General features: G+C 49.0%; 2 protein-coding genes across 2 annotated transcripts; both read left to right on the top strand.

Annotated features, from left to right (window-relative positions):
* Positions 1-6,490: 6,490 nt before the first annotated feature.
* Positions 6,491-43,099, top strand: LOC144113471 (condensin-2 complex subunit H2-like). Its single transcript, XM_077646560.1, has 4 exons — positions 6,491-6,563; positions 31,213-31,325; positions 39,493-39,624; positions 40,721-43,099. The coding sequence occupies exons 2-4, from the start codon at positions 31,323-31,325 to the stop codon at positions 42,608-42,610; spliced, it is 2,025 nt and encodes a 674-aa protein (XP_077502686.1). The 5' UTR covers positions 6,491-6,563; positions 31,213-31,322; the 3' UTR covers positions 42,611-43,099.
* A 19,362-nt stretch (positions 43,100-62,461) lies between these two features.
* Positions 62,462-64,305, top strand: LOC144113472 (alpha-1,3-mannosyl-glycoprotein 2-beta-N-acetylglucosaminyltransferase-like). Its single transcript, XM_077646561.1, has one exon. It carries the CDS (start codon positions 62,729-62,731, stop codon positions 64,028-64,030), a length of 1,302 nt encoding a protein of 433 aa, XP_077502687.1. The 5' UTR covers positions 62,462-62,728; the 3' UTR covers positions 64,031-64,305.
* Positions 64,306-71,854: the final 7,549 nt, after the last annotated feature.

A 71,854-nucleotide genomic window follows, 5' to 3' on the forward strand; every position in this document is an offset into this window, starting at 1 on the left:
ATGGTATGGAAGAAACTTAAACAGCCATTATTTACTTAGCTCATGAAGCTTTTCATTGAAATCCTGCTGCGTTGCTCAGGTTGCTGAAATCTTGGAATCCGGTCTATTACCTTCAACAACCATAGGTTTCCAGCCTCTCCATTGCATTCCCTGCCATTTCCTATTGATTTCTACTAGGATGTCATTAACTCGTTTGTTCACTTACCCACTCTGCTCTCTTCATATCATAATGTTACACTTTTCACTTTCACAGCTTGTAACATTGTACTCAATCTAAGTTCAACCTTTTTAGCTAATTTTGTTTCTGCACCATAAGTGAGTACTGGTAAGATACAGCTGTTGTACAATTTCTTCTTGAGGGATACTAATAAATTACCATTCATGAATTCAGCATACTTGTTAAATGCACTGCAGCTTAGTGTTGTCGCCTGCCTCAGTCCCGTCCTGTTTTGTGGTTTTGCTCTTCACACTGCAGCTTATTCTTATTATCCTATTTCTTTCACTCTCATGATCTGGATCTATGGTCATTACCTACACTAATTAAACCTCTTCCCTCCCCACCTTTAATGCTTCGCTGCCTATCATAAACCACTGCTCGCTTCAGAGACTGTTGGACGTTGCTTAAGTTCTGTGCATAAATTTTTTAGACCCACTGTTCTGCTTTGCCTGTTGAGGTCATCGATCATGCTTTGCAGTTTGTTCCGAGTTTTTCGAAAGCGCTAAAACAAAACGGACAAAGAAAGAACGCACATGGACAAGCGCGTCGTCCTCGTGTTTCCCTTCTTTGTCCATGTTGTTTTAGCGCTTTTCGAAAAATGACAAACATGCACCAACTAGCCCGGTCCGCCACTCTTCTGGAGTTCCGAGTTCTTTAGCAAGGCAACGTAATCACCAAATTTCATTAACTCTTATCGCCAGTTCTTCTCATTTGAGGTCTGTGAATACCTCCTGTAAACACGCAGTGAATAGTACTCTAGAGATAATGTTTCCCTACCTGAAACCCTCTCTTATTGAAATTTTATTACTTTATATATCATAGCTAGATGTGCCTGATTATGCTTCGCTAGGGCCTTTCACATATTTTCATTACAAAATGTAATATACCTTCTCTGAGCCACTGCTTGGGTTCGATGTCACCGTGCAAGCACGTGGGGAACGATGCCTGGTCGTGTGTGTGGATGTCCCTTATGTGGTTAAGAAGTGACAGCCATTTGGGCACAATGAGTTCTGCTTTGCCTTCGCTGGATGCTGCCGCCCAATACAGATGGTTGCACACAGACTTCATCCAGGGCGCAAGTTCCTTGCAGTTATTTTGTTTTGCAGCTGTGTGCAGTTTCTTGGTGGTACCTAAATTGCATATTAAAAAAAAATAGAACTAATGTAATATATTCCATAAATATGCTGAAAATAACATTTTGTCAGCTACCGTAAAGCCGCAGCTGCTAGATACCTGTTGCCATGCGCCACACGTCGAACTCATGGGTGATTGCAGCTTTGTTGCTACGGAGAAAGCATTTGATCTGTGTATGACGGTTGGTCACCAACACTGCTACCTTGATGTTCTCTCTCCAGAAAAGCAAGGCCTTGTTTCACACTTTCTAACTCCATGCGACAGCTGCCGCCAGCATCATTGGACTGTGGAATGATAATGGCAAAGGATATTGAGTTTGATGTGCTGTGTGTCTACCAATTAAAAGAAAAGACTGCATGTATTGAGGTCTCTCCTTCCCAGCTGTAACTATTTTTACGAAAATAAATCTTTGTATTTCTAGCAATGGTAGTGCTTCATCTACCAGCACGGGGATTCAAGGCTAAGCCAATGATAATGCATCTGCTGTAGAAAGAAGTCATGATATTTAAGTGTTGCGTTACAGTTCATTTGGCAGCATTAGTGAGCTATAGAAATTTACAGAACGTTGTTGTAGCAAAGTGGAAACGCACCTGCACGACTTCAAAATGCAAGACTTTGTGGTGTTCAATGTCCATCAGAGTATACGTGCCATATTTAGCACTAAATCATGGTGAATCAGCCCGTCCATCTCCAGAACATTCCGTTGAATATTGCTAAAAGAAAACTGTGCGCAAGGATCGCGGAAGTTTATGATTTTTTTCTCCTCTGTTGGCCTTGCAGCTCTTGCAGCAGACTTTTCTGCTCTTCTTTCCAAACCTGAAAAAAAACCAGTGCGCATTGAACCTTGACCATGCAAAGAAAGCTGGAAACTTCTTCACAATGACTCCTTATCCTGTCAATTGCAGGCCACAGATATGAACGCTGGATTGCAAAAAATGTCTTGTTGCTCACAACTAGTACACCAACTGAAGCCAGCATTCTCAGTGTAGCTGTTGGGTTGCTTCCAGAGAAGAGAACTGCTGCGCAAAGCTGCAGGTTGTGCATCATCTGCTGTATTTCGACGTCCTGATTACACCAGTAAACGAAATGGCCAGATGCGCACTCCCCATAAACTTCTAGAAGTGTGCCTTCACACTCGAATCTGACTGTACGAGGTGCGAGACACTCTGTGCACAGCTGGAAAAGCTTCCAAAGGTACTTCTCCTGCACGAAAAAAATTTTGTTGCCGGGTTCATCTGTGGAGTTTCCGACACATCCCTGCCTGGAAGAGAATGGTCAAATTTTCAATCGCACTGGACGGCCTAAACACGCTACCTTGCATGAAAAACATTAGGACTGAATGTTTATGGCACCAGAGTAAAAGTAGGGCAAACAGGTTTTTATCATACTGTTAATAAATCGCATACTTCTCTTCAAATTCTTCGCATGGACTGTAGTCCTCATCATCGTAATTCTCATCTCCACCTTCGTCTTCTGTGCTGTCATCATTTTCAATGGCCTCTCTTTGGTTTGGTTTGGTTTATGGGGGTTTAACGTCCCAAAGCGACTCAGGCTATGAGAGACGCTGTAGTGAAGGGCTCCGGAGATTTAGACCACCTGGGGTTCTTTAACGTGCACTGACATCGTACAGCACACGGGCCTCTAGAATTTCGCCTCCATCGAAATTCACCGCGGCCGGGATCGAACCCGCGTCATTTGGGCCAGCAGGCCTCTCTTTGGATTGGCGTGGTCATTTGAGTGGCTACATCTATCATGGGGCTGCCAACCTGAATGCCTAAATGTCATGTGATATGTGCAGCTGCATTTAGTAGTTGTTACCACTGCATGCAACATGGAATATGCGGAAATTTTAGTACAATTGAAAACCTCTATAGCGCTTTGCCCCTTCCCCGTCATTATTGTACAAATGCATGCATCAAAAATGTACGCTGAACGTGGAGGCACATACCGATAGATACAGTGTGCGGTTTTGTCTGAGAGTGGCATGGTGCCATGCTTTTTTTCACACATGCCTGTACAGCTGTGCTTTGTGTCGCTGGCCGCACCGTTGCTTGGACAGACTTGTGTCTTCCCTCACAAGACTCTGTCAGTTTGACCTCCAGCGTTACATCATGTCCTGCATTTGCAATAATGAGCAGGTTATCATATAATGTGTAAGACGTCAATGCCTTGCATTACTCTGCTTGCTGAAGATTGGTCATTACCAGTGAGAGCGAGAATACTTAGTGAATTTTCCACACTGAAGTTTTCATGTGGCATTGCACAGAGATCTGCTCCAGCTTCTGTTGTGACATCTGCAACACGGACTGAGGCATGATTTGATGCACAGTATAGCCATGCATAACTAAATGCTCAGACTGTATGTAGCGTCATTACCAGTTGAGTTACCAGAAGGACTGCCCAATTTTGGATCAAGTTTTTCCACGCTTGATCCTTCTCCAAGCAATTTTGCAAGGACTTGAAAGAATAAAAAGCGTACAGGATTCCTGGATTGCTCTTTACTGAAAATTTTTCTATCAAAGCAAGAACACCGCGTATGTGATGTCGTTCTCGGCTGTTAGGTGATCGTCGAAATGTATGTTTACCTCGTAAGAATAGTATGACGCCTGCCGACTTATCGCATTTGCATAACCACATCGGAATTGGACAGATTTAAAAAGTGGGAAGCTATCGGCTAGGGACATAGAGGAATAGCGAGGCGCCAGTGCGCATGCGCAGGGCCATTGCCATTATAATTGCCCGTCCCGTCTGCACGCGAGGAATCATCCGCAGTGTTTCGTTGATGAGTTAAGTGACGTTTAGCGCAGGGGTCTCTATAGCATATCCCCTTGCGCGAGAAAAGGAAACCCGAGTACAGCCGCGCGGCGCGGCTGTGCCCGTACCATCGCGGGATCGCTCTCCGCGTGGGCTACTCGCGGTCAACGCTTCATGCAAAGCTCCACACGCAAATGAGACCAGAATTGCCGCAGAGTAATGAATTTAAAATCGGAAGTAGAACCACTCACCTCATGTTTCCTTCTTTTAGCAAATGCACTTCTTGACAGTGGTGACATGCTTCTTTTGTGCAAAAATAGTGAAGGAACCGCGTCATGGTTCAGCCGTGCCCCTTTGACAGAAACCCCTAGCGATCGCATTAGGGACAAGCTCTGCACGTAGTCGCTGTCACGGAAGTGCTTCGAGCAGAGTACGCTTGCTTTGGTCGGCTTGAAATTCTCCCTCTTCACAGCAACGAACCACTGCGCTGCGAGCTTTTGATCTTTCGGGAAAGTGTGGAAGACGACATCGTCGCGGCCGTAGGTGCTCGTACACCCGAACGCACAGCAGTACCTCATGCTAGATCGGCTGCACGTGGTCGGATGCTCAAAACTTGGCTGAAACACTTTGGGATTACGACCACAACGCAGGCAACACGAGGAACAACGCGCGCTGAAAGCACGTTCGGGTGACTCGGAGGGTCTCCGGCAGTGCTGCCAACCTCGAAAGCCACTTCTCCCCCAAATTTTCACTCAAACTTCCCTAGATTTCCTTAGATGCGAAAAAAATATTCAGGCATGGAAAAAAGGTGCGTAGTTGAATTGTGAACTCTTTTATTTCGCAGAGACCCTCTTACCACACTTTGGTAGCAACTTTGATATAAATAACACATTGATTTCCCATGCAAACTCGCGTACCACGTGATCACGGCTTAAGAAAACATTAGTTAATATCAAAGCCTAATAAATCCTGGCCTAAGCCCTGAAAAGAACGAAAATCTCGCAGTGAACACTTACGCTCACCGGCTGCAGTCAAAGAGCGAGGGAAAATCCACTTTGTGCCCAAATGTTGGCGTGAACAAACAAACGCTAAAACATAGGACACGTCATTCGGGTGGCATCCCGACTGAGTTTCACTACTGCATACACATTTCTTTTTTCATGAGGCCAATTAAGCGTTCTTTCACTGCAAAGTCATAAATGTTGGCCCCTCTTAGAACCCGCTTGGCGTGAAGCGTAGCTGCCAGGGTTTGCGTCATCAAGCTGTTTCTGGTCTTTGTTTTCATCAGGTTGATCTGAGAGAAAACTCTCTCCACTGTTGCACTGGAGTGCGGCAAACAGAGAAGCTTGTAGACGAAGTCGCTCAAGAGAGGGAACATTGGGCTCCCATCTCCTTGCCAGGCGTCTCTCACTCGTTTCCAAAAGCGTTGAACGCTCGCATCTGCCGGCAGGTCCATTTCTCTATTGCGGAGCAGTCTCCATTCTGCTTCAATTTTGTTCATTTCTTTTTCTGGCACCACAGAAGGGAATGATGTGGCAAGTGGGGCTATTGAATAAATCCGTTTTTCCCGATGAACCCCTTTCACAAATGTTAAGCCAGCTTCACCTCAATGCTGCATTCCCGGAGATAACACATTATACAGGGTGTTTCAGCTAACTTGTGCAAACACACGACGCGCTCTATGAAGATCCGACTAGTCGGCTACTTCTTGCCGCGTACTGCGCGCCGCCAGTGCGCATGCGCTCATTGGTCCCGACACGGTAAAAGTGCGTGCATGGATGAATGCATGTTAGGAGCGTCCCTTTGAAACAAGGTGGTGGTAGGTTCTACCATGCTTAATATTTCTTCTGTATATTTATCTAAACAATCTGCCAAATTTAATTATTTACTGATCCGGAGTTCCCGGGTTCGAACCCGACCGCGGCGGCTGCGTTTTTATGGAGGAAAAACGCTAAGGCGCCCGTGTGCTGTGCGATGTCAGTGCACGTTAAAGATCCCCAGGTGGTCGAAATTATTCCGGAGCCCTCCACTACGGCACCTCTTTCTTCTTTCACTCCCTCCTTTATCCCTTCCCTTACGGCGCGGTTCAGGTGTCCAACGATATATGAGACAGATACTGCGCCATTTCCTTTCCCCCCAAAAAAACAATTATTATTATTAGAAATTTCCAATCAGCCGAATTTAATTATCTACAAATTTCCCATTTTTTATTTATATGTAAATTCTATCGACTTGTACGTTTGAACAGTTTTTAATCCTGAACTTGGATCCTTACGTCACCACCGTGCTTTTGAGGCAAAAATCTTCCAATCGTTTTTTGCTAATGTCTGCCGCAGATTTGTTCACATTACCTTTGCTTTCTTTAAACCCTAGGGCCTGCGAGAAAAAGATTGCCCCTGGCGTCATCTGCTGCCCTCAAGGTGATCTGCCCATGCGCGTTGACAGCGCGCGCTACGCGGTAAGCAGTAGCGGTAGCGGTACCAGCCTTGCTAAAAGTCTTGCTAACCCTTAAAACGACAGCAGCGCAGCCGCGTCGGTGCTACAGCTTGGCTGCAACACAATCTTAGCAATACGTGGTGCCGGTGCTCATCGGGAAACCACGGTGGGCCCAAAATCTTCAGATCGAGAGGGCAAAATATGAGAGTACGAATACACACACACACACGCTGTACATTCGACACACTCAAGCACGCAGTCGCAACACTTCACACAGTCGCTCTCCGTCATTTATCCCGAGAAGTCATGAGGGCTTATATGCGGTTTCTCCGGAGTGCGGTGTCTAGCATATGTAGTCATTTAAACATGTCCACATGTGCGCGACCCGCGGAGACAGATGAAAGAAGAAGGGTAGGAAAAGGAAATCCATCACTGAAGCTATTTGAGAGCACACGTCAGCGAGAGTCTACCACCAAAACAAAAAAGACAAAAAAGGAAAAACGCCGCGACTTTCAATCTGTCGCCTGAGCCATCCTTTTCCCACAACGACAGCAGACCAGCAATAGACAACGTTGCTTACGACAAGGTGTTGGTGAACGCAGAAACAGAGCCTTTAAGCCACGCAACAAGAGGTCCCCCCCCCCCCCCCCTCTCTCTCCACTGAAGCGAGACCAGCGTCCGAAGAGAAAGGATTCGTGCACCGAGTCTCGCTAATGCCAGCGGACATCACCAGCCGGCTGTTTGCGCAAGCCGCCCAGCATCGGCATTCCCGTCGACTCCCGAACGAGGCTAAACTTTGTTAGTTCGTGGCGGGCTCCCGCGTGGCGCCGCCGAGGGGAGAAAGGCTGCAAGTGCACGGCCCATAGCTCAGTCGGCGACCGCGTGGGCGGAAGCACTGCAGCCAAGCGGGGCGCGCGAGGGGCCCATCCTTCCTGGCCTGCTGTCACCAATTTGTCACGCCACGGCTCGTTATTTTGGGGCCGTGCAGCACGGAGCACTGCGGATGAGTGACGCGCTCAATTGCAACGGCCGCTGCCGGCGACACCGCCGCATATGCGCCGCGCATGGCGCGCACACGCGCGCACGGCCCCCTGTCGTGCTCTCTCTCTCTCCCGACTAGCCCTCGTCACGAGACAACTGCGGTCGCCGACGAGTAGAAAGGGCTGCCGACACCCCTTACCACCCTCTGAGTTCGGTACGGATGGCTGTAAGACGAGTCCCAGGCTAATAATCCCTTTGTCACATTGAGGCAGGTATGTTGGATTAACAGGGCCGGCAGCGAGCGCTGACGGCGTAACAGTGTGATTTAGTTGTGAAAACGAACAGTCCAGTTTTTGTGGTAACAGCTGCGGTGCGAGGTAGCCACAGAAGCTGTTATCTTATGGCGTATTCCAGTTGGTGATCCAGTTCTCCGAATCCTCGAAGGAGAAAGATGTCTAAGGAGTCTATAGAGACCATACCGTCGCGGTTCAATCAGAACTCAGACCTTAATCCAAACTGCCCACTGAAACAGCCTTCTTCGTTTTCGTGGAGCAAGAAAACTTGCTCCGGATCACCGATTGAAATATGGCATAAAATTCTGGCCTGGCTTTTCTCTCCTCTGGTTTAGCCTTCGACCTGCAAATGTCGTCCGCATCGGACGCAATGCTTTTCCAGTGCGCAGTTCAAGGGGTATACGGTCACCCCTGGGTAAGCTCACACTATTACGGTCAAGCACGTTTCCAGCGGCGTAAGGTGTGGCGGCGTTAACAGCTGGTACGTGACGGCAAAGGCAAAAACAACTATCATTAGACACGGCAACAAGAAAGCATAGTCGCTTGTAACGCGTGAAACTTAATAGCAATTTCATTTTATTATTGGGGGCCCATGAATGGCTCAGTTGATAACAACAACCTCACTTCGGAAAAAAAAAAAAACAACGAGGGAAACAAAAATCTTTGCGCACAGTTTGAAAACCATAGAAAGCAAACGGCCCTGTGTACTCTTAGTTCCTTCACCTTGAATGCCAGGAATGAAAGCAAGAAGAACATGACACCTAATCTCCCTTCGTGTTTATGAAACTGGTCCTTCATGACTCCAGTCATTCCTTTTGTTGCTGAACGTTTGCTCTGTTTACGTCTGAGTACACAATTCAGCATTCACAGGCGAGAATGCGCTCATTGTTCTGTGGCTGTTTTCCTGAACCATCACTGCCCCTTTCATAAAAAGAAAACACCTACCGCCATGGAATGGGAGCCGTGTGCCTAATTTAAGCGAGCCTTTTTTTCTGGGAGGCCAAGTGCAAATGTGCATAAAGACAAGATCGGTTTACTACGTGCAGACTCTCAACGCGATGAAGGACACGAACCTTGTTTCAACGGTGGGCTTTCCTGTAGCGCAAAGCCCACAAACACAAAGTCATTGCGGGGAAGCCACCGCAACAGTTTCGGGTTTGAAGAAAGGTCTTCGTTCAGTACATACCATTCTTGGATCATTCTTCGTGGCCTGTTTATGATGATGCCATTCATCTGTTTCACATGAACTCGAATTAGGACAGCGCTGAATGCATTTAAACTCGTGATTTACTTATACCTCAGGGTTTCTCCTGCGTCCATCCTTGTCAAAATATGAACAAGCGGATGAAGAAAAGTCAGAGTAGTTGGCACATAAAATGACAAATCGATTAAACATCGCAAACATGTTTTCTTGTCGTGCTTTGGTCCAACCAGAAACATGGAATTTGCCCAAACACACAGAAAAACAACAGTGCTGTCTCTCTGACAAAAACTATCGCCAACGTGGATGAAAATTCGCTTCCAAGCTCGGGCGCATTTGCTTCCTTCGCCCTCATGGACGTAATACCACGCAACGACACGCTCCGCAAGAGCACGCGCCACCGCGTCTAGAAACAGCAAACACGGGCGTAGAAGAAAAAAAAAGAGCCAGCACCTGGTCGCCAATCTGGGGTTAGCACCCGGCACTGAGCCCCGGTTCGGCCAGGGAGCGCTGTCAATAAGCGGCCCGCTACACGTCGCTGGAGTCCCGCGCGATCCGCCACGGGCGCCTGCCGCGGCACGCCAGCCGCTACTAACGGTAGCTGGCCGTATACAATTAGGCGCGGGGGTCGCCCATTGTCGACCGGTCGTGCGCCGTCACAGCGAGCCCCGCGCGCGAGCGCAGGCATTATGAACGCGCCCATCGGAGCGCCGGACCCGAGCCGTATGGCAGCACCACCTGCGGAGCGCCGAAACACTGGGATCCCGGAGGATCCGGCCGCGGTTCTTCACCCATGTGTCGCAACCCCGAGCCCGCCTCCCGGCGCAGACCACGAGCCGCGCGCTTAACTAGCAGTGCACACAAAGACGGAAGTAGGCGAGAGTGGCGAACGGTGGAGGGTTCCAATAAAGAGAAGCGGGAACAACTCTCTCCTGTCCCGTTAGGCGGCAGCCAGAATTCACCGTTGGAGCAAACCTCGCTCAGCCGGTGAGCTAATGGGGAAAGCGTCGGTACAGGGCTTCACTGCACCCCCCACCCCCCCTCGCCCGTTTCTGTTGTGGACCGAGCCGAAACAAAGCTGGGACCGCTAGGAGGGAGAGGGGAGAAAAGGGGAGGGGGTAACTTGGAACGAACCCTGAGCAGGTGACGTCCGCAGGAAGGGGAAGGAAAAGGAGGAGTTGAGGGGAGGGGGTCCTTCGGCCGAGCGGCGACCAGAGGGGGCACTCCCCCCCCCTCCCCCCCTGGACAGGTGATGCACACCGACGCTATCGGGCGGCGGCGGCGCGAAAACGCCCGCCATCTGGCACGAGCCGGGCGGGTTGCTCTTCAAACAATGGCGGGCCCATATGTCACGTGGCGCGTGCCTGCACTCTACAAAGGACGCGTGCCGGGGTCCTTTGTGCACGCGCCGGCGGCCTCGCGCCTGCAGGGACTGCCTCAATTCCGCGACATCAGCAGCTGCTCCCGGATAATGGCGGCGGCCGACTCGAGAGCCCCGCGCAGAAAAGCGGCCGGATTCACCTTGTCCCTCAAGCCGTGCACCCCGGCCGGAGATCAAATGCCCGGCCTGCTTTATTTTCCCCCATTGTGCGCATCCTGCGCGCTCCGCAGTCCATACTGCGGCTGCTGACTCCTCGCCAGGAAGCAGATGATCTCTGGGAGAAAGAAAAATGGAAAGCGCGAGATAAAAGCTCGCCGAGGAGGAAAAGAAGCGGGGTTGCACCCTGCGACGCACGTGCGGCGCCATCGTTTACTACACGTCGCGCCAGTGTGGCTTTCATCTGGGCGGTTTGCTCGCCATGCAGTGCGGCCGGCCGGCTGCAGGCGCAGCTAAGCGGTATACGACGGCCGCGCCAGTGCGGCCAACATCGCCCCGCGTCAGACCGGCTGGTGTGGCCCACGAGGCGATCTTCTCGTCTGTTCAGCGGCAGGCACTTTGCTCTGAGCATTGTGGAGCGCCTTGAAACCAACGTGATGATAGACAGGTCTTCAGCCCTGCTTCGGTTGTTTTTGCCGCCCGCGCGGCGTCATTATTCCGCCGCATCCACTGATGGTGCAACCTTCCCGCTATCCATCTGTGCGCAACTATAGCGTCTCTAACGGCGTTTGCCTCGCGAATGAATTGAGCCAAGCGGGGGTGGGGGGGAGTCTTAGGCTGCGAGACTACTGTTTTTACCCATATATATCAATCATTTTTTTCTTTCTTTTTAATTTTATCGCATCCGTCGCGGTGGATCAGTGTCTCGGCGTTCAGCTGCTGATCCAGAAGTTGCGCTGTCGATCCCGGCCGCGACGACTTTATTTTGATGGAGGCAAACTGCAAAAGCGTCCGTGTGCTGTGCGATATAAGCGCACGTTAAAAAGAAGGGGCCTTTTTCGCGCGGGCGTACTCCATGGTTATGTGTCTCTTCTGGACGTTAAAACCCCTAATAAGATTTTAAACACATAACGTTAATTGAGGCGCAATGACTGCGATGCTTTTTTCCCAGAGAGTATGCATCCATGGAAGGGGCGAATCAATTTATGCGCGTGAACTTAAGTCGTGAACGACAAACTCAAGAACAGAGTAGTCTTAGCTAGCTTGTTTTTTTTTCTTTGAACAGTGCTTCTAATTACACTAAGTGTGCCCTTGCGCCTATATAAACAACGATTTTGAGTGTACCCGCATGCAAAACGACCGAGGCGGCATCACTCCAGACTCGTACGATAGATATTCTCCCAAACCCGTGCACTTGATCCAGTGAAAGGATTGCGCTCCTGTGCATGCATATGCTTTTTTTAAGCACAAGATTGCTGTAGACCTGCAGCAGTACATCCCACCACCCGTGCTTTCCTGGAAAGAAGGTGCATGAGCAGCCAGTGACGTATAATTTGCCTCTTTACGCCAGACGACGAACGTGGAACAAAGCGCGCTGACAGAGCGTTTTAAACAGTGGCACCGCTTGTTGTCAGTAACTCCGCCCATCAAAAATTCAAATTGTTTACGCGAGTTCCGTTTGAAATTCGTTTTATTCACACATGTAAACAGTTAGGTGTCGACATGCTCCTTACGCAGTCCAGACGCCGGCGCTGTATATATGCTTTACATTTACGCCCCTCCTTTCGGTTGAACTTGGTGCCTTAGTAGTGGCTGCACGAGACTCTATATGGTGGTCGATTTATTTCGGCTTCGCGTAAGCCCGGAACGCTGCAGAAAAATTATGAGCGAGATTATTCAACATCGTCGGCAACGCAGGTGCAAGTCATATATATAAGCTCTACAACTGACAAGCGTGCGCGAAGACGGTTGAAGTGCAAATGCGTGCGATCGCCAGACTGGGAGCTTGTGGCCGTGGTCAGTAAATTTTTCCGCTGCTGCTACGGTTTATCATTTCTTGCTAAAAGCGCAGATCTGGTGCGCACTCGCGCTACGCTCGTGTTTGCGTTGAATCCTATTATAGAGCGTCCTCTCGCCTCAGAAGGAGGAATAAAGCCAAACGGTAAAATATGCGCTGTCTCTGAAGAACGAGCGGGTAAACGGCGTTGTTAGCAAGCGCGCAGAGCGGCCTCTGCGAAGCGTCCCGGTCGTAACTCTCACCCGAGCTCCTCGGACAAATTCCTCGAGCTGTCAGACAAACTGTTATGGCCGCCGCTGACTTGCCGCTAAACCTTTTAAAGTGGGCGCCGCCAAGTGCGCGCAGCTCGGGTCCCAACTTTTTGTTTGTTTGTTTGTTCGTTTTTTATTGAAGCTTGAAAGATTGCGTCGAATACTTTACAATTATTTTTGAGCGCCCCGCTTCCTGTTTGCGCGTTCGCGCCGATACTTTTTTTTCTCTACCCCCCCCCCCCCCCCCCCCCCCCATCCCTATCCCAGGAGTGCGTTCGGCTCTTGAAGGGCCCGGGCGCAAAAACTGGCAGCGTTATTAGCGGTAGGCTTGCCTTCCGCCCTCTGAAGATGCCGCCGTCGGCTCCGTGCGCGTGCCGACCTGACCTGAACGATGTTTACGGTTTCTATTCTTATCATTCTCTCGCGCTATAACTGACCTGTTGTAAACTATTACAGCGCGAAACGCTCAAAGTAGTTGCTTTCGAGCCTGCGTGTATATGTTTGCGTACGAGCCTTGTCCCTGTACACAAACAGGTTGTATACAGGACATCGCGACGCCGTAGGTCCCGGGGCCGTTGAACATGGCTGTGCATTGGGGCAGCTAGCATCAAAACGATGCTGTGACGTTATGATGAGCGCTTTCCGCATTTCCCTATCAGGCCACTTTCAACAACTATAATAAATCACTGTTGTAACGAACGTTCAGAACTATTGTTGGCCGAATACCTTGTTAGGAAGCCACCTCAGAAACGCTATAGATCCCCCCATAAAGTAGAGACCTGCACATTCGGCCTCACAATTTGCTGCTACCGGCGTCAGAAAATCGGGAACCATATTCTTAAAACTGCTTGCGCGCCTAAATGGCGTGCGATCAGCTGGAACGTTTGCTATCGCACGCCCGAATACTTCGGTTGACCACCGCGGACAATCACTGAATATAGAAGCGACGTGGGGCACACTACATTTGCCGGATTGTAGGAAGGATGCAGGAGAGGAGGTAAACGTCTAAGGATGAGACGAACCGCAGCCGTGGCCTAGTGGTTCGAGCATCCGCCTCGCATGCGGGAGGTGCGGGGTCCGATCCCCAGCGCCGCCGGGTACCCACCGGCGACACAATGGGCACAAGCTTTCCCCTGGCTTGCTGCTCGGCTTATCTGGGGTGAAGTGCTTGGGAAATGGGTCTTTGACCCCACTCTCAGTAGAAGTAAAAATCTTGTGCCATGGCGCTATAAAAATGCAGAATCATCAAGGATGAGACGACATATAGTCTCTCGGAGCGAAAGGATATACCGTCTTCGACTGCGTGGGGACGTGCATCCTTGCCAAAGGATAGCCGCGGGAAACTAAGCATCTCAAATACTGTCGTCGTTGTCGCGATTATATGGTATATAGCTAAAAAATGGGTATGCTCATCATGTTGAAGCAAACTCACGTTCCGAGATGTGGAACAAGTGTCTGAGTGCTGATCCCGCGCTGAAGTGCATGCGTGCACATGAGCCCGAAAAAGGCTGTCATCAAGGTTTGTTTCCAGTTCACTTCCGTAATTGAAGTTGACGCACTTGTTCCACTCCATGAGGCTGACTTAGGCAAATAGCGTGCACCACTATATCGTGAGCCTTCGAGCATGTTTGATATTTGCCGTATGAGCGAAAATTGAAGCAAATGTAGCCCTCTTCAATTAAAATCTACCTAAAGGATAAAAGAGGGAAAAAATCATGAGGGCCTCGGCCACGATTGCTGCTGCTTCTTTGTTTTTCGTTGCTTTGTTTCTCTTGACAAGTATTTATACCAAGCTTGGCAATAAAACGCCTTTGTTGCTAGAAACCGCCTGTCCTGCGTGCCTTCCTTGCGTGTCCCGTTTTTGAGTTGTTTTTTTTTTGCCTCGCGCTACTGTACCCGCCACGATTCTACTCCACGAGCCACCGTGCCCTCGGTAAAGCTGCGAGTTCCGAAGACGAATGCGGCTCATTGAGACGAGACCCAGGGTCACACATGCATGCAGTCTGGTGCATGCATCGTGGGCTGTTGTCCGAACAGCCAGCCGGTGACACGGCGGCAAGCATAACTAGTGCGCCTAGGCTCGCGCTGCGGCCTGACAAATCGCGTCCGTTGTGCATTCCTCGGCCAGCGTGGCACATGAGCGCTTCGCGGTCCCTGCTGCCAGCGGCAAAAAATAGCCCCGTTCCGGTGAGCGACAGCCGCAGGACGAGCACAAAGTGTCGACAGTCGCCGGCGCCGGCTGCAGCTCGTTTGCACCGACTAGCGGAGAAGCGCGCGCCGCATCGACCTGCACGGCCGGGCAACGGCGCGATGACTGACGCTGGGGCAGCGGCGCTTAGGCGCCTCGAGGGGGAAGCGCGAGCCCGACGTTGGCGGCCTTCCAGCGGCTGGAACAAATTGGCAGCTCCGATTCTCTGACGGCGCAGAAGAGAAATCGCGGCGGCCTCTTCCTTGATGCTCGCCGCGTGTCTACGCGCGCCGCGCAATCGGTTGGCTTCCGCCGAGTGCGTGACCCGGCACGGCGCCCCGTATGGGATCTGTAGCATCAGCTGTACAAGCGTAGTGTGATTTTCGAATCGTGTGTCACACCAAGCGAGATTTTCGTAATGTTCAAAACAAACGAAATCATGCACCGTAGCTTGTCACCGATGACACCCGCAATGACTTCGCCGGCGACCCAAGTCATACTGCTCGCAGCTGCCCTGGAACCTAAGCTGCAGTTACTGGGGCGTATGGAGCTTAGCATGTGACAGAAATGACGCGTGGAGAACATAATGCCGTCAAGCTAGCGCTAGGAAGCTTACTAGGCTTCAATACCGAACACGACCACGAGTTCCGAGCTGTACTGTTCAGCTTACTCCGTGCTCCCAGTTTCCTCATATTCTCTGCATCTTGTGGTCTCTCGTACGGCGTTCCACTAAAAGCACGAACCACTCCACTTGAGTCTTAGAGTCTATGCAACTCTTTTCAAAGTGGATATAACATGCGTGTATTATGTGCAGCAAAGACCATGCAGCGTCCATGCCACGTGTAAGTGCTGAAAAGCGAGTCCATAATTTACAAATATTTTTTTACTTCACCTTCCTGCGGCTAGCAGCGATGCCTGCTGCGGATTTCTCGAGCTAATCCTGCCTTGCGACTTCGTATACGATCTAAACCCGAATTAGCCTATATGGAAAGTTAAAAGGAAGTAAGCTCTCCTCTAGCGCCCTCCCTTTTAAGGGCAGGATATCCTGCCAAGCCACGGGGTAATCTCCATCACTAAAAATACGGAATACACACGGTTCACAATAGAAACAAATTCCCTCTCGAAAACACCCGAAGTTCCAAAGTAGCAAAGAGTTTAACAGGTGTTTCAACCTCCTCTATTTCCTAACCTAACACATCTAGTGCAACGTTTAAAAGCCTGCTCCCATTGCTAACTGCGTCAGGTTACTATGCTTTGCGGTGCGAATATACCGTATATGTGCAGGTAAGGGCTGCACTTAATTTTCGAAATTTTGTTGGGGTGTGACCCTTTCCCGAAAGCGGCATTTTTGAGTTCAATTTTAAAGCTGTAAGTTCCGGAGAAACTACTTTATTGTCCATTACAGTTTGACGCTATCTGTATCTATCACCTAGTACTTCATTCCGCGGAATGCCTTCGTGCTTTTGTTTGTTGCGGAGAGTTTTTTCTACTGGCCACACCAAGTTGGGGGAGGGTCCCAAACGTGAGTGTGACCCTTAGTCACATATGTACGGTACCCGCGTTTCCAAGAGTAATCATTTCTGATATTTAGCAATCGAAATCGACCCAGGACTTGAGCAGCATAGCCTGTCCCTAAAAGGGATTGCGCTAGAGGACAGATTACGCCCTTTTTACTCTCATATAGGCCCATTCGAATTTGGAGTAAATGTCTGGCGTAACATCAGGAGCGAGAGGCTGTCATTGGCTCGCCAAAAAAACCGCAACATTTATAACCGAAATAGGCGAAGGAGGTACGCGGGAACGTGGCCGGACTGCACAGCGGCGCGTCCCTTTCCTCCACTCTCCCTTCAATAGTCCTGCCGTGGCGGGGGAACGAGCGTCTAAATTATTACTGGCTAAACTAGGCTACAGCTTAGTTGAAACATTCGAGGAGGAAAATCAGCTTCTAACTAATCAGTAGCCTTTCTTCTTCTTTTTATCTCCATCTGCTTCTTATTCCTCTTCTGTCTTCTCGTTCTGCTTCTTCTTCTCGGTCTTCTTCATTCCCATTTATTTCACAATGTCACTAAAAGCAGTTATGAGAATGTATTTTCTCTCCTCTCTTTTGGCTTGACTCGGTCCCTTCTTCCTTCATCATCTCTTTCTCTTCTTCGTAGTCGTTCTCTGTTCTCCTCTCTCTTCTCTAACTTCTCCTTCGTCTTGTTTCTCTATACTTCTTTTCTGTTCTTATCTCTCTTTTTTTTGGCTTGGCTCTCTATCTTCTCCCTCCTCTATCTCTTTTTCCTCCTTCTTTTCCTTCTTTCTCTTTCCATTTCTGTCTCCACGACGGCGTTCCTCCATCTTAACGCGACAGCGTTTAAAGGGTCCGTTCGCAGGAAAATCCGGTGCCGGCCTTGTGAGCGAAAAACTAGGGCCTCTGGTCCCCAGACATAAACCCAGGAGGCAGGTGGGCCACCAAGGTCATGTGACCTTGTGGCGTCATCACAACCTGCCCACTGGATAGTGAAAAAATTGCGCAATCTTTGAGTGATCGATCGTGTCGGTTGCCTCTCTCGGTGGCGTGAGTTTGCCTGTGCTAACGCTAAATCCGAAACGGTAACCCTTCAGAGAAAGTTGAGAAAACAGAGTTGGCGGAGGTCAAAGCCTAGATCGTTTGCGTGTGGGCGTACCGTGACAACGCGGACGGGATCTACGTGATACTTCTCAAAAATCTGCGTGCTGCGTAGCCCCCCCCCCCCCTGTTTTTTTTTTTTTAAGAGGGTTAGCTCTTACCGCTCGCATTCGAACGTTTCTTGTCCGTCCGAGATTTCAAGATGGCGGCCTGTCATGTGATCAAATCTTAGGTCAGCAAAATGTGATCCCCCATCACGTGACCGCGCAGCGCAGTCGACGGGCCGGCACGGCGGGCGGCCGGTTTGCCTCTAAGCGGCCCACACTGGTGCCACTTGCGGTCGTCATTGGCGACAAAATTGTGGCCTACCCGTTTGAAGCAGAGGGGTTCAGAGTGGAATACGAATCGGCACGCTTGGGCGCACAGAGTTGTTAGTCAAGTTAAGTCTGGTTTGTGAGAGGGATTCGTACCGACCATCTTTGGACCTCGAAACCGTAATGGGGAGCGGCCTTCGCAGGGCCGGCGCAGGCGAGCCAGTGGTCGCAGAGGGATGCGGGTGGTACCAAAAATTAGCTGCGGTTTAACTACTGCTGAACCTCGTTAGAGAGCGAAAAATGTGGTGTATCGGGCATGTAGACGCGGCTTGGCGTCTGTAACGTTGAGTGCGTTCTGCACACTGGATAGGCAGCGCGCCCACCCTGCCACCCTAACAGGTGGCAGTTAAATTAATGGTTTATCGCGGCAGGTTGTGGTCACCCAATGAGCGCTGCGGTCTATTGCTGCAGTGCCGCGTGTCTGCCACAACGTTGTCAACTAGCGCAAATGCATGCAGCCCACATCTCTCTCTCACCACCGCCACGTACCTCAAAGCGCGATAGTGAAATACATAGACGGGGGGGGGGGGGGGGGGGGGGGGGGGCAAAAGAATGAACACAAAGTTAACATGAAAAAAGCAAAATCAATGAAACAACGCAGTACGTAGTATGACCATATTTAATTTTTAGTTGTTTTGCAATGAAGTAAAATAAACAGTGAATACATAGATTGAGACATGAATGGACACATAGAATGAACATCGAAAAAACAATGTAAATGAAACTTTAGGTACGCAGTATGTAGTGTTGCCGTATTTCATTTTTAGTTGTTACAATGTCGATACTACTTTTCTTGTAATAATTAAGGAGTGTTGGAGGGGTGAAAAAGCAACTTTTCTTTTAAGCAAATAGCATGAGGGGTAGAGAACATTCTTTTTTTCATTGTGACGGGTATTGTATGCTGCGACATTCCGTTCTAATGAAAATAATTCACGTAAAAACATTCTATTTTTAAGTATTTCACGTTTGAAGGATAGAGTTAATTTTTATGGTTTATGGCATATGGGGGGTTTAACGTCCCAATGCGACTCAGGCTATGAGGGACGCCCGCAGTGAAGGGCTCCGGAAATTTCGACAACCTGGGGTTCTTTAACGTGCACTGACATTGCACAGTACACGGGCCTCTAGAATTTCGCCTCCATCGAAATTCGACCAATGCGGCCGGGATCCAAACCGCATCTTTCGGGTCAGCAGCCGAGCGCCGTAACCAGTGAGTCACTGCGGCGGAGAAATGATGTTTGAAAGTATAAGATCAGAAAGTTTATCTAGGACAGCAATTTTAAAGGCTTGTAAAATTAACCCCGCTTAGTTTGAACAAGCTGTCTGGAGTGGTGTGCAAGATCCCCTTCAACGATTGTCGTACGCCATACCACAGTCCTTCAATAGTTTGTCTGGTCACGAAACTTCTCCGTAACGCCATTGTCCTTGAATACTGTTCAGTCAGGCAGTTGCATAATAAGTCTAAATCAGCACAAGAACGATGTCGCTAGAGGTCACCCGTCTATTAATGCCCGGTTAGGGCACGCTGAAGTGACGGGGTACGCCACTGATTAAAACAGCGTCATAGCCTTCCACCACCGATAAGTCACCGTTGTCACACTTCCTTTCCGAAAATTTTTATACAGGGACTGCTCCACCTTTGACTTTACGGAATCCTTAAAAATAGGCTTTTTGAGTTAGAAGAGCGCTTTTTTCGGCATAGCATTGCCAGTGGTACAGCAATCAGAATACAGCAAAGGCTGGTTAACTAATATTGAATTGTTAACTTTTTAACTATTACTGTTACCCTCCTTAACTATTGAGAGGCATGTAGCCCACCGTAATTAATATCCATGTCAGTTTTTAGAATTTCGAAAACGCGACTACCTGCGTCGCTGTGGCCCAACAAAGTCTGCCTACATGGCGCCAAAATACATGCGCTTTCGAGTAGCTTGCAGGCAAAGCAACCTCTCCAGTGCACGTAATTCGTAGAGAAAGCCTAAATTTGTTAAGTCACAGCTAGGCCACATCACCGATGGTAACCGCGTTTTCGAAATTCTAAAAACTGATATGGATATTTCTTACGGTGGCTTACACGCCTCTCAATAATTAAGGAGCCTAGCTATAATAATTAAAATTGATAACTATTCAGTATTAGTTAACCAGCCCGCTAATTAGCGCGTCTTAGCTGTATTCTGATGTACTACAGAGATGACAATTCCATGCTGAACAAAAAGCGTCCTTCTGACTCAGAAAGCCTGTTTTTAGAAACTGTACAGTTTTAACTGAAAACTCTGTACACAGGTGACCAAAATGGTAGTAAAGAGGATAAAGGGCACCCTCCCTGACACCTACTCCCACTCGCTGCACGTCATCGCATGCCGTTATAAGATGCGGCCCTACCCATCCGTCTTCACTGAGAATTCTATCAGAACGTGGGCCTGGACTATATAGGCGACTGTGCATGGCGAAAATCTCGACAAGCAGCACAAGGGGACGAAACATTGGAACACTAAGGGGAGACAAGCGCCGACTATATCAACTGATTTTATTGCTTTTCCGGATTTCTCTTGCGCACAGAGGACCCGCATGAGCCCCGAAGCAGCAGTGTTTTAAGGCATTGATTTTCTTCGTTATTTGGGAATTGTATGCATATTCGTGTGAGATGCTATCCTTCCCCCTCACCAGACGGGACACTGTCATGCCATCAGCTGCACTGATATGTGGAAATGCCTCCGCATGCAGACTCTGCGAGTATATTTCCTGCTAACAGAAAATGATTTATTGTTGCATTGCTTTTTTTTTATTACACTGGCCTGTTGCTTTATGCATATATTCCTCCTGCCCCCTTTCAATAATTCCTACCTACGGGCGCTGCGGATACGTATACAGTCGTGAGCAATATGACAAGGAACAAAATGTGAGCATTCAGTTATTGAACACTTCCATAATTTTGTGTGTCACGCGCAGTTTTTTTTTTGTTTTCCAACTGGTTTTCCTCTTAACGTATAATACGCAAAAGTCATTCTCACATTTAATGGGCCGCTGCGGTGGCTCGGTTTTTACGGCGCTCGGCTGCTGGCCCCAAAGACGCGGTTTCGATCCCGGCCTCGGCGGTCGAATTTCGATGGAGGCGAAATTCCAAAAGGCCCGTGTGCTGTGCGATGTCACTGCACGTTAAAGAAACTCAGGTGGTAGAAATTGTTTGAAGCCCTCCATTACAGCGTCTCTCATAGCCTGAGTCGCTTTGTGACGTTAAACCCAAATAAACCAAACCAAACCTTTTACAGTGGAGTACCAATTGAACGCACGTCACTGGATCGCGTGGACAGGATATATTTGCATAGGCGAAAGTTCACTTATCCGAAATGAGCCCTCATTTTGATGAACCGAAGTATATGTAAGGCATCCAAATGGCTCCCGAAGGCATTTATACCACAACGCTGAAAGTCAACGCATTTAATGTGTACACAGCAGTTCCGACAGGCTGCTAAACTTAGCGTAACGAGGGGAGGCAGGGCGAGTACAACCCAAACAAAAGCCCGAACAAAAGCTCTAGCCCTGCTAAACATTGACGTTAAATGATGGGAGTAATCGCGCATTAGCATCCACCTTAGAGCAGCCACAAGAGAAAATGCCGTGCGGATGAACTTGGGTGGCTGCTAATAAGTAAGTGCTCGCTTGACTGGCATCTATACACTCCCCCTTGGGAGATTTCCATACACTTGTTGAATGCAGCACTATTATATTGCCATCGGAGTAAACTCTTCCGAAATGATGCATGCACGTATTCAGAGATTATATACATATACATTCTGACCCTGAAGCAGCACTTTAGAGCGCTGCAAAATAAAATCGAAAGCAGGAGTATAGGCTGACATTTATTAAACTGAAATTCGCGTGCATTAGATACAACTATGATTCGGCGAGAGATTTTGCAGAAGTTAGTTCATATCTCTCTGCTTTTGGCTTGGCGCTTTCTGTATTCATGATTTTGTAACCTAAGCGTGGTTTTTGCACCATTGCACATGTTGGCAAACAAACGCGAGGGGTGGTAACCCCCCACACCAGGGAGAATTATTACATAGCAAAAACATGCTAAGAATCATTTTTTGGAAGGATAAAGTCCACGAACACACCGGAATTAACTTGAGTGCTGCTTCTCGCCCATGGTGCTAAGTTTTATAAAAGGTCTCTGTATTCCGCCAATGTACGAATGAGTGTTGCTGCGAGTTTCAACCTTTGTTCTGTATTCCGTGAGGCTGTCAAGGGAAGCAATAATGAAAGTACTTGCACGGGATGAACGGATACAGTGAGACACCGATTCGTATACTGATTGGTGTTAGAATAAAAATGCCACGGGCAAGTACCACGTGTTAAAATAAAAATGCGCAGCGCGTGAGCGCTCATGTTTCTTGGCAAGCTCTTCGCGCCGACATATCGATTAGAGCATGCTGCACAGTACGCGTTTCATAACTACTACGAAGCCTGGGGCGACCTTACATGTATGAACTTGGACCGTTTGGGTAGCTGCGCCCTTCAGTTTCTCTGTGCGACATGTGGCGCAGAACACGACGGGGGCATGATGAAGCACTTTTTCGTGCTGCACACAGCCAAGACCGGACACCGCAGGCATTGTGTTCATTTCCGAGCAGGCGCAGGTAAAGGTGGCTAGCGCTGGGGGCAAGGGGAGAACGTGTCTGCTTGTGGTCCCCCATTGGCGACAGGCGTACACTGGCGCCATAATGCCGCGGATGCAGCCGCCTCTTCCTTCTGCCGCAGCGGGCCAAACTCTCGAGAAGGAGCGCAACGCGGTGCAAGGCCCAAGCACCGCCGTCGAGAGGGGAGCGGACGTCCGCTCGTCGGGCTGGAGCCCGGGCGGTGATCCCCCCGCCAACAATACCGTGCCGGGGCGATATGCCCCGCGCACGCACCTAACCAATGAGACGCAACGGATGAGGGGGCCACGCGACCCGGCATCCTCGTCAGGTTCCGGCGGAAACAGGCTGGCAGCAGCCTCGCGAAATGGACACCTGTCCATTTCCCCCCCTCGGCGGCAAACACGAACCGTCGGTGGACGCCGATCGCTGCGGATATGCCCCCCCGGCCCTAACTGAAATGGAACAGCTGTGCGGGCTAGCCGCCCTCTCCCGCCGTCCACCGCAAACTAGACAGGTGAAGACGGCCGCCCGGAGAGGGGCTGCTCCACGGGCAAAACATCAACGCTCGCGTGTACACGCGCGCAGCCTTGCAAGTCGCACCCACGCCCGAAAAACGAAACGATCCTGCGGGGCTCGCGCTCCGCACATTCAAAGCACCGAACCAGGAACGGGGGGGAGGGGGGGGGGTCGGTGAAGCCCCGCTTTAACGGGTCCGATCGCGGGTTTCGACCCCCGTTCGGCGCCCTCCCTCCACTGCTTTTCTACTGCTTGTTAAATTTTCCTCTGTAAAGACTGAGCAGTGAGGGCCCGCGCGGGCTCCCTTCCCCCGGGGGGGTCACGTCCTCGGGATCACGTGCGTCTGTGCTAACGGAACCGAGCGCCAGACGGTGTTCGTGCGTCCCCGCCGCGTAATGCGTTGGGATGTCTTTTTGCGCTTCGCTGAAGGCTACGCTTGCCGCGCGCAGACACCTCAGGGGCGAGGAGGTCCGTGTGCCTGCTGCCGGGGCCCACATCTGAGCCCATCAGCGCTGCTCGTGGACCGCACGCGACGAGCGAAGCGCGTGGCGACGCATGTCCCGAACACCGAATGGCGAGCTGTAACGCGCGCAGAAAGGCCCCTGAAAACGGTAACAAGGCAAAGGCGACAAAAACACTGGAAGGAAGCAGCGACCATAAGCCACAAGCTGCTTTCTTTTTGTTTTCTACTTTCCTATTGCCCCAAGCTTCGTTACACTTCTACCATATCTGGAGGCTCGCACCGTGACGCAGGAGCTCGCACTTTGAAACTTGCCATACGGTTTTATAAAAGGAGCTCTTGCAATGCAATTTCAGCGCCTGCCTGGGCATTCCAACTAGAGACTTCGGCCTCAATGCGAGGGCTTTCCATGCTGTCTGTTCTTGTCTGTTTCATTTTCCGAGCCCAACTTTTCAAGTCGTTTCCCCCAGTGTGAGCACGAAGTGATATTGAGTCCCAATTTGCGGAACACAATGCTTAGATTATTGTCGCGAGAAAAGCTCCGCACTGACGCAGACTTCAAGACGTTCCGCTGCAGAGCCCGAGGTGGCGTATATGGATTTCCTAAAGGCGATATACATCTACAACGGTCACGGCGGCCGCATTTCTACGGCGTTGAAATGCGAAAAACGGCCGTGTTTCGATGTTTCGATGCACACTAAAGAACGCAAGGTGGCTAAAATTACTGCGAAGCTCTCCGCAATACGACGTGCCTCGTGGCCGCAGCCTTGATTTGTCAAGTAAAGAACCAAAATTAACACATCCATGCCGGGCTCATTTATGTTGCGGAAGAAAGAATAAGCGCCAAATGTTTCAGTGAACTTTGAGGAACTTCAAATTTGGAGCACAGAATGAATGTGTCGGTTTCTCAACCGGTGCCGGGAACGAAATCATGCTTGCCGGACTTCCATGGCCGGCGTGTAAAGTTGCCATTCAGTGCGCTCGTTTTTCCGCATCAAGCGTTCTGATATCGCCAGCTTGCACTGCGCGACGCCTACACGAAGAGAATCAGTTGCAGCCAACAGCTACAGGAGACGTTTCTGCAGAGCCCGGAGATTCAGATCGTCCGCAAGTTGCTCTGCTAACAAAGCATTTCAATTCCTTCAGCCCCGAAACGACTGAGAACAACGCCACTTCACTCGCTGCCTGAACAGCTGTCGTCCAGTGACGATGAAAGGAATAGGGCAAGGTAACGGTTCCCATTTTTTCTCGTCGCACGCAACCTCAAACGGGCAGCGGCTTGCCGCCAGGTCGCTCACTGGGCAGAGCGATTCATCGAAAAAAAAAAAAAGGCTAATGGTTCACTACTCGCACGACAGCAGTTGGCGCCGATTCGCTAGAGTTAGTATAATCGCTCATTCTCAGGTTGTAACTTGGAGCAGTAAACCGTCCACGCGCTTTCAGCCACTTCAGACTTTTGTGGACTTGCGCAGGCGGCAATTTTTTGGCGAGGTGCCGAATTCCATAAGGATGCGTCTAGCTCTTTGTAATGAGCGTTTCTATAGAGCAGGGCTCGGGGGCCTCTTGTCATGACGCAAGGCGATGTGCTATGCAGCCCTGGGTGAACCGCCAGCTGGGTAGTGAACAAGCAACCGTTCCGCGGGAGCTGACACGTTCGAAGATGCCTGCATCGCGCACGGACGAAGCGCGGGCGAATCAAAAAGAGTAAAATGAATAACCGCGGGAGGAAGGGGGGCATGCTGCTCGCTGTCGTGCTGTCTCCGTTCGGCGGACGGAGAGCGGCGGCAGCTGACGCGGCCGATGGAGGCGACGGTGATTTCCAGTCGTGTCGTACCGCCGCCGCGGCCGGCGACAGTGCAGCACGCTCTCTGCACGAGCGCATTGCATCGCATGGCTGCGCAGGCGCGCGCGTCCAGCCACCTGGCCGGCGGCAGGTGGTGCCTGTTCCGACGTCCGCTCGAGGGGAGGCATGCGACCGTCGCGTGACGTCACAAAGCTGGCGTGCCAGCCCGCACGCGTGCGCTCTCGAGCAGAACGGCGCTGTAACGGTACACTCGAGGCTCCGCGCCGCCCCCCTCCCCCCGTCCCGTTCAAGAGGCCCGCCGCCGCTCGCGTGCGCTCCCACCGGCCACTGCAGGCGCCAATGGCCGCGCAAATTGAACACACGCGCCGGAGACGTTGACGAAGAGAGAGAGAGAGAGAGAAACTGTCATTGTGGCCATCACTGGGGCATTCAGTTTGATGAATTGTAGAGGAGGCACGTTAACCCCTATATCGGGAGTCTCTGCGCCCAAAAGTGCACGGTCCAGAACCGTACGTTGCGCAACAAGTGACGTCGAAGGCAGCGTGGGGTTGGCTACAGAGAAGCGATACCTCAGTGGTTGTCGCTACGATTACCAAAAATGAGAAGAAGGGTGCATAGGAGTGTGTCCTAGAGCACTGCACGGGCCCCAATTCGAGGCCCAGGCCAGGCCCGGGAGCAGGGCTCAAAGCTTGAACCCAACTGGAGCCCGCGGCTTCAATATCGGGCCCGGCACAGGTATACTGAATTATCGCTTTACCGAGCCCGGCCCAGACCCGGCGAAACAGCCCATTTTCAGGGCCCGGCCGTGGCGCAGGCCGGATCGGGCCCGGGCTTCCGGATAGGCCTGAGCAAGTGCCGTGTCCTTGTGTGGACGGCGCTTTCGATCCATAGAGTCAGAATATTAACTATGAAAAAAAAAAAATCCACGTCGGCACGTGGCCGTATTAGCACTTTCGTTATAGCCAGAATATTGGCGATTTTAGCGAAATCGACGCTACGCTATGGAAGCGCCGTGAACCAGTCTCTATAGTCGGGCACGACTCAAGAACGGAGCGGCAAATGCCCCTCAAAGGAGCTCAACCAGCCAATGGCGTGCGTCAACCGATTCCACCCCTCTCCCCCTTGAGCGACCGATCCCTTTGGACCTGCTAGCGTGAAATCGCAGGCGGTGGCGGATGAAAGGGGAATAACAACGGGTTAATCGGAGTAACCGCGGCGTCACGAAAATCGGTCCACGCCATTGGCTGGACGGCCTCCTTTGAGGGGCATCTGCAAATGTATCCGACTATAGGAAGGATGGGCGCTCCCACGGAGGAAGGAAATTTGGGCGCGCCGAACTGCGCCGTTTGCTCCGTTGCGTGAGAGGTTCGCCGGCTTATTCAGACGTGGGTGTCAGAGTTTTTCGGTAAAAATATTTCTTTGGAGCGCTGTGAGTACATGCAAGTAGTGCGCGAGTTCAAAATGTTTGGGAAGCGCATTCATATGCTCGAGGGTTTACAGCTATATTTCTAAGTTGGAATAAGAACAATGCGCGCTATAGGTTTTGGCCATACCCACAGGTGTGGCTCAGTGGTTACAGGGTTCGGCTACCGAGAACAAGGTCACGGGATCATATTCCGGCCGCGCCAACCGCATGCCGATAGAGGCGAAATGCAACGACCATCCTCTATTCGATGTCAGTGACCATTAGAGAAATCCATATCGTCAAAATTAATCCGGAACACACCATCACCTTGCCCTCCATTATATTTACTCTTTCCGCTATTTCACCTGCTGTCATCCCTTTTGTCACGTCGCGTTAAAATTTGTGTTGGATTTTCTTGTTTCAAATGCACGTTTCTGAAAGGTTGCAATGATTTAGCCACCTATGGCGGTGTCCTGCACCTTACCATGCAAGTATATATAGAGAGAAAACAGCATTTAATCGCTCGTCAATTAAGGTATACGTTGTGTAGATGGTGCGGGCCACCAGGGTTTGCTGTAACTGCAACCACGTCGAAAGCAGTCAGGTACTCTGTGAGACAGGGGGAGGTATGGGATAATGCGGAGAAGCTGTAGAGCTGTGCTGCAGATGAAGAGATGTTGAGAGTATGCGATGTGTGCGGGGCAGTTGAGGCAGTTAAGAGTGTTGGAAGCAAAGAAATGGCGAGTTGCCAGAGCGGAAACGTGCACAACGCACATGACAAGAGACGGCTGCTTCCCTTTCATAGCGAAAAGCGACACCAAATGTCGACTAAAGAATATGAGATTGGTACAAACGCCACTTTCCAGGACATGACACCAAATGAGCTGAGCGGAATTTCTATCTACGTTTTTTAACAGAAAATTAGTGAACTAATGGCTTAGCAGAAAGGAAGTTTTACTGTGTAAACATGATCCGAGGCAGCATTTCATTGCTTCAGCTATCGTCCTATCTGAGCAGCCACATGAAGATGGGCTTCAACCTAATGCAATGCCGAGTATGTTTACATCAGAAAAAGCTCCAATACGTAGGTGACAGTGTAGAACCGAAAATGCCTGCATCAAGCCTGGATAGTTTGAGTTCGGCCTTACACCACAGTTTCGATTTCGAAGCTTCATGCGCGATTCATTCATGTCGAATCACGTAGTAGATAGAAGCGTTCTGCGCTTTTTTTCCCCAAGGTAAGCTATTTAAAGCGTGCTGGGGCATCTAAACGTGGCCTGTCATTAAAGAGCTATATGTGTCGCTGTGCTTGTACAATTGCACTTTGAGCTCGTTCCGCGCTAATAAAGAATGAAGAGCATTATTCCTGGGCGAATACAAAGTAATACGTTGTAGTACTGAGACGTATTGTAGCGATAGCTACACTACGCTACCTCTTCGACCTTTCAGCGTGGCACCCCTTGAGCTCCGTGGCGGCGCCATTGGTCACGTGGTGTGGAGCAGCTGCTGCTGCCGGCGGTGCGGCGCGCAACAGCTGCAACAGCTGTGCGCATGCGCCGTGTCAAGTGGGACGAATATGGAGAAGGAACGCCCAGCGAAACGGAGCGGCGAAAGACTGAAACACTGACTTTGCAACTCGACTGAGCGATTTACACTCGGCCAGATGTAGCTATCGCGTCGTTCCAGGTTAAACCAGAGCTAAACCACCGCCATTTTTTTTCAAGTCGTCAGATTAGCGGATTCCCCTTCGAACAGTTTTTACTCATGTGCCATTCGCCTTCTCGCGCTAAAGCTTCGCACCAAGTTCGCACTCTAGGGGGTCTGGTATGTTTTAATGCATTTAGCACCGGTACTTTCCTGGCTCGTACGGTATAAATGAAAAATCGCCTTCGCCTGCGAGAATGGCCTCGAAAGAGTGAGTTCCTGCGGCGGCCTTGCGCACGCCGGGGCAAACTCTCGAGCTCTGAAAGTGGAGGCTGCACTGTGGCGACTCCTCAACAGGACACACCGACAGCCAAAATCGTCAGCCTCCGGAATTAAGGCTTAGCGTTTGGTCACGCATCGACAGTTTCTTGGTTCGTCCGTTCTTTTTCTTTCCTTTTTTTTCTTAGCAAGTGAGCGCCCCATGGCTTGTCCGTATGGTACGCCACATCAAGCGATATGTCCTACAAGACAAGAAATACCGTTCTGCCCCTTTGTCACTGTGCCGAAGGCTTTCTAAACAGTCAGCATTTGAAAGGTCCCCGGAAGCTGCATCTGTGAGGCAAACTGCATGACGGGCATTAACCTACGAAGTAGAAGTATTCTGAGCATACGAAAAGGGCATATGTTGATTCACAAGAGCGCAGCAAAAACGGACAGAAGGGAGACTTAAAAGACAAGCTCCTGTCTTGTCTAAGTCTCCTTTGTGTCCGTGTTTGCTGCGCTGTTGTAACTTGTGAATCATGCATATCGTCACGCTGTTGGTGACAAGACTAGAGCCCGGCAAGAGAGGCTCGGCAGCACGTCCTTCGGTGGGAGAGACGGCGAACTTCAACGTCCTTCAATCCACGCGACACCAGCGTCAACGTCTTTTTGCCTCAGCGCCACCTGGCAAGATATACCAACTCGCCCAACTTTCTTCACTCATCACTTGTTAATTCTAGCGCTGGCTACGATCCCATGTTGCCCGCGTCGTCGCCTTCTGTAGTATCACTACAGGGCAATGAGTAATCTTCTTCTTCTTAGTAAGCATGGCACATACCCACGCAGGGGGATTGGCCAAGGTTCAGTAGATAATCCCAATGAGGTATTTGCGCGGGGAAAAATAGGCTTCAGAAGACTAAATCAAGATAAAAATGGGAAAAGTCAAATGAATTAAAGAAATATATCGTCCCGACCCATTCGTCTTTTTCTTTCTTTCGTGGCGACTCCTTCCGTAAGAGGACCTTTTTTTTTTTTGTCTGCTTGGCGTTAGTAATGCACACGCACACAAAGGTCCTTTCCGTGCTCTGGTACTAGAGTGACTTCAGTGGTTTGATTTCAATGGCTGCCAGCACTCCCTCCCGCGCCAAAGGACGCGTAGCGTTTTGCCTGGTAATATTATAGTGTTCTAGAATATTGGGTAGTGGGTTCAGGTAACTCTGCCAGCTGAAGCTCCTCGTGTGGGCGCCGAGAGGGACTCGCGGGCTACACGAAACGTGAGGCACGCCACGATTATATCAGAGTCATTCAAGGGCTGTGGACTGCGCGCCTGGGCGTCAGGAAGCATTCCCGATTAAAGTTATTTTCTTCACGCTGAAGAAGATTAAGAACAGGAATATTAAACTAGAATACAATTTCATCATTGTCCTCGATTGAAAAGTGGCACAGGCCTACTGTGGGGGACTGCCAAGAGACGGGCGGTCACTTCTAGGTGCTCAAAAATATTTGCCATTAGAATATTTGGAAGCAGAAGATTGGCTAATTGAAGTTAGTAGCGAATTGGTTCTTTCGAGATAGATGACTGAATGTGGGGAGAGGACTTCACGATCAAGAAAATTGGAAAGTATGAATAAGAATGACGCAGGGGCTTTAGCTGAAAGAGAAATATAAATTAAGAGAACTTTTAGGAAGGGGAACCGTTTCGATTCTGTAATTTTTTTTTTATGGCGGCGCACGTATTCCAGTTGCTCTGTCCGAGCATAGTAGCTCCAAGTGCAAGAACAATCCCAGTAGACAAACGCAGACTGAGTGGTTGAAGCGGGATTTCTAGCGGCCACCACCTTAAGAGAGGAGAAGCGGACAGCAGGAAGTGATGGATACATTCGGGTTGAGCGCAGAAGGGGAGACAGCCAGATCATATTTGTTAATGTAGGAACTTAATTGCGACATGCGACAACATAGCCGCGTGATGGAAACCTCAAGCTTGCGAGATAGCCATTCTTTACAGCTCCGGGAGAACAGAAGATGCGGTCACTCAGAAAAGGAAGTAAGCGCTGAGCAGCGAATTACTGCATTAGCATACGCCTGCGAAACCAAGGAGAAGGAAAAGAACCGGTCTGGGCGATCGCTTCGTGCCCAGGAGAACTGCTGCTCACAAACTCTGAGCTATCGATATGATCTGTTCTTTTTGTTGTTGTTGTTGTTGTTGCCCTCAAGGCGAAAATGGTGCGTGCCCACACCCCCTTATCCCATATTGTCTTCCTCTTCATCCTCTCTATATTTTAAGCTCCCCTGGATTGCACTGTATTCTCGCAACGCTACACCGGACACTAGAAAATCTCAAGCGTTTGACCCATAAATAATTGCCTCACATTTGATATACGTCTGAATGAAAATATATTTTTTTGTTATTAGCGCAAAGTATCAGCCTTTCGTTTTTATTGTTGTTCGCCGCAGTTCTTAAGCAATTGCGCAAGCGTCATTAACTGCACTTTTTTTAAAAATTACTAATCGTAATCCAGGCTACTGTCAGTTTCTGAAGATTCGCAGACAAAAACGCTGCCCGTAAGCAGCCTAATTGCTTATAGGAGGCGCTCCACGAATTTTTACTTCTCCACTTTAACCATCTTTTGAACAGCGCTAGCATTTCACCTGAATGCCGCAGATGGCGTGACAGTCAGGTAACCGCGGGTTGTTTTATTAAACGCAGGCCCAGTGAAGATTGCAACTGGTACGGTCAAGCGGCTGTGCTCAGGGGTCGCTTCGCTCTGACACGCTTTCCCAGAAGTCCCGTTGTCCACGGAGAGGCGTGTCTCCAAGATGGTGAGTCAATGAAGCCCTGCCTGCAGAGTCAGGGGCCATACAGCGACGATTCGGCGACGCGCTCAAGTCGCCGAATCAACTGCATTTTGGTTTGGACGCGCTCGTTCATCACTCATTGCCAAGCTGGTTCAGCGACACTTTGCATCGCAATTTAAGGCCGCAGCCGCTTTAATTCGTGGCTGTGCAGTTGATCGGTGGGCGTGTCCGGGGATCAGTTTACGTGGATATCCTAATCAGAATATTGGCACGAAGCTTTATGCACGCTGTTCCAATGTTTTTTTTTATACTTAAGGCTTGACTTCGGCACATCACTCGAAAGGTGTTTTTCTGCGTACGCCTGCTAGATGCTACTCGGTCGTTCGCCGAGGGTCGCAGTATAGCGCGCGGCCTGCAATGGACCGGGCGGTTGGAGGCGGTTGGGGTTCGTTTCTCGGATGGTTCTCAGTCATGCTTAGATGAATGCGACTGACGCGGCTCTACGGTCATTCCGATGACTGCCGAGTGTACTTGTCGCTATTGCCGCCACCGAGCTGCTTTTGTTCAAAGGCCCAAGCTCGCCAAGAAATAATTTACCTGTCAGGTTCTTCGTTCACCTCTCTGCATGCTTCTCACCACCGCCCACTGACATCTTGTGGTTGTACTTGGTTGCTTGCGTCAGTGGTGCGCGCACCGCAAATAAGACGTGGCCTGGACCTTCCTCGCGAGGCGCCACTGTACAAGGACGGAAGACTGTTGCCAGAGGAGACACGCGAAGCGTCTCAAGTCTCGACTAACCTCCGATGCCAACCTCCGGTGATCCTGAATGGCAGCCCGAGCAACCACTACTCTGATGACATCTGCTCTTGCTTTATTTGGTCGTCCCTAACCGCTCGGAGTTCGCGCTCTAGGCTGCTCAGAGTGTCGTTCACTTTCAGTGCGTTCTCAGCCGTGTATCCCGAAGGATGTCTCGACTGATTGATCTAATGACAATGTCCAAGAACTGTAATGATGTAACTGTAAGGCTTCACATACCTCGTGAACAAACTCGGTTAGTTGTGGAGCAGGATGCACCTTGCCGTAAGCCATCTTGGTTTGGCTTTGGAACGGAACTCAGGTGGCTAATAACGTTTGTTATTAACGTAATGTGCTCAAAAACTTTTATATTGTGCGGGTTTTCTGAGGAAATCAAGCAGCATGGGTGACACCAGCCGCAGCGTTTCAACATTTACGTAACAGAGAAACAAAAAAAAAGGATCTCTTCCGTTGCACTGAATTTGCATTAATGTTCCTCATGCACCTTTTCATCGGTTCAGGAGCGTTTAAAAAAGTACATTGAGTTCAGCGAGTTGACAGAAGCAACAACTAGGGGAGGAGCTAGCGAAGCGCAGTGGAGGCATGGGTGCTGAGGCGAAGAGTCGCGGAGAGAAGGAAATGGACAGCAGCGGTTAGAACAACAGTGGCAATTGAGGGGACAGCTCGCAAGCTTGTGGGGATGTACAGTGACGCCCGGCCAAGCGGGTCGTCCGGCACTTAGGGTGAATGGAACCTCCGCGTACCGTATACACTCCTCACAGCTGTGACGCGCGTCGAGGCGTAGCTGTGCAGTCGGTCGGAAACATTACCGAAAGCGAATCGGGGCTGACGGCTGTGATAAGGATTCTCAGCCAGTGCTTGCGGCTAGTACAGACGCTCGAAAGGCTGAGCGGGAAACGAGGTTCCAATGGTGCCGTGAACAGAAGAGATGCTCCTTGCCAAGAGATGGGCCTAAGGCTTTACACAATTTTTGCATGCTTGCTTTTTGAGTTAGAAGAGCGCATTTTCGGCGTAGCATTGTCAGCGGTGTATTACATCGTAATACGACTAAGACGTACTAACTAGGAGGCTGATCAACTAATACTGAATACTTAACTTTTTGGACTATTACTCTTAGGTTCTTTAATTGTTTAGAGTCGTGTAGCCTACCGTAAGAAATATCCATATCAGTTTTTACAATTACGAAAATGCGGTACCCCTAGTCCTGTGGGGTAACAAATTTTGGCCACCTCACGCCAAAATACGTGGCCTTTCGAGAAGCTTGCAGGAAAAGCAACTCTCCAGTGCACGTAACTTGTCGAAATAGCCAAACCTTGTTGTGCCACAGCGCCGAGGATGACCGCGTTTTCGAAATTCTAAAAACTGATATGGATGTTACTTGCCATGCATATTAGTGGGGAACACGGTCATGTTTGAAGCTAGACAACTGAGGCAGCATAGCTCAGACGCGATAACGGAAACGAAGAAAATGCGCGCCGGTGGCTGGCGCAACGCGCTTTAATAAGCCACGCTATCACAGTGGGCAAGGGAAGAAGGAGAGAGCGTGACCGAGGCGACGTGGTCAGGCGGCTTTGATAACGCTTCGCGATACAACAAACGCGTCTCTCAATAATTACGGAGCTTAACAGGAATAGTTAAAAAGCTAACTGTTCAATATTAGTTAAACAACCTGCTAGTTAGCACCTCTTAGCTTTGTTACTGAAAAAAAAGCGCTCTTCTAACTCAAAAAACCTGTTTAAAAATTGTGTAAAATCTTAGGTGAAACACCCTGTATATGTAAACATAATTTTTATTTGCCTCCCTTCTAGCGAATATGCTGAAAAGAATGACGCCGTGGTTCTTAAGATAATAAACAAAAATAAACAAAAGAAACTAAAAAACGTAAACTTTTGGTAGACATTCATAACGTCCTTAGTCGAAGTGAGAGAAACCACTGTGCAACACAAACATTGCCACAAAAAGCTAACAATTCAGATATTAAAAACTGATTACAAACTGTTAGTGCCTAAGAAACACTGAGCAGTACTTTCCACAATAAGCTAGCAGTTGAAATTTTAAAGACGGATTATAAACTCTTCGTCTATAAAAAATGTAAACGAACTACCAACTTTGTTAAGTCTGCATATCCGATTCGCAGACGGCTAAAGACCACCTCGTAGAACCATTCGGGGTGTCTGGCGCTCCGCTATTCGTTCAAGATCTATTATGGAGCTCAGAGGCCCACCCCTAACATTTAATTTGTTTTCATAAGGATGATAGTCTCTGCCCGGGGTGTTGTTGATATCGACTGCTCTATTCACACAGGCGCTAGCGGCTCGGTCGGCTTCCTTGTTACCTGCTTTTCCAACGTGGCTCGGAACCCAACAAAATGCAATGACTTGGTTACTTTGCTGGGCACGAGTAACTTTTCTACGTAACAAAATAACAAGCGGGTGCTTCTAAGAATATTGACCGAGTTCAGAGCCAACATGGAACGCAGCGGGTCAGGAAACACAACTGATTTTCTGTATTTACGTTGCGCTATATAGTTTACAGAAGTTAGCAACCCAGAAAGTTCGGCATGGAAAATAGGTTCATTTGGGTTTATTCGTCTGATCGATCGCAAGGTCTCTCATATATGGCAGCGCAGCCAAGACGTTTAGGGGTTTTTAATCCATTTTTAAAGAAACTGTGTTAATCCCTATATATTGCCATGAGGTCCGTGGATTCCTCTTGGGTAACATTTGCAGCGACAACCTTCTTTTGCTGAGCTTCAACAACGGGGGAAAAGATAGGAAAACTTAGAGGCGCTTTTCTCGTTAAAAGCAAAAGGCGGAGTTACAGACAGCTTATTTTGAAAGGTACATTCATGGATGATGTTTCGGGTCAAGACATGATTTGAGTGTTCGGGGAGGGTTCTAAGTCTTAGAAAAGACTGTGCACCAAATAAAAACTTGCGTTCATCAAGTGGCCATCCAATTTATTCCGCCTAGAGACTTGGAAATGGAGAGACGTTGGGAAAGCCCCCGTTGCCAGGCGGGTCCCTTGGTAGAGTACTGGATCTAAAACTCTTTTAAGTGCTGTCATCCTTTCCTTTGTTGGTGGGACAGAAATCTATGTACCGGCGGCAGTAGTTCTTTAGTCGATTTATCTAAAACTGTATGAAAGAAAACATGCTGCCCTGACCCAATCGATCGATCTACAAGGGGAGGGGGGGGGGGGCGAAGGAAGAAAGGCTTGAGCCCCCACCCCCTCCCGCAGACGGCGCCTATGAGGTAAGGACTCTATCGCCTCAGCTTTGGCTATTGTATTTGGGCCATGAAAAACGGCCTCAACGCTGCGTGCAGCGAAGGCATGTTGAGATTTCTCAGGGAGATGCGACGTATTTATGTACCGTGTTAAAATCTTGGCTTCGTGAAACTTCACGCGTGCAAGTGGATGTTCGTGGCTTTCATGCGAGAGCGCACCGGCCGCTTCGTCCTTATCATTCTCATCTCCATCTCGAGTATAGCTAGCCTGCCACAGGTGCACCAGCTGTATAAGGTCTCCTGACATCACTAAAGAGTGTCGCCTATTCCTCGTCAGGCTGTTTACCTACTACATCGACTAAAAGTACGTCGCACGTGTTTCGAGCCGCGTGTCGAAAGAGACGTTTGTGCTACACAGAGTGGGGCAGGGGGGAGAGGGGGGGGGGGGGGGGGAGCAGAGCGCTGAGCTACGAGGCGGTAGTGGGGCAGGCTACTCCATGCGCAGCAGGCAGGGGGGCCAGGTGGTGGGTGGGAGTGGGGCCCCACGAGAATCTCAAGGGCAAGCACGCGAAAATGCCAAAAATAAATTTCGTCAGGCGTAACATTCGCCTGTAGCAGCGAGTGTGTGGACGTACTTGTCGCTAATTAAACCTAGCATTGATAACTCTTCGTGCTGAGCGTCACTGGAATTACAGCGCGGCAGCTGTGCGAAAAACATGCCTGGTCATCATTCACTCACAGAATGACTTTGAAAAATTGGACACTAAAGGCGCAGACGAGTTTGCACCTCTGACTGCCAGCGACTTGAGGCCGGAAGTCCATTCTGAGTACGCAGTTGGGGGAGGGGTGGAGCTGATTGGAAGCGAATGAGGCCCTCCCTTTCCCTCTTTCCTTTTCCTGAGCCCCTGTTGATAGCGAAAATTGTAGTGTAAGCTATTGGCGGCACTCAGCGGCCGTTTGGCTGTTCAGCATCGCCTTGCAAGCCAGTGCCGCCATCTGTGGCGCATAATGCTCACCAAAAACCAGCCGCGCTTGCATGGCCCCGAGTTCAAATGCACGAAAATGACGAAAGGCGCTCAGAACTGACGTGGCCCCACTTTGACGTCCGAAAGACGGTTCACCGAGGCTCTGCCGCCGCAACCACATCTTAGCCGTCACTGTGTCCAGGGGACAGCGCTTGTGGCTATGCGCGCCACTTGCGTCGTTTATCTACATTTGCGCTTCGTAACCGTTCATATTTGGAACCGGAGGGAGCTGGGGAAGGTTCTGAGGTTTCCTTTCTCTTCGGGGAGAGTGATGGCGTAAACTACCAATAAGGTGGAGGGTGGCGTACTAACCCGAAGGAAGGATAGACGCAATGTTACTGCCATCGCTAATGCATTCATTTTCGATAAAGAACCACCAAAGAAATTTAAGCTCATCTTCGCTACTTCATATACTCACCTGGTGCCGTCACACTCGAACAGTTGATCTAAGAAAATTCTTTTGAGATATGCATGCCTGGAGACGGCCAACCAGCGGGCCGTCACTAAACTTAACTCTGAACATGTCGTTTTTGCAAGTATGTGTGTGTGCGCGTGCGTGCTTGCAGGCACAAAACGTAGGAGGCTCTGATGAGAGCGAGATTTTTTTTTTCCTTAGATAAGCGTTCGGGGACTCGAATTCCAGAATTTCCGGTCTCCACTGCCTTACTTAGTCTCTTTAAACTCATTCAGCGATCTAGACTTCACTAATAAGTCAGTGGAAGAAAGAAAATGGCAGAACAAATGTTTATTCGTGTTGATAACTGTCAAGTATGCTAAACTAAAGAAAGCAAGACAGGCGAGACTGTTCTAACTTGACATGTTGATCAATTACTCATATATTTTACCACTTTCAGTGCTCGAAAATGTTAGAGAAAGGAGTTGATAGGAAAAAAAAAACGACAACGCGATGATCAGAGGTACTTATCAAATACAGTAATCCTCAATGGGGTCTTGAACACAACTCTTATATTAGAAATTGAGGCGGCCAGGTGGCTCTGTTCGTTGGTCTTGGGGGCAAAGCTACGATAAAAGAGGCTGATATGTCAAAAAAGGACAGCCCATTCTCTATGGATAATTGTAATATTATCTGCATGTTCCCCACGTAGAGCAGGTAATTCATTTGTCGCGGCATAAGTCGACCTTTCAGTTTCAGAACAGCGAAAATCAAAATAATAAAGGGGGGAAATTGACCGCATCCTGAGGTTGTCAGTTTCAGCACATGTGCCCAGCACGCTTTGACTTGGCTGCGTAATATAGTACAATGAATGTATGCTGAAAATGGTTCAAAATGAAAAAAATAAAAAATACTGGCAGCGCTATGCTTTCCATTTATCTTTTGTATTGCATAACTAGGTGTCATTCTTGCGCGTGTTTCGCCTTGTCAGTATTTAAAAAAAAGTCAAATGACTCTATTTTCATTTTCTGCTTTGTTAAGCTGAGGAAAACAAAAGGAGTTTGGTCAAAAGATGCTTGCATGCACTTGACAAGGAACTTAAGGGAGGTGGAAAGAAGGAATAAGATTCCGCTTATATTCGACCTTTCTTCAAAAGAAGAATCATGACGTTGTAAAAAATACACCAAGTCAGAGACCAACGATTCCTTGGCCCTCCGATTCCATTGTTCGTCGTTTGGAAAAGATTTTTAAAATTTTATTTTTGGTCACATTCGTTGCATCACTGTCCGTTTCTGAAAGTTTGCTGAGGACTTTCAGCAGCTGTTGCAATAATGTTTTCGGGCAGCGTACATGTGCTGCATATTCGTTTGCGACGATCGACTGAAAACAGCTGCGCTAAAAAAAAAGAAAAGAAACAGGCGCGAGTGAACAGCCAGAGGAGTTTCGGAGTCGAATGTCCAACCCTTTTGGTCGAACGCCTTCCGCGCAGTGCCGACACCCACATGGGCGCGGCTGTTCTGTGCCTAACGACGAAATCGCGCAAATCAGGCGCTTGTTCTGTCGGCAGGCAAGAATAAGCTCCGGCACGCAACTGCACAGTTTAATGAAACCTACACGTGATCTTCTGAGCGCGCTGCCGCGACAGGCGTCACAAAATCCGACACGCATTTTGAATCCAAATTGATCTTCGTGTGCGCAGATGCCAAACGCGCAAGGTCTCCTTCTGTTTTCCAGCCGCATTACACAGGCACGATCGAAACGAAAAGCCCGCGCATGACTTGGTTTTTGTGGGGTTTGTCGTCCCAAAGCGACTCAGGCTGAAGTATCTCACCAAAGTTAGTCTATTTTATTAGGCATCCCGAATGCATTGGCGATCGCATTTAATGTCCATGCATTGGCCTTTTTGTACTGGTGGACCCCTGGTGGCTGTGCATGAAATAGCAGCAAGCTCGTATGAACCTGTAAAACGTCCAGTGCGTGCTTGGCACGCTGAGCACCCCCTTTCTTCGGGAGTGAGTTGAAAAGAGAAGCGAGGAAACAAATGATCAGGTCGGACTACTGAGCTCCATATGAAACTGGATGAAACGCACGTTCAAACCCGCTTCTCCCCGCCCCCGGCACGCAGGCATGGGAGACGGGGAGTTGCGCGTCCGCGGTTAGAGGCTGGCTGGCAGTCCTTGACTGGTAGTTCCGCCAGATGGATGGCGGTGCGCTGGAGCTCAGTTTCTTAGCAGCGTCTCCCAGACTTCTCTACTATCAATATTTTTGCCCGCCCCGGGAAGATTTGGGTACTCCCAAATTATGTGGTAGAGGGTCCCTCTCGCCCCACAGTGTATGCATCGATCATGCGCCCTCAGCTCTGGGTACACGTGTTAAGCCCAAATGTAGTTTGTGGCCGCCTCGACGCGACAGCTTCTCTATTATTTAATTTTGGGTCTGGTGGGGGTACCAGCCTGCGTCCCAATTTGTAATGGTCAACAATTTCCCCTTAATTTTGCAGGCGTTCCTTTCGCCCAGTGGTCGGGGGCCACTACGGCTACCCGGAAATAGAGGAAGCCGCCTCGGACGGCGGCGTGTGCGAGTGTACAAATTAAACGAGTTCTCCTATCCAGCGGTTGTTGGCTAAGGAAGGATATTGGCCGCTTCCGATGAGATCCTGCCTCTGCCAAAATTTCTGAATGTCAGTCTTACTGTCGCTTACTACGAATTTTGCCTTTGTTCCTACGCAGGCGAGCGCGTCCTCCGCAGTCTCTACGTTGCGAGTCTTGCCACCCCGGATGGCTGCTGCGGACACTGGAGCCCCTCGGGCGTTGAAAGTCCAAACTACTGCCGCTTCCACCAGCCTCTCGGCGCACGTCATTGTGAGTTGCGACGCAAAGTTAGAGCTGAAATCTGCCGCAGCCCTGTGCGGATGTACCAATTAAGTAACCGAATTTCATATATCGCTCCTTGTCCTCGATGTAGTGTGAACGACGCGAAGAAATTAGTTCTGTGCATGTGCTCTTGGTGAAGGCCGGATTCAAGCGCGAACACTCCAGTTGATGAGTATAAGCATCTCAGGAGCCCGTTACGCGGAAACATGAATTATCTTATTACAGCAGAATGCAATAAAGCGAAAAACTGCTATATTCATAGGAGGTTTCTCGCGTTTGTTTCCGGCTTGCACAGTTAGCCGCGAAGGTTAGCGAAACACGCGGGGGCCCCGTAAAGTAACTGGAGCCCGGAATACACAGTGCGTTTCGTATTTATCTGTTCGCGTTGTAAAAATTTCTTCTGCGCAAACTACTGGTCTAGTTGGTCTCGATCGCAGCCCGCAGTGTAGCCTATGATAGTCTGTGTTTTCTGGCAAATAATTTAACCTCAGAACTTGCCTGGATTGCGTGTAATGGGCGAAAAACTGCAGTCGTTTGTGCTGAGAATTTTTGTTGAGGCGAGCGGACTATCCGCGTTGAGAGGCTACGCCATATGGCAAACTGCGAGGCAATCAATGTGCCTGCTTGGAGCTGGGGCAGGTCTCGCAGTACCCCAGATGGCGCAGCCTGCCAAGTCTGCTGCTCTGCTCGCCTCGACGAAAATACTGCGCGCAGACGACAGCAGTTATTCGCCGGTTACGGACAATCTAGGCAAGTTCCAATGGCAAATACATAAAAAAAACACAAACTATCTTAAGCTACTTTGTGGTCTGTAGTTGAGCATTAATTGGCCAGTAGTTTGCGCAGGAGAATTTCTTACAACCCGGAGCGATAAATACGGAACCCTTTAGTGTACGTGCTGCATCGCTGAATTTTAAGCTCTTGCGTGCCTGCACAGACTGCATACAATCGGCTTTTTTGGGGCTCCCGTGTAATGCAAACTTTTGCGGTTTGAAAGCACAGAGCGGGGTCCTGTTGTGGGCAGCCAGCTTGTGGCTTCGACGAAATTGAAATTTATAAAACGCAACCCTGTTCTTCACCGCAGATAGCAGAGGCTCCGGAGGCAGATATGCTGGGTGGACCGTTCCTGCGGCAGTCTGCTAGGGACAGAAAAATCGAACGCCGATACGTCAGTTTGCTTAGACCTGTACGAGACCTTACCGCCAACTTCAATGTCGACATCGTGACTCATCTCGACCAATATCTCAGAGAGCTGTCCCAGACGCCAGTCACCTACAAGGAAGGCGAGCCAAGTGTAAATTTTACTCTTGCAGCTTTTGTCATCGACGGAAGTGCCTCCGTCTATGGCAGAAAAGTGGACCATCTACATACCCTCGTGCGAAAAGTCGCTGGGGAAGTAGCGCACCGTACATCTGAAGGCCACAACGCTCAGAACGCTGATCATCACAGTAGAGGTGCAAGGCCAAAAACATCGCCGAAAAGGAGTAATCGGGAGTTTCAGACATTTGACGAGATTGAACTGGCAGATGAACTGAACATCATGCCAAGACCACAGCAGGCACCAGGAGACCTGGCAGCAGCTCAAGTTAATCGGTTTTTGCGTCGACCCCTGTCCATGGTTATGCTCAGTGCCGAAGGGGAGACCGAGCTCCGGGACCTCAGAGGCGACCTGATCGGTTACAAAGAGGGCTACCGACTGTACTCCACTAGTAAGCACTTGGAAGGCTGCGAGTATGCGGACGAGGAGTGCGGTCACAGTAGCGACCACGCACGTGGTTCCTTGCCAGCGGTGGGTTTCTCGTTGGATGTCGAGTATGACTGTGCACGCGACTCTTCGCTGGCAACACCTCATCTTCCGGGCACGATTCCACCCTGCAGGTACAGCGGAGGCTCTGAGGAGCTCCCAGCCAGGGCTGACTCGGAAGTGAGTTTCCCCGCGCCTGTTCCCCAAGCTAGAGAGCAAGAGAAGGGGCAAAAGCCGTTTATCGGAGTCAAAACGTGCATTGACTCGCAAGAGGAAGTTCCAAGTAAATGCAGACCCATGCTTGTGCGGTCCAAGGCAAGAAAGAGAGCCTGTGACGAGAGTACCTCTACGGACGGTTGCTTCGTACCCATAGCTGCCACCTGGGTCAACAGTACGCAGTACCCCCATCTGTTTCACACAGAACTGCAGCTTCGGAAGCGCGAGATGGTCATTCCAGGTGGTGAAAGGTACCTGCGTGATAGCATGAAATGTCTAAAAATGAAAAAGGAACTCCGAGAAGATTACTGTAGTTCGCAACCACAGGAGGAAGGATTTGACGATTCTGATCGTGGCGTTAATGACGGCGCTGGTGGTTGCTTCGAGGCTTCAGACATGCAACCCGGTGACCTGGTTGTGATGGAAGAAGACAAAGACGTTGGTCCTGTGTCTCGTATGGATGCAGGCGTTGTCAGACGGGAAGCGCAAAGACCGACCTCGCCAGTGGACTCATCAGAAGGGGATTCACGTCAAAAGGTTCGTCATAGCATCGAGTGCGAACTGGACACGCCCATGTCAGAATTTCAGCATCTCGACTTGCAGAAAGCAGTTGCCGAGTGGGACAACCGAATCAGGCCTCTCCTTGACACGCAAGAAAAACGAGAAAGCTTCAATATTCACACGTACTGCAGCCGCATATTAGATCATTTCTCGGACACGCCGTCCAAGCAGACGCTTTTCTTCCGTGATATCTGTCAAGGTCAGCCAGGCTGGAAAGTGGCACGCAACTTTGTCGCCGCGTTAGAGCTTGCCAACAGTTACAATGTGGAGCTTGGCACGAATGACGTTTTGGAAGAAGGCATGGACACACTGCACCTGACGCTACTATCACGAAAGCAGAATTTCCACGAGCTTGAAAAGTCTGACAGCCAAGTCAGCATGACAGCCCGCCTGTCCCAGACATCCGAAAAATCGACTCAGATCAGCAAGCGTCCGCATCCGGCAGACCTGTGATGTGCGCGTTTTTCTCGGGGCGTTTCTGCAGGCACAGATCGTCTACATCAGAGAGGTCAGAGACGATAAGCGTGTGTTAAGAAAAAAAAATAAGTTCTATATCTGAGTACGTGTCTCCACAATGAAAAAGCGGAGATGATTAACTTGGTCTTGCAAATGTCAAGACTTTTAGTTCCTTTTTTTAATTCATTGTTAATGAATTTAATGAATTAAGTTAATGAATTCGACTTTCATGGACACTGCTCCTGACGCTACTATCACGAAAGAATTTCCAAAAGCTTGAAGAGCCTGGCAGCCAAGTCAGCATGACAGCCCGCCTGTCCAAGACATTCGAAAAATCGACTCAGATCCGCAAGCGTCCGCATCCGGCAAACCTGTGATGTGCGCGTTTTTCTCGGGACGTTTCTGCAGGCACAGATCGTCTACATCAGAGAGGTCAGAGACGATAAGCGTGTGTTAAGAAAAAAAAAATAAGTTCTATATCTGTGTATATGTGTCTCCACAGTGAAAAAGCGGAGATTATTAACTTGGTCTTGCAAGTGTCAAGACTTTTAGTTCTTTGTTTTAATTCATTGTTAATGAATAAATATTCGACTTTTATATACTTCTTGTGTACTGTTCAAAGATATTTTTGTTTAATGCACATAAAACATATGGACAGCTTTTTAAACAAGCATACGCGAAACGGGATCGACTGCATTAAAAAAGTTTGCGCTCGGTCTATTTCAGTTATGCTAATCGTGCTCATGGACAGGGATCATTCAGTCAATGACTTCTGCTAGGGACATGATTGGTTTAGGTTACTCAAACAAAAACGTTTAAGACTGGCTGTATGGAGCGAGATAGCATAGCCACAGTGCGTTTTGCATTAGTAATTGTACTAGATTTGAAGCGATTGTCAGAAATCTGATTGAGTGCAGACAATTAGAGACCGGGGGGACACTGCCCCTTTTGGAAAAATTAGGGGGGCGACCGCTTCCCTCTCCCCCTTGTTCCGGAGTCCCTGGTCACGAGCGATAAGGCCTGCACTATTAAAAAAAAAATGGCAGTAAATAAAAGGCAGTAAGTGCAGTGGTTAATAGCTCTTACTTCACGTTACTACGTTTTTACTAAATATTTACTACCTTATTCAAGGTAGTTAGTAAAATTTGACTCTTCCTATCTTTTCTCTACCTATGGTAGCTAGTTAATAGCTGTTATCGACCGTTCCTTCAACCCTAAAATAAAGCAGTAGAATATAATGACAGACTGCTGTGAGAATAAAATGGTTTTGTATTTAAAACATTTCTGCAGCGCCATGAGGTCAGGTAGACTAACGTGTTTCTACAATCGCAACTTCAAAATTAAGGTTGGAATCTTAGCTCAACAGACAAGAGCCACAAGCCCGCAACTTGGAGGCAGATTTACAGAGCATATAAGATTGAAAAAGGTTTACCCATGCAACGCATGGTTCGTGTGTCCCGCTTGTGCGACTATTTCTCATATGAGCTTTTTTTTGCATTCTGAACCTTTATGCGTGCCCGGTAGGGTTGTCTGATGCCATCGCCTCGCAAGATTTGCGCGTGTAATGAGCCAAGTGTATGATTTACGACCACCACACCCTGTTAGCTTTCACTGGTGCCGGTCACTGGTCGCATTGAACATATAGCTTTTTTTATTTTTCCAGTGTGTACACAAATTTAACAAGCCAAGCCAGTACACCGTTGTAAAACGTAGCAACGTATGTAAAAACAGTTTCTGCCCATTTTCTTGGTAAATACTACTACCTTTTTGTTCGTGCCGTTAGTGCTACCTCCACTTACTGTCTGTGTCTGTGTCACAAATATCTGGTTAGCAGTTGCTTAATGAATTCTCCAACCTTTTCCTTAAGAGAGCATCCGAATGCATGATAGTAAATGATAGTGTATGACCTAACCAATGGCCAAAAAGAGGTCACTTTCAGCGGTTATGTAAATAGCTGATCGCTTTTAAGTGCGAGCTTGCTCCGCCTAGGCGGCAACCTGGCCGTTGTTTTCCAACAGAGCGCGAAGCTCTGACAGTTTAGCATGTCAACGCCTTCATTGTGTGCAGTGCCAACACCCGACGCAATTAAGCGGAGACTGCCCACGGGCCACTATAGGGGACACGGCGGTGCTTGCAGCCGCCCTGTATATGCTCACTTGTTCTCATTAGATCCAAATACAGTTGTGACCATCCCATATAAGCACGTAGGTATTGTGTAGTGTGAAACGAGGATAGCCTTTCTCGCACGCTTATGTATGTGCATACAAAACTTGGCCATGAATTGTCGCCACCTGTTGGCCGTCCACCCTGTTGCTCCAGTATCAGGGGACGCCCGTGCCTTGCAGAACAAAAGCGATGCTGTTTTTACAGCTTCAGTCTACATGTCAGAGCTTGTCACGACATCACGGCAAACTACTCGCCGCCTTGTTGAGTGAAAAAAAAATAAAATGTAATCGGTTATAATTCAGTGTTCCCTTGGTTGTCTCATAGGGGTGCACTGATTACAGTTGAGCAGTAATTAGTAACAAGTTCGTACGTTTACCTTTGCTGAAAAGGCGCATTCTCACGATGGGGGCTTTTCAACATGGAATACCTGGTAAGCTATTGTTTTTCCTCTTTAATAATGATGCTAACAACAAAAACCACAACAACAACAATAATAATAACAATAATAATAATAATAATAATTAATAAATATATAGCCACCTTAGTTAGAATATCCAAGCCATGAACGGCTTGTGGGACTTGGGCCGGCAAGTTGGTGCGGCAACACAAAATTTTTTATTGCATTCTGAGAACAGTTAACTAAAGCAAATTAACATGAGAAAGGTAACCTGTTCCTAGGAGATGAAGTGAATGAGTCGACATACACGTCAGTGAAATAGCAAGCGTCAAACATCCAAATCAAACGAAGTAGATTTTTCAGCAGAGTTATAGAAGTAGCAGAAAAAAATTTAATCCGAGAAGTCACTGAAAACGTAGGCACATACACGCAGCGTCCTGCCTTACCATATCTGATGGTTGATCAAGGGAACGAAGAATGGGAAGCGTAACGAAGCGTGCGCCGAGGAACATGCTCAGTATCAAAATCAGAGGACCAGGAATGTCGTAGTACCACTGTGTGGGTGAAAAGCGAGTGGAAAGATAGAAAACCAAGGCAATTAAAAATGTTTCTCGACGACACCATTGGCAAATAAACACCTTTAAAGGCATTTTCAGGTGTCTATAACTCGCACCCTTGCACCTGGCTCAGAAGGGAGTCGTGCTTTCATACATCTTTCACGTGGGGTGTTTGGAAAAAGAACCAGCCTGAAAATTAAAAAGTGACCTAAAAGGGTTGGGGTGAATCCATGCTATTACAGCTGAGCCATTAGCATTTTAGCGCTTCTTACTCCCCTATGCCCTTCAGGGAAAATGTAATCAATGGGTTCGTAATTTGTTCCCACTTTTATTACTTTTCTTAAGCGTTCTTTAAATGTACCATTAGAATGCCTATATATTGTAATATACCTGTACTACTGGAGCTCTTCACAGCAGTAGACAGCGTGTGTGTACCTAAGAAAACATTGACACACAAATCATAATACGACAGAAATTTGGAAAATTTTTATTTCAGAACAAAGCACATTCATAAACAAAGCACAAGAACCTTCGCCAATGAATTCCTTTCCGCGATCCAAGGAACACTAATGCAATAATTTCAAGGAACAACTGCGCCATACCTGCTTTTATTGGTCTTATGGTGCTGCAAGAATAAGATTCCATTGCACTTACATCTACCTCCTAGGTCCGTATGCCGAGTTTGTGTCATAATAAAAAGCGTCATAATCTGCCGCAACGGGCACACCTGGTTGGTCGAAACGCCGGAAGCGGATGTGGTGGTTCGGATGCAGCGAAAAGGGTCGAAGAAACCGGACGGTGACGTACGCGACAGATGCTCGACAGCCAACATGGCGGCACGCTCTGAAGTGGAGCCTCTCGTTTCGAAGTGAACTCGTCGATGTTACTGCGTTATTCGGCCCGTGAACTGGCTATAAACTGGGTACGGGACTTTCGCTTCGTCTTGTCTTGCCTATAGCAAATTGGATGGACGATAAATTTGGCCTCTTTTTTTATTTCGCTGGACGATTCGGTAGCTCCTAGGCCTAACGAGCACCGGTTGTTGCAGAAATTGTTCTCTTCATTCAAACTGGATGGCGCCACAATCCCCGAGTTATCTCGTCTGCGTATGTTGAATTAGTAACATAAAGCAGAATGACCCGCAAAATACTTGCGTTTACTGCGCGCAAACGTGCATTTCCTATTCTAGAGCTCTCTATTAGCTGTTGAAGCGTCCTGCATCATGCCCGTGTGTAATGTCTGCCAGCGTGAAACCGCTCACGTGCACGGATGGTCACTTGCCAGCGACGCACTGCTACACCGAAGCGTTTGACACGCCGGAGGTGGTTTTTTTTTTTTTGTGTCCCTTACGGTTCTCGATAGCCGCGGTGGTGTGGCTCTGCATCATTCAGCTCGCGATTTAGTTTGCAAGTTAATTTTAAGGCGTCAATGGGCATGCGTGCGCTCCGTATTATGGCGATTATATGAAGACTTCGTCTGCGAAGTCTGCCAAGACATATATTAAGAGAAACACAGCAAGAAGGTTTCTTAGCTCATGCCTTTTATTTCCTTGCAGTATCTGCATAAAATGAGTGAAAAACGTAAATTACCGTCTGCACAACCATACGATCACAATACCAATTTACATTCAGCGATGTTGCAGACGGCAAGTCGTCACGACGTCTTGGTTCAGCCCGGCACGAAGCGCGCATTGTGCAGCGAGTGAGTGCATGCTACAAACTTTCCTCTCCGTTCCCGTTTACCCTCAAGATAAATGTAAAACGCCATGTTGTGCGCACAAGCTAGCTGCCTTTTATTTACCATCGGCGATCGACGGCTGTAGAGGCCGCCTTCTGTCACTGAAAAGCCATCCGTGGTTGCGTACAATATTTTCTTCTTCAAGTACACCTCCGGCCTTTACGGTGCAGAAAAGAGTGCCTGAACCCTATTGTTTGTATTTGCTGAAGAAAAATTGGGTAAAAAAGCAGCTTTGATATTACTCCTTTACAGTGGAATCCAATGTGCAATCAAACATGCGGCTGAATGCTTCTTCTGTCGCATTGGTCGCGTTCTTTTTCTCGGCAAAGAGCAATAGCGCCGCTGGACAGTTCGCTGCGGCAACCGCAACGCAGTGACATCCTGCCGCCGCTCACAGTCGCAACCGAACCTACATCCGCTTCCGGTTTTTTGACCAATCAGGTGTGGCCGCTGCGGCAGATTATGGCGCTTTTTATTATGACAAAAACTCGGAATACGGCCCCTAATTTTTTCAGAGCAAAAGAATAAAAAAAATGCTTGTGCAGCATTATAAACCAGCTTGAGGAAACCTTGGACTGTGACACTAACTCCCAGTAATAAGTGTTTAGATGCATAATAGCTTGCACGAAAATTCAGGGTAGCTGATGCTGATCATCCATAATCAAGACATTATGACAGTTGTGGAGCGAACCACAGTGGTGAACCTGGTGAGTATATAGTCATCCTCCCTCGCCAAACAGGTTCTCAGCCACCCCAGGATTTTCTTCGGAGAACGGCATGCATGGTGAGAGTGAATTTTAAACAAAAAAAACGTGATACATTTCATATCAGTTTACATTGCTCAGTGATTCTTATAAAATGCCAACATACTGCTCATTAGCGATGTGTGATATTATGCAAGCTAACACTAACAGAAAGAATGAAATCTGACCACATGGCGAGCAAGCGCCAGCTGGCATTCCCTGAACCATCCTAAAGAGGCCATTTTCGTTTGAGAGAAAATAGCTCTAAACGGCATGATAAAAACAGTGTTTTACCTAAAATCCTCTCTGTTGGGAAATGGAATGAAGGTGGTCAGGCCATGCAATTAATTGTGCATGAACTGCTACAAGCTAGTGCAAGCTACTGGCCTGGCTGGAGAGAAAACTGACTATAAATGGCACAAAAACCACGACAACAAAGACGAAAATAATAGCGCACGTCATAATGCTTTACAATAACACCAACGGAAAGTCAGGTGGCACAGTGACAGCAGAAAACATAGTATCTGTGTCAAAGTCAGCGACGCAACCCCTTCCATGACAGCGGTCCGTTGCAACACAAAGCATGCATTCATTATTATACCAAATATTTTACACCTTGAAAGGCAGGCAACAGTTATGAGTTAACATATCTCCCGTGTCTGCAGCCAGTAAACTCAAAAAGCCACCAAGAAAAATGTGCACGAGGTCACTAAACTACTTCACGGAAAGCAGCTGGGCCAGCTGGCGCATGATTCTTGGCGAAATTGTACAGGGTAGGAGGACAGAGACAAGAAGACACAGACAAGAAGACACAGATATAGTCTGTTCGAAGAACAGATCGCGGAGGAGGTCATTTTCAATGGACATGATAGCAAGCGAGTTCACCTTGTCGTCAAGGAGGCTCGCACAAGGGCGATTTTTTATCAGCGACAATTTGAAAAACGATCGTTCGGTCTCACAGTTTGCCACGGGTATGCTTAAATACATAAAAAAGCAATAGACAGGTACGAAAACACATCAAAAAGCTTTCTTTTGTGCAGCAACTTCAATATTCCCAGGAGACCCGTGTCCTGGCACACAGAGTTGTGCAGAAAGTTCGCAAACTAAACGATTTCAGCGGAAAATGCTTGCTCCAAATCATTTTTGTAGGTTTTCACCAAATTCTCAGCCTGCTGTGCTAGAGTGGTCTCGCTCCCAACTTCTGTCAGCAATTTTAAGAATCCGAACCTTTCGCAGAGTTCAGTGTAGGCAGCCTCTCGCACTCGCAAAGCAGTGCCTGGACTGTCAAGTACAACATTGTAGGTCTCTACGATAAACTTTTTTCTACTTTGTAGCGCACTATCGCTTTTTCCGTCCGGGTGCTTACTCAGAACGATGCCTTTGCCCTCATCCTGATAACACTGAATGGTACTTAGCGTGCATGCTCTCTCTTCGAAAGTATCAAAGAGAGGTCGCAAAGAATTAACAAAGCCTTCTAGAGAGCTCAGCAGGTTTACAGCACTTGAAATGTCTAGGCCTGGTTTCTGAAGTGCTACGCTCGTTTTGTCAAAGCGCTCCAAGATTTCACTCCAGAAAATCGCCATGAATGCAGTCTCTAGTTTTGTCATTTTCTTGAAGAGAGAGTGCGCTTCGTTCCTAGTGTCACCGTTTTCTTCCTCGTTCTTTGATATAGCTTCAAGGCAACACAAGATTGCATTGAAATTTTTCAGAATGGCCTTACATGATTCAGCGTGTCTTGACCACCTGATGTCAGAGAGACTTTTCAAAACAAGCTGCTGGCCAGTTCCGCCCATGCTGTCCAAAAGATACCTCCATCGCTTAGGTGAGGCAGCAAAGAACACATACAGTCTCTGAATTACAGTGAAAAATTTGACTGCCTCAAGGCAACTGTCAACGCTACACGCGCCAACTAAGTTCAGTGAATGACCAGCACACCGGACGCAGACTGCCAATTCGTTCAGGTGTTTGATTTGAGCTTGCAGTCCTTTGTGTTTTCCTGACATATTACTCGCATTATCATAAGCTTGGCCCCTACAATCATCAAATGAGATGCCATTGGTCGTCAAGAGGGACATCACGGTATCGAAAAGATACAAGCGGGTATGCGATTCGATTGGAACAAATCCAAGAAAGCGTTCGTACACTTTCCAATTTAAATAGTATAGTAAAACAACTGACAGCTGATCAACGTGAGTAAGGTCTGGAGTCGAATCAACAATTAGAGAAGTAGTTTGCGCGTTTCACTTCGTCAACGAGACGTTCCCTGACAGTCTTTGCCATATGCTCGATAAATTCATCACAAATGGTTTTTGACAGATACGATGGGTGACCTTTTCCTTTGTTCCCGTAGCGTTTCATGTGCTCCTCTAGAAAGGGATCAAACTTGGCAATGGCCTAAAGCACTCCCATATAATTGCCATTTCTCGGTGAACCAAAAATCTCCTCACTGGCCCTAAACGCTAGGTTTCGCTCAGCTAGAAGCTTAACTGCAACGACTACGCGCTTCAACACCTCTGCCCAGTAAGTGGTCTCAGTGACAAGATGCTTAACCGGCTTCTTGTCAATTGTGCTGCTCGAGTTAGAGCGGGCGAGCCGTGCTGCCACGCAGTTCCGGTGCTCGACGCTATTTTCATGTGCGCAAACCTTTTCTTCTGCTCTTTTCCACTCACAAAAGCCGTGCGTGGTGGAAGCACTGGGGTTGCTTGAAATCGAAAATAGTTTGCACATGAAACAGTAAACGGAACCTTTGGACTCCGAGTACATTAACCAGTGCCGCTCGTACGCCTCCCCATTTACAGCCTTTCGCACAAAAGATGAGGTGACATATACCGTTTCTGAGTTTTGTATTGCCTTTCGGAAGACGGAAAATTTTCTGCCCGATTTTGAAAATACAATAGCCCTTTCTCAAGGCATACACTCCGAAAGCTGTCAGTAATAACGTCCGGCCACTTAGCAGGGTCACTTCGGAGAATCTCGCAACGTACCTCTTGCTGCGGGGGTGTCTGTACTTCTCTGTTGCCGCAACGAGAAGCCGTCTCATTCGTCCTCTCGAGGCTTACTTTGTGGGTGGGAGCATGATTATTTGAAGCCAAACTAACAGGAAACAAGTGAGTCGGTTCTTGGAGTGTTGTTTGCTGGCACTCGTCAGTTGAAGGAGGCTCATCGGAGAGGTTTGGCACCTTTTGATGAACAGTAGTAGAAATCGAGCGTGGCGGACGGGACACCTGGAGCTCTGTGGCACGGGCCCGGCCGAGTAGCATAGACGTTGCTGACTCAGAAACAGGACAGGGCTCGGTTAGCGTCGGTTGCTCAGAAATATGGACGACCGAGGTTGGCACCGTTTTCACAGGATCCAGACAACCAAGATGAGCCAAACCTTGCTTCTTGCCAGGAAACCGCGGTGATGGAGTTGGCAAGTCCTCCACACAATCACAGTCGGTACTATTTGGAGTTTGACACGGACTCTGGGTAGAGCGATCATACTGCTCCGCGGAAGCTGCATTCAGTAGGTATTTTGTCATCTTGGTAGCTTCTTTTCATGCTCTTCTCTTTCTAATTTCGCCTTTCGTTTAGACGCACAACTTTGATGCTTCCGACCGAGCATTTTCGCATGAATGGATGCTAATTGTTCACCGCACCGGGCACTTCGTCAGTCCTACGCGACCGCAGGTGTCCAACGGTGGCCGTCCCGATGACTGGCGCACGCTGCCTGGATGGTCCGTGGCTGGTCGAGAGTGGTGCTTCCCCCGGGAGCTCCTTCATTCATTCATTAAAAAAAAGTTACACCCGTGGCCACCATTACAGTGGTCAGATAGGCAGATACCTAAATGCATGCGTATACCCGAGAGAAAACACTTATTTTAAACACCCAGCCTGGTACTTCAGGTACACTTCTTGTATGCTCCATATCACAACTTCATAAAGTGGAGCCGAACCTATGCTAGTGAGGCGACAGCTTCCACAACTCTGTGAGTGGTCATGTTAGAACGGCACACATGTGGAAGACATTGCCTTTCACTCACAGCTTCCAATGCACTGCAAGGAGTGGTGACTGACCTGCTGGATTAGGAGCAGCAGGTAACCGCTGCTGGTTACATGATCTGAACAGTTCAAATAACTGATGCCAGCTACTGCTACAAAGGTCAATGAATACTCACATCCTCAAAAAAAAATTGTGGGGTTATGAGCCACACAGCTGGCTATTTTGCGTTAATATAGTCTGGACTGGTATAAGATACTGTACAGGAAATGCAAGAAGTATTAAAGTCAAAACGCTATTAAAAAGCTTGCTCTTGCCTGCATCTGCAGTATGTGTGCTTTTGGTGCCAGATGTCACACAAACTAGCCCCCTAGGCTTCCTGTGCCACCTTTATCAATGCATTTTAGTTGATCCTATCTGCGGCTAACTATAGCTTGAATGCTGATGCTACAGTCAGAGTCTAGGTTCATTTTTTAATTATCGTGCACCCTTTATTGCAGTATTTATACTTGCTTCTGCATTATGCCTTTCTGACTGGCTTATGTAAATGAGTGTATCTGCATTACGTTTGTCATACTGAGGCCCTTACATCTGCACAAATATATTTAGTTACAAAACCAGGTCTTAAAATGGGCACCCAGTGATTTGGGATTTTGTTTTAGCACATGATTTTATTTTGCATCACTTTTTGCAACAACAAATTTTCTATTATCAACAACTGATAATGACAATGTTTAGAAATTCCCAACTTCGTGACACAAAAATAAATAAAGCTGCAGCGATTAGCTCCATTTTTGTCCTGATCACATCCACATCATACAAAACAAACCCATTCACACATTTGGCACTTCATTCGTTTAATGCAGGATTTCAGAAAACCAGGTTTAACAACAGCCAAATTGGTTTGTAATAGCCCCATGCTGACAACAAGCAGCAAGGATGCGCACATAAATGAGCGTATGGTTAGGCTATATATGTACCCTGTTTCATGAAGCAGTTTGATGAAGAAAAGAAGGAAAAAGGCCCAAAAGAGAACCTAACATACAGCATAAAAAAAGAATCTCGCAGCAAGAACTAAAACGCACCTTTGCTTCCATACTGCTCATGAATATTTCCCAGTGGCAACAAGGTGAAAGTTGTGGCTGTGGGCTCCCAAGTGGATGTAGATGTTCTCCCCTGCAGACATTTATTTAATACCATCACGATTACAGACCGTCAAAATTCAGAAATAAGGTCACCCTGGCCAAACAATGAAGCTTTTAAACAAAACTTGAAAAAGCAAGCAAATTCCTTAATCTGGGTGCCGTTCTAAAAACAGTTAATGACCGAAACAGATGGCAGCTTCAACAAACTGCAAAGCGGCCTGATGCACAAAACGACCAGCGGTCAGTGCCTGTGCAGCAGACAAAATTGAAAGTTTATCTCAAACGGCACGCTTACGGTATACGCATTTTACGTATAGATAAGGTATATAGTCCCTACGCACGCAAAAATTACCACGCGCGAATAAACCGTACGTCAAGGAATTTGGCGGAATAGCATCAAACAGCATTAATTTTGACAGAACACACATATTATAGAGCAAACAAAAAACAGCTGCGTGTACAGTGATTCTCGACGAACTCTGTTCAATGCTGCTTCCCTTTCTAGGATGCACGGAAAGAGCGGCTTGTCGCACTGCACATCTTGGCACTTAATTAGGTAGAAGCGGCAAGCCCTGAGGCCGCTCTTGCGTAAAATATCCTTTGAAAAATGCAAAGCAGCATGCATGAAGACATAGGATTGCTTACCGGTAATTCGAGGCAGGTGCGCGGTCGTGACGAACTGCTCTACGTCTTCAGGTCACGGCAACGCTCGTACGTTAACACTGTTTTCTTTTTGTTTCGCCGATGTATCTGCGAAACAAAAAAACCTCCACCAAAGAATAAGGCAACACAAAAATGACATCCGGCTAATGAATTCAGAATCCAGCCCCCTCGCCGAACACTGCGAGCGCGCCGACCACCGGATAGCCTTCGAGGAGGTGAGCGTCTTGGCCGTGGAGCCAAATCTGTTCAAGAGGCGACATGTGGAGTCATGGCACATTCTGCTCACAAAGGCGGCGATGAATAGGACTCCAGGAACGCTCCCCTCCGCCTAAGTTAGTGGACTGCGCCACGTGCTAACAAAGGGAGAGCGAAGGCAGCAACACGCTGCTGCTGGCACACTTTAGACACCCCTGAAGAAGGGACCGAGTTGGTCCGGAAACGTTGGGTAAAGTTAAAAAAAATATTGATTGGCGTCTGTTTTCTCTCAACCAACTCCCCAGGTAACAAATAGCCCTTTTCCCTCCATCCATGGTTTGACCTCCAGAGTACCTGTATGGAAATTAAAAAAAAAAAGAATTTTCACCTGCAGCCACGTACACTTTCTCTACGCGTTTTAACACGTCTTTTCCATTGTTTGACCTCTACAAAGCGCGGTACAAGGTAACGCGGAAAACAATGTCGACAGTGTCCTTATATAGCTTCTTTCTGTGTACTTCTGTTAAATACACTTTAGGAAACCTAGCACGTAAGAGAGCACAGGCAGCAATGACCTCCACTTACCGGTCCCAGCATGCGGTTGGAAGATGCTACGAAGTCCGGCAACAGCCTCTCTAATCTTAGTTGCACGATCCCACGTAAAAAAAAAAAATCTCTTACATCCCTGAAGAAAAGAAAATGGCTTACGAGTTGTTTAATGAACAAATGGGGCAAGCCCAGCCCACCTCCCTAGACCTGTCCGAACAGATTCGTTCGGCTTGTTCTTTCCCATGAAGAACCCCATGTGAACACAGCAAACAATTTATGTAATTTCTGCACATTAACCCTGGAGCAATGCAACACACTAGGCACATACGAGAGTTTGGTAACGAAAAGTAATTGCACAGCACTTCGCACAAAAACAGACAAATACCACTCTGTGATTTTTAAACTCTTTCTTTAATTAAGCGGTAGTTTGTTCCATGAAGGAGAGAGGGCAGGAAGATGGGAGTCGCCGCCGCCGCGCAGCGACATGTTTCTGAAAAACAGAGGCGCCTTGGCTACCGCTGCCGCAAAAGTAGAAGACGGACAGGGCAGGCACGAATTTTGTGACACTGTCCCACACTTTCGCAGCAGGCTTTGGTAGGCCTGCAGACGGCACGCTTATAACATCATTCTTCGCGCAAAAAAAAAAAAAGCGATCGAACCGTGTGTACATTGACGCACGGTGCTTCGAGTACACGGGTATATAGAGTTTCGACTCCGTCGAAATTCGGCTGCAGCGACCGGGACCGAACCCGCGTCTTTCGGGTCAGCAGCCGAGCGCCATAACCACTGTACAAATGGCGCTACCGCGACATTTTATGTAAGCGGTGATTCCGTGCGCTTTTCGATGTGAAGCTGTCGTCTCGAGAGAGCGCCTGCATGGTACTTCGCGGTATGCGTGAAACGCGAGGGTGGGGACGCGGAAGCACGCGAGACGCTTTCTGCCTAGACGGCGCCCTCGCGGTAAAATGGTAAGAAACGAACGAGGTGAAGAATAAATAACGAAACGCAGAGTGCCCATACAACGCAGAGACATAAATGGACCAGGACAAGAAACTGTACTCTCGCAGCGAAGGAGAGCGAGAGTAACTATAGTCGGATACAACTCAAGAACGAAGCGACAAATGCCCCTGAAAGGAGGCCCTCCAGCCAATGGCGTCGACCAATTCTCATGACGTCGTGGTTAATCCCGTTGGATCTACTAGCGTGACATCGCAGGAGGTGGCAGATGAACGGGTATGAACCATGGCTTAATGGGATTGACCGTGACGTCATAAGAATCAGTCGACGTCACTGGCTGGAGGGCCTTCTTTGATGGGCATCTGCCGCTTCGTTCTTGAGTTGTATCCGGACGAGACGACACCATTCATCATTCGCCCATGAACCAGAAACCAGAATGATGGACCAATGAAATGCAGTTCACTGCGAGACTTGGGTGCCAGCGTGAAGGATGGGGAGGTAGGCTTCGTCGAAAGAGAGCACGACCGGGCTTTGAATTTTCCCCGGAATTTGTACTTCGGTCGCATATTTTTTTTGTCTGGATTTTCACAATGTTTAAGGTCCCATAACCTCGCAGAAAGTTCGCGGTGCAAGTATTTATGGATTTTCAGGCTTGGCGTCAAAATAAGACACCAGGACTTAATGGGTATAGAATGCGGAAGATACCGCTTTCGCTACTACAGTTCACAACAGAGGAGTGAATCGAAAAGTGTCTTATATAGCAGTGTGCAGAACTCTAAAGCAGTTCTTGAACTTCATAAGGAAGAGGGGTTTCGCTCAAGGTTCAAAAGATGCCGCACTCTCCTGTGCACCTTCCCAGCATACATCATTTCCTCTCGCTCTTCTCGTAGAAAGGCAAGTGTTGTAGCTGACAATACGCCGCGTCAGCAACAGGCCTGTGCTAAACTCGCGTAAGGTCTCTTCGATTTGGCTGCGCTTTCTGCACCAGTTCAAGGAGGGCAGCACTTTCGCCTTCGTTTTTCCAGTGCAGCGCGCCTGCTGCACTTCCGTCTTCATTTTGCAAGAGTGCCAGCATGGTGTAGCACTAGATCTTGGCTGGCTTGCATCTCGGAATTGGAAGTGCAGCTGCAGTGCAGCAATACGAGGGCCCCCATGTGTAGGTCGGAGAAGATTTGCCCGTAGTTTAAATCAAATGATGACTGTTCGTTCTTGAAAGGAGGAGGTGGGTAACTTTATGGCGTCATAATTGTAAACCTAAGCGGTAAAATCGAGCCCCGTGAGGAGCATATATAATTCAGCGCATATTCGTAAATAGTCTGTGCATATACATGCAACGACTTTTTTTTTTAGTAAAACGACAATTTCCTGGGGTTGGTTCATGACAGCTCTTATTGCGCTTTGCTGCTTGAAAATTCACGTGTTTCGAGACATTGGCGACCGTTGATGTAGACGGCACGCAGCCGGCTGTTAACGACCAGGCCTGCATTCGACTATTCGTTTTGGAAGCAGCCAGTGACAAGGTGCACTTGAACTGACGCGGCACCGCCGCGGACCTTGACGGAACTAGTGCAGACAGTGCAGACAAATCGAAGAGACCTATAGACATCCTGGAAGGCTGCAATGGAAAAGATGAAGGCTTTCATCATATCTGTATCGCCCTCTTCTATCGTGCTTTATAAAGCGCTTCAATGACGCTCTGCGTAGAGCTTACCGCATCGAAGTGCTCAGCAGGTACGAGGCACAGTGCTTCTGGCTCGCGCCAGTTTTCAAAACAGGTGTTTACAACGTACGAGGTGATAAAATAAAAGATAGTCTATATTTTCGGCTTCTTGAGTAAATACTGTTCTGTATACAAGCGGCAAGAAATACGTGTCATTCAACGCTTTAACGAGCGCAGCGCATCCGCGTTCTCAGGAAAAATCGGCAAAGACGCAGCATTGTTGCCAGCGCCGAGGGCGCGCCACGCGTTCTGCACGAGCAGTTGTGCGCGAGCAGCGCCTGTCGCTTCCTGCAGCTCGCTGGCAATGCTGGCACAGGAGGGAGAGAACGGTAAAGAGAGAAAGAAATGAAAGCAAAAGGTCAGGAGTGTGTTTAATAAGACTGTTCATTTCCACCGGTAGCTGTTCGCCAACATCCACAATGTCATTGTATGGCTCGATCCACACATTTTCCATGTACGATAGACCAAATTTTCATTTTCCTGTTCATCAGACAGCCGTTTTATGATTCCGTGCAATTGCCGGGAGGAATATCGATGTGAGCAGTACAACAAACTCATCGGTATAGGTGCGTGTGCAAAAAGATAAGCGGAATATTGTCTGGGACAGACTACTTATCATTACTCAAAGGCCGGTGCCGAGGCAAGCGTCGAAAGGGTGGCGTCAAAATCGCACATGTCAAAAACATGGCACAACGTAGCCGCTGCGCACGCATGCAATCATTTTTTTTTTTTTTTGCGGTCATGAGCTCAGGAAGGCATTCTGCACAAGCTACAAAAATATCAGTGGGAAAAATTGAATGACTAACGAAATATAAAATCTTTAAATCTGTTATATTGACACGTGTACTTATCTTTATCGGGCGACCACGTTTCGCCGCCTAAATAGTGTTATCGCACAGCGCGGGACGCGCCTGCATCTATCCGAAGTTTCTGGCAAGTCATCGATGCTTCTATTCGCTGTCTGTTGTAGCCGAACCTTATGTTATCTGATTTCATCGCCTGACGCGAATGATGTAGAACTTTGTGGAAGGCACGTGGGTCCCAACGATTAGTCTGAACATTCGACGACTGCTATATAAAAGCCGACGCGGTTGACCCGCGGATCAGATTTTCGACGATCGCCGACCGTGTTCGCCGCTACCGTTGTGCTGTAAGTGTAGCCTCTTTTTGTGGGCACAGGTTCGCCCAATAAAAAGTTAGTTTTGTTTTTCACAGTATTGCTACTGTGTTCTTCAACGTCACCACCACGTTACAATATACTTTAGGCTTCGCCAGCCATACTTCGCCTTCTGCTTCTTCTTAGAGCGTGCAGCTCCGTAAAATTCGGAGAACAGTAGGTGCCTACGGGAGTAAAGATAAAGCAGACACTCACGCCGTAAATATCAGCCTATATACTTGGTTCTTCAGGCGGCAACGGAAGCTGTGTGTTGAGCTGTCAGTTGACGCTATCAGGGCCGAAAGGGTTAAAGCACCAATATTTATATTACGTCTTTTGTTTTGATTTAGGCGCTACGCAATTTCATGCAGCTGGACCGGCCGACGAAAGTGGGCAGAATGTCTGCATTCCACTGACAAAAGCCGACACTGCCAGATATCTTTGTGTGCTTGCCCGCAACACGACTTTGGCTTCATGGAATGCTCCATGGTAAAGGGACTTTAGCTCCAGGAAGCTCGCGGCGCCACCTTAAAACCTTGACCCGTTAGTACACCTCAAACTATAGCGCCTGGCCTCCCCTGCTGCGATGCAGCGCTGTTGAGTCTGTGCGGGCAGCACTTCGCCGCTTGGATTCACGTCCATGGAGAACAACATTCCGAGACCTTGCCCTCAACCTTCGTCTTCTAGACAAGACCAAGTCACTTTCAATATTTAAGAGGAGGGTACCTGAGGAAAGTAAGCACCGTTAGAAGTTGGTAGCGGAAATAAGGATCGGGGATACGGGATTCAAGGTAAAACACAGCATTTGAAACTGACTTGGGGAGCCAGAGACAGAGCTAGCTGTAGGGCACGCCTTTCCAGTAAGGCTAAGGGTCGCATCTTGTACGTCGCGGTACCAGAGGACAGGACAACCAAATTCGAGTATCGGTCTCACACACGCTTTATATATAGAAACAGTAACGTGTCGCGACGCATGAAGATTTTTTTATTGCCGACTCATGTCAACCGGCCCAGAACACGTTTCCTTTAAGCACATTATCCTTAATGTGTAGGCGCCGGTCATGAGTAATACCTTACTGACTCCACCTGTGGAATTGGGTCGGAGCGGTAGGCTAGCGAGATGTACAAAGGGGTGTCTGGCAGAACTACAAGCTCGCCAGATTTTCTGGCATTCAGGAATAAATCAATCTGGTCCAATCAGTTTTCGAGGGCATTCAGATATGCCTGCAAAGGCTTGTAAATAGCACGAATATCCCTTGCTGAGGCGAAAAAAAACTATATCGCCTGCGTATACAAAAGCTGTAATGTGGGTCACACTTCTGAGTGGAGGAGACAGGATAGTAAGCGTTATCGGAAGGTGGTAACCAGATGCGCCTGAGTCTTCTGCCGACAATGCAGATACCGCAACCCTACCGGCTGCTAATTTTAAACCGGTTGCTGATCGAGAAGCTCCTCGCACAAAGGTGATAGTTTCAGAATTGCAGCAACGCACAGCATACACAGACATCCGTGACCAGAGAAGCTGGCCCAGGAGTCCGAGTGGCTATCCCGAGACACCGTGGTGGGAATTGAAGTCCTCTGCGAGGACTACACTGTTTGCGCCACTCAGTAAGCTATCCAAACAATGTGTCCTGTAACTGCGTGACTACAGGGAAGTAGACGTTTGCATAGATACTATGGAACACTGCGGAAGGGAGATATCGAACGCCAAAAGTTCGCAGTCAGAAAGCATAATTTTCTGTCAGATAGAAACTCGGTGACATATTTTTTGCAGAGATATTTTTGCTAATCTGCCAGCCTTGCCATTAATGCGATCTGCCCTGAAAGCGCGAAATTTTTTTATAGAAAATGATTTAAGAGGAGAACGCCACGTTTCTTGCAAAATCATTATATCTGGATTGTGTTTATGAAGAAGTTCTAGATCCGTAAGCGAAGACTGTACAAAGCTGCAATTCCGATGAATAACCTTCAGACCGGCCATGATTACTGGCCGATGAAAGACGCAGCAACAGCCTCTTTCAGCATATCAGTCTGGGGAATGACTTTGGGGGTCCTTTCTTGGTTTTTACTTGAGACGACTGATTTTGAGGCTGAAGAAGCTGTTCCGGAAAGGCACAGCACTTTAACGTCTGTGGTACAGATATCAGCGTGAGAGACACTGCCAGGAGTGCTGATGGTAGGCGGCACCTGGGATGCACCAAGAGGAGACATGGTATGGCTAGTACTATAGCTGCACAAGTTAGGACAGATGCAGACATCGTTGCCAGAACAGATGATGGAGAAGACACAGGTTGGGCTTGCAACAAGCTGAGACAAAGCTTCGGTTGAACTACACAGCATACGCTCAAACACCTCAGAAAGAGCCTGTTCTACTGTGGACACAGTCGATGTATTCAAAGTGTACTCAGTATCGCCAATAGTAGAGCGCGCACTACTGGCATATTAATTTTTCTTCTAGTCAAGAAGACTGTAAACGCCTGTGCTCGTCAGCACCTCTTCTCTTGAATTATCTCTAGCAGGCTTTGTTCATCAGCTTGTTTTGAACAGTTTGCATCATCAGCTGAGTAGTCGCTGTCGCAGAGGCAACACTGAGGCTGATCAGAGGCGCCGCTGTCAGCCGAATTACCTTTTTCACAAACACGGCAGCGGGTCGCTGATTTGCACGCTTTGACACTGTGACCGAACCGTCAGCAGTTGCTACATTGTAGAGGGCAGGGCTGCATAGGGTTCACACGTTATATTATCGGCCAGATTGCAAGTTCGGAAGAGCAGGAGGAGACAGCAAAAGTTATTATTGACTCTCTAGTGCACCAGTAGACTGAAAGAGCCCCCCCCCCCCCCCCCCCCGCTTCCTGAAATTATTACAGTATTTTCTGCAGGGAAGTTGCTAGGTCGACACCATGCATAATACCCTTGATGCATGCTATAGCTGTTCTGAGATGAAAGCGTTCACCGACAGTGATGCGAAAATTTTTCACTGAAGCAAGCCTGACACACAAGCAAAATCAGAGGACTTGCAGACAATACCTCTGCGGGCGAATGGACGCACCCCAGAGATATGTAGATAGTGTTCTGTGAGAGACCTTAATTCCTGCCGAACACCTTTTGAGCTTTTCATCTTGATGACGCCCTCACCGATCGGTATACGAGAGCCAAGGGGATTACGTCGGGTCCATTTTTCTGAAAAGAGTCTAGCGGCAAGCTTTGGGCTGGCAAGCTGCAAAACCAAGCTCAACCATATACGTCCGGGGAGGTCAACGACATACCTCATCTGCCTCAGCCAAACAAAATTCATATTAACCGAGCCTACAGAATTAACCTAAGACCTGGCCAAATTGCCCCTCGTTGAACGACCTCACCAGTGTTGAGCACGCACGCACCACCAAGACACCACTGCTGATCCCACGTCTGCAGGGTGGCCAACCGTACATTGCCTGATCAACCCACTGATCTCCAGTGGATATTATTGGATCAACTTCCCTACCTTCCATTTCTTCTGCCTTTCTCTTTCTCTCTACTGACGCAATTTCACAACGACGTACCAACTAGCCCACCAGCCCATATTTAAGAAAAGAAGGCAGTCCTGGCACGGCTGCCATTTTCCCAGGCCACGGCGCGTACAAGAGCGCACTTGATTAACAGCCTGCTTTGTGTCATCATAGCCAGAGCGTATCGTCTATTATAGAGAGAAAAAGGTGACGGCGGACGGAGAGACTAGAGGTGTTCATTCTACTGCTTTTTTCGATTTTTCGCGGGCGCAGCGATAAATCGCGCGGGCTCATCCTCGCCGCGTGCCATATCGCATCATTATAGGAGCAGCTGCGAGGGCAGCACGCGGCGGCCGCGAAAGAAGAGGAAGCGCCGAACACGGCCCGTTGTAGCCGCACTGAAAACGAGCCTCTTCTTGTACACGTTGTTCATCGAGCACCGTCGGCGGCAGAGGGTGAGCGAGCAGCCCATTGAGAGTTTTCGAAGCAGCCGGACGGACTGCGGCGACCAAACAGCGCCCAGCACGTCGACCGAACAGCTGTTCCGGAGACGCGTTTCTCTCGCGCGCCTTGAAAGGCGCCGGAGCCCGGTCGGCTGCCGCCCTGGACGGCTGCCGGCGTGGTCGCCGCGCCCTGGGCCGCACGTTGCCAGCAGGCCCGGCCATGAACCGGCTACACGTGCTCCTGCTGGTCGGCGCCCTCTTGTGGGCCTTCGTCACCGGGCTCATATTCGTACAAATCAGCCAGAGCCGCCTGCACGCCATCATACGCTCGCAGGCCGCCGTGCTGGAGCGAGACGTGCGTTCGCAGCTCCACTCTAACGACGAGGTCCTCGATCGGCTCAAGAGGTGGAAGAAGCTGATCGACGACGCGAGGCACCGACAGGAGGTCATCACAGTCCTGGTGCTCGCCTGCAACCGGGTGTCCGTGAAGCGCACGCTCGACCAGGTGGTTCGATACCTCCCGTCGCAGCGCCAGTTTCCCGTCATCGTCAGCCAGGACGGCTACCACAACGAGACCACGCAGCTGCTGCTCCAGTATCAGCGGGAGCACAATTTCACACTAATGCACCAGCCCGACCAGACGGATCTCACCGCGGGCGTGACGGCAGTGTTCAACATCGAAGGCTACTACCGCATCTCGCGGCACTACAAGTGGGCGCTCACGCAAGTGTTCGACCGCTTAGAACGCTCTGCTGTCATTGTGCTCGAAGACGACCTGGACATTGCGCCCGACTTCTTCGAATACTTCGCCTCGCTGCTACCCATTCTACGAAAGGATCCCACCTTGTTTTGCGTGTCCGCTTACAACGACAATGGCAGGCGAACCCACATATCCTTGCTGCCAGACATGCTGCACCGCACAGACTTTTTCTCCGGGCTAGGTTGGCTCTTGACACGCGAGTTATGGCAAGAGATTGGCCCTCGCTGGCCTAAAGCCTTTTGGGACGACTGGATACGCCAGCCAGAGCAGCGCAGAGGCCGCGCCTGCATCCGGCCCGAAGTGCCACGCACGCGTACGTACGGCCGTGATGGCGTCAGTGAAGGGCAGTTCTTCGACAAGTACCTCAAAGACATCCACCTCAACGAAGTCTTCGTGCGCTTCAGCAGCATGGACTTAAACTACTTGCTCCAAAGTCGATACGACACCGCCTTTCAGCAGACTGTGAGCGAGAGCAGAATGTACACCCTTGAGAATCTGAGGGATGGACTCATAACTCAGACCCCTGCAAGGATACCGTACACGAAAGAGGGGGACTTTGATGAAATCGCTAAAGTTCTGCACATCATGAGTGATTTCAAGTCGGGCGTTCCACGCACCGCCTACAAGGGGGTCGTCAGCATTTATTTGGACGGAATACGCTTGTTCATTGTGCCTCACCCGTGGCCCTTCGAGCATGAAATGCACTTGTTAGAAAAGAACCGCCATGAACTGAATGGTCCCCTCGTGCGGCCGCTGCGGTAGCCTACGACGGCGCGAGTCTCGTAATTTATGCCAGCGAACAGCGAGGAGTTCCCTGGGAGGCGAAAGCAATCGGCGGAGATTTCTCAAGAACCACAGCGACCTGTTGGTTTCTTGTTTGACGCTGTTGCGTAAACCACAGTGGTTCACCGCCTCATAACAACTTTCTTCACCATGCTGGGGGCATCAGCTGTGAACGAGGCATTACCTGCGAGCTTCTGGCGAAGGCGTTTGGTTGAAAACGGTATTTCACATTTCTAGTCATTTATGGTCTTTTGCATCGCCACAAATAAATACTCTTGACGTTGACACTTAATTCACGGTGACCCTTATTCTGTCGTCGGCATGGCGGCGTGACCAATAGTTCTTGAAACCGGAAAGTCTGAATTCCCGAAAACACCGTACATTTGCACATGACAAATTCAGAATGGAAAACGGCTGTTGCTATCCGAACACCGTTATGAGGGCCGCGTCGACAGCATGCAAAGGACGTCAGAGCGATCTCGGTGGCTATAAAACAGACGTGAACGTGATGCTATCAGCGAACACCGTTGTCGTTGCTGTATTGCTCATATGCAACAAAGTGGGAAAGGCCGATAACGAGAAGACTACTGAATCGTAGATGTAAGGAGAAAGAAAGCTATATCAGATGCCACCTCGCAGCCATAGTTATTGTTTCCATATTATGTGGAGTAGAAACGTGTACAGCCGCCAGAATGACGGAAAACGTGGCTTAGACTGCCGCCAGCGCCACGAAACGTTAGCCGCTGGGTTCGAGATTATGCTCCCAGTATGTCTGCGGCAGCTGACGATAGCTGGCGCTACGCTAAGCTGCTGCGGTGTTCAATTTGACTGCTTTTTCGCGTGCACCCGATAACCGTGTAGACAGTGCGTTCGGGAAAGAGGCGTTTTTCTGGCCTTAAGCTCAGCAGACTGCTCATAAAATTTACTTTTTTTAGACCGGCAGCATTACAACCAAACAAGCCGCGCGAGCTGCGGCAACTTCGCGCGCAATGTCGGGTTCCCGCGATAAGAAAACTGCCACGCGTTGCCTGGGTGCGCGAGGCCGCAACAGCGAGCGAAGCGCGCAAAAACGGCCCCTTCACGAGCGCGCTGCATGTCGACGCAGTCCGATCGAACTGCCAGCTGTCGTCAGTCGCCGCAAACACAATGAGAGCAAAAGGCACTGTAGCAATGTCTCGCTCCGGGCTACGTGCCTCTTGCGGTGTTTGTTTCTGAATGCAGTTTTCGGCTTTTTTTTGCGACGTTTTTTTTTCTATGGGGGAATTCCTCACTATTTTCTGTGATTAACGTTATATTCCTGTGCTGCCAAAGGTTACTAATAGTTTATCTTGTCCTTTTTTGGGAGCACGAGCAGTCGGTTTACCAGTAATTAACGCACGAATTATAGTACTCGGAGCTGTGCTTGTAGAAGGAAGTGCTACCACACACACAGAAAAAAAAATTGGAGGGGGCAATTAGGCTCAACCTTAAAGGCGCACTGAACAGGATTCTGAGCTCACCTTTTTAACGCAGGAACTCGACCTACATGACCCACCTACTCTTAGAAACTGCGAATTATCGTCCTGTGCAGCTGATTTCTCTAATAAATCAGATTAAATGTCCCGGCTTCCGCCTTTTTTTTTTCACTAACCTCCGAGAGTATAGGGGGAGTCAACGCGTGGAGTGCCTTTCAGCCAGTCGCGTGGCGGCTTCGCTTTTATTTTGTTTTTAGGTTTCCGTGAATAAAAATGTTTTACCCTGAGAGTCCATGACAAGAAGAAGCTTGGCAGGCAATCTCACATGCGCAGTTAATGAAACGTTTTGCATTCCTGTTACTTTTCGTGGTAGACTGTTCGTGGTAGACAGCGAAGTCAGTTTCAGCAGCAGACAACATAGCCGCAAATTAAGCCCACGGAAATAAAAATATGTGGGCACTCTGTGCTTTCGCAGATTGCTTCTGCATATCACTACGTATCACTCCGCCAATGGCAGAGCGGCAAGCCACCACGCGACTGGCTGAAAGGCACTCCATGCTTTGGTTGACTCCTCCTACTCTCGGAGGTCAGTTCAAACAGAGCTTTACTGCTTTGAGTAAAAAAAAAGAAAAAAAGAAGGGAGCCGGCACGTTTAGTCCGATTTAATACGGAAATATGCAGCACAGGACGATAATTAGAAGTTTCTAAGTCTGCTTGGACCGTGTAGATCAACTTCCCGCGGTAAAAAGGCGAGCTCAGAATCCTCTTTAGTGCACCTTTAAGGGTGTGACGCGATAGCGCTAATGGGTTAACGCCCACATATGCGGAATTGTTCATTCCCCACTTTACAGTCATAGATCCTTGGGAGTACTCATACCGCACTAGGCGCAGCGTCACTGCCACGGTGGTCCCTTTTCTCACAATCCGGTGGGCTGGTTGTAATGACGCCACAAGGTCATGCGACCTAGGTGGCCCACCTAGATTGCTTCTCCGGGGATATTTTTTCTCACAACGCCGAAGACGACCCCGCCGCATTTTCTGCAGAACGTACGGGAGCCTTAGCGCTGTCCCGTTAAAATACACCTGTAATAGAGAAAAATTATGGGGGCACCTAAGCAATGCTTATGATGTGTAAATGCGAGAGCAAGTGTAACTGGCTCGCTGAATCAGCTAGCGGACATCTCAATCGTGCTTTGAGTAGGCGACGACGTCCGCCTACAAAATGAAGCAGTTATGCGCCTTGCCTTTTCTCAAGGTTTAGGCTCTGTTGATTTTTAGGAAAGGAAACGTGCATAACTGGCTCCCTGGGTCAATGGACAGACACCCCAATCGGGCTTTTAGGTACGTGGTGGTGGGGACGCCGGTCGCCTATTGCTCCAGGAGGGGTGATGACGTCATTTGCGTGCTGCGTTTCGGCCACGGCTTTCAAATGTAACTGGCTCACTGGGTCAGTGGATACCTCAATCCCGCTGCGAGTAAGCGGTGACGTCCACCTATAGGAATTGAGGCAGTTGTGCGCCTTTCCTTTTCTCAAAACTACCGGGAAGTTTACATTCCGTTGATTTTGAGGAAAGGATCCGAAGGCGCATAACCGGCTCCCTGGATCAGTGGACACCTCAATTGCGCTTTGATGTACGCGGCGGTGGGGACGCCGGCGGCCTATTGCTCCAGGAGGGGTGACGTCATTTTCGTGCCGGGTTTCTGATGATGGCAGGGTTTTAGCACTATAAGCCAAGTAACGCCACAGATACCGGACTTCACTGCGCTGACGGGGCGAGTGGACTTTGACTAATAGACCAAGTAAGGAAATCCTCCACTCCTCTAGTAGGATACAACTTAAAAAAAAAACAGCAGTTGCTAACACTGGGCTACGGTCTGCGGCGCCCTGTACTACTCCGCTAGCCAATCACAACAGTAAACGAAATAGGCTTTTTAATGTTTTACTTTATTAAGCGATCCAGGAATAAAAAATCTACAGCTTGTAATTCTTTGTTGTGATTAGTTTCCTGTTTAGGTAACGAAAAAAGTTTTAACTACGGACTACTTTTTTCTCATGGAAGAATTCTGTGCGGCTGTCCTGAGCGTGGGCGGAGCTTCACTGCAGACTTAAGTTGTATCCGACTATAGGAGGAGTGTGTCACACTGCAACTCGTGGTAATTACATTGATGTCAACGGCGAGGGCCACGGCGCTGTTCTTGCTCAACGGAAAGCCGACTTCGCCGAAAATGTCGCATATGCCAGTTGCGCTTTGACAAAAGCCGAAGAGAATTATTCCGTAGCGGAAAAAGAATGCTTGACGATCATTTGGACCGTAGGGAAGTTCCGATCTTACATATATGGTCTCTTATTATCTGTCCTTACCGATCACTATGCACTCTGATGGTTGTCCTCCCTCAAAGACCCCTCGGGCCGTCTCGCTCGCTGGGCGCCCCGTTTACAGGAATAGGAAATTTATCTGTCGATCTGGTCATATAGCATTCCAGTGCCGACGTTCTCTCGCGCTCACCTGAACCCTGCGACTCCACATCTCTCGCCACCAGTGATTCCTCGACCCTTGACATTGCTGATATGCCATTTGAACAAGGCCAGGACCCCTGGATCGCTTCCCTCCTCGCTTTACTGTATACCTGCATCATATGCGCGTCCTGCGACCCGAACTCTCTGCCGACAAACCCGCCCTTCGAAATATGGGACGGCCTGCTTTACCGCCGTAACTACCCTTCCCGATGGGCGCAAATGGCTCCTTGTCATCCCTTAGCAGCCTCTTTCCACACCGACCCCCAATGTGCCCGCGCCGTTGTAGTAAAGACTTGCACGCGCCTTCGAGTCCGCTTATACTATGGCGGCGAATATACCGCTTCATCCGTAAATACGTTCGCTCCTGCCCGGAATGAATGCCGACGTCAGAAAAGCCCTGCTTGCCATTCCACTACTCCAATGCAGCCCTTGTCCAGCCCCGCGCGCCCATTTGACCGCGTTGGCATCGATCTCTACGGCTCTTCCCACCCCTCCGGCCGAACACCGATGGGTCATAGTGACAGCAGATCACCTCACCCGTTACGTAGAAACCTCATCCTTGCCATCCGGGCCTGCACAAGACGTTGCGTCTTTCATCCTGCACAATCTCGTTCTGTGCCATGCATGGTTCCTCCAAGGTACTTCTGAACGACCAAGCCATGTCTTCCTCTCAGACACCGTCGAAGCACTCCTTCTACAATGACGCATTGGTCGCCGCCCTCAAACGGCATGACTGAACGGTTCGACCACACATTGAGCGATATGCTGGCCATGGATGTTGCATGTGAACACTCAAATTGGGACCGCATTCCCCCGGTTGTCACATACGCTTACAACACTGCTACACACAGCACAACTGGCTTCGCTCCATTCTTCCTTCTTTACGGCCGCGAGCCCATCTGCATCACGAATCCGTGCTCCCGTATCTCCCTGATGAGTCCGAAAAAAAAAAGAAATTAAAATTGGTTTTCGGGGAAAGGAAATGACGCAGTATCTGTCTCACATATCGGCGGACACCTGAGCGGCGCCGTAAGGGAAGGGATAAAGGAGGGACTAAGAGAAGAAACGAAGAAAGAGGTGCCGCAGTGGAGTGATCTGGAATAATTTCGACCACCTGGGTACCTTTAGCGTGCACTGACATCGCACAGCACACGGGCGCCTTAACGTTTCGCCTCGATCGAAACGCGGCCGCCGAAGTCGGGTTCGAACCCGGGTACTCCGGGTCAGTAGCCGAGCCCCTAACCACTGAGCCACTGCGGCGGGTATGTGTCCGAGTCCATGACCCTTTCTCAAGCAGCCACATATGCTGAAGAATGAATGCCGCCAGCTTGCCCGATCTCGTACCAACCACAAGAATCGCCAAGAGCACCTTCGCGCCCCCACCTGTTCTCTTCGGTCAAGCGGTCCCGGCTTCTCCACGAAACTCCTTTCAAAGTGCCAAGGCCCGTACTGTGTTATCTGCCAGACCTCTCCAGTGAACTACGTTCCTGAACCGCTTTCGCCGTCCCAGGAAGCGCGCCATCGCGGCCATAAAATAGTGCACGTCGCCCGCGCTACGATCCACCTATCGTGAGTGTTCCTGAAGTCGGCAGAATTCCTCCTTTTTCATCGGGAGGTAACTGTAGAGTAGCAGCCACGCTGTTACTCTACAGCGGCGATACATGGCGACCTCGAGGTGTGAAGCTCGCTTGCTGACCCAACGCTTGGCCTGGACCGTTGGACGTCGCAAGTCACCCAGATTCATCCGAGCCGCAACCTCCTTTACAAAGTGCACTCTTTCTCAACACCAGTGAGATGTCCTACTGGCCCCGAAGAAATATTAACCTGGCAGCAATGCTGTCCAAAACCTGGTAAAAATCTGTGCTACTGGAGTAAACTGCAACAAAATTTGCTCCTAGCTGGATTCGGGTGTAGTTGTGGAGAGGTGGTTATTTTTATTTATTGATACCTCAAATGCCCATGTTGGGATATTACATTAGGGGTGGGTCGTTACGGCATGTCGATGATTTTTTCAATGAACGCCTTGAAGCAAGCTGCATTAGTGTGGTGAACTGCGTCAGCAGGAAGGCGATTCCACTCCTTGGATGTCTGGGGAAAGAGCGTTAAGATGCGCAGTAGTATGTGGGGATGGTGGGTAAACGGCTTTACCGTGATTAATGCACCCGCCGCGGTGGCTCAGTGGTTAGGGCGCTCGGCTACTGATCCGGGGTTCCCGGGTTCGAACCCGACCGCGGCGGCTGCGTTTTTATGGAGGCAAAACGCTAAGGCACCCGTGTGCTGTGCGATGCCAGTGCTCGTTAAAGATCCCCAGGTGGTCGAAATTATTCCGGAGCCCTCCACTACGGCACCTTTCTTCCTTTATTCTTTCACCCCCTCCTTTATCCCTTCCCTTACGGCGCAGTTCAGGTGTCCAACGATATATAAGGCAGATACTGCGCCATTTCCTTTCCCCAAAAACCAGTTATTATTATTAATGCGATCAGAAACGCGGTGAGCTGGTGTGATAACACCTTCCTAGCGGAGAGTGATAAAATTTATGAAAGAGTCATAGTCTGGCAATTTTACGGCGTGAAACGATGGATGGAAGATTAGATTCTGATTTCAGTTTGGTGACGGTTGAATGAAAAGAATAGTCCGAGTGAATGAATCTTGCCGCACGATTTTGAACAGATTCAAGGGTGAGAGAAAGATTTAACTGGTGAGGGTCGCAAAATGCACATAATAATTGGTTTAATTGTTTTTTTTTGGGGAAAGGAAATGGCGCAGTATCTGTCTCATATATCGTTGGACACCTGAACCGCGCAGTAAGGTAAGCGTAAAGAAGGGAGTTAAAGAAGAAAGGGAAATAGGTGCCGTAGTGGAGGGCTCCGGCATAATTTCGACCACCAGGGGATCTTTAACGTGCACTGACATCGCACAGCACACGGGCGCCTTAGCGTTTTTCCTCCATAAAAACGCAGCCGCCGCGGTCGGGTTCGAACCCGGGAACTCCGGATCAGTAGTCGAGCGCTCTAACCACTGAGCCACCGTGGCGGGTCAAAATGCGCATGCACATTCCAGTTTGGGACGAACGAGTGTTAAATAGGTCAGCAGTTTTATAGCGGGAGGAGCTATAGTCGCAAGTTGCGGCGTAAGAAACCGAGCATGCCGTTGGCATCATTATTAATGTTGGAAGTGTGGGGTGGCCAGCTAAGAGAGTGGGAAATAGTTACATCAAGGTATTTATAAGAGGTTCCAGCGGAAATTTCGAAACGAGATATATTATTTTGTCGAGGGATAAGATTTCCTGCGGTGAAATGTAATTGGAGAAGTTTTATTAACATTTAGAGACATCAGCCATTTGTTGCACCATAATTCAATGTAATTTAAGTCTGCTTTTAATATAAGTGTATCGGGGCTGTTAACGATAGGTCGATAGATAACACAGTCATCGGCAAATAATCGAATATTAGATGTGATGTGAGCCGGCATTAAATTAATTTAAAAAAGCAAACGTCCGAGTACTCTACCTAGTGGCGCACCGGAAGCAACAGGGGTCAAAGCAGAGCAGTGTCGATTGGCATACACAAACTGTTGACGGTTAGAAAGAAAGCATCGTATCCAATCGAGAGTTAGGGGGTCAACATTTAAACATGAGAGTTTATAGAAAGGCCGCTTGTGGTGACTGTGGAGTTCCGCGAACTCGTTGGTCTTGGGTTCGCAAGGAAGGCCGCTCCAGGGGGGTCGGAAGTCGCCAACAAAGGGACCCGTCCCCGCCTCCCCTGCTTGCGGCGGACGTCCTCGTTTACTCCGCGCCGTCACGGGCGTAGTCCGTCTTAAAAAGTCTAACCA

The sequence above is a fragment of the Amblyomma americanum genome, chromosome 1 (genome assembly GCF_052857255.1).
Source record: "Amblyomma americanum isolate KBUSLIRL-KWMA chromosome 1, ASM5285725v1, whole genome shotgun sequence".
NCBI lineage: Eukaryota > Metazoa > Arthropoda > Arachnida > Ixodida > Ixodidae > Amblyomma > Amblyomma americanum.

Bases quoted from the DNA above. Each gene is read 5' to 3' on its own strand.
- LOC144113471 (XM_077646560.1), top strand. The intron at 39,625-40,720 runs GTGAGTTGCGAC...TCTTCACCGCAG, and splicing joins GCCTCTCGGCGCACGTCATT to ATAGCAGAGGCTCCGGAGGC.
- LOC144113472 (XM_077646561.1), top strand. From the start codon at position 62,729: ATGAACCGGCTACACGTGCTCCTGCTGGTCGGCGCCCTCTTGTGGGCC.